At 38.6% G+C, this 54,915-nt stretch overlaps 1 protein-coding gene across 3 annotated transcripts; it reads right to left on the bottom strand.

Moving 5' to 3' along the window:
* Positions 1-2,117: 2,117 nt before the first annotated feature.
* apaf1 (apoptotic peptidase activating factor 1) lies at positions 2,118-54,655 on the bottom strand. Of its 3 annotated transcripts, XM_036576702.1 has the most exons (28): positions 54,508-54,655; positions 53,321-53,478; positions 52,702-52,891; positions 50,924-51,121; positions 49,682-49,871; positions 47,494-47,606; positions 46,076-46,207; positions 44,263-44,501; positions 43,604-43,771; positions 42,551-42,682; positions 41,865-41,978; positions 40,459-40,643; positions 39,492-39,618; positions 39,280-39,405; positions 38,883-39,023; positions 37,011-37,136; positions 36,772-36,924; positions 36,228-36,356; positions 35,431-35,556; positions 34,510-34,629; positions 33,171-33,296; positions 31,168-31,284; positions 28,572-28,697; positions 26,921-27,052; positions 26,651-26,776; positions 23,630-23,755; positions 21,646-21,792; positions 2,118-4,272 (listed from the first exon to the last, which is right to left on the bottom strand). In XM_036576702.1, exons 2-28 carry the CDS (start codon positions 53,456-53,458, stop codon positions 4,114-4,116), a joined length of 3,906 nt encoding a protein of 1,301 aa, XP_036432595.1. In that variant the 5' UTR covers positions 53,459-53,478; positions 54,508-54,655; the 3' UTR covers positions 2,118-4,113. The 3 variants fall into 3 exon arrangements, with proteins under 3 accessions (XP_036432595.1, XP_036432594.1, XP_036432593.1); XM_036576701.1 differs by lacking the exon at positions 31,168-31,284 and having other exon boundaries at positions 53,321-53,473; positions 54,507-54,655; XM_036576700.1 differs by lacking the exon at positions 31,168-31,284.
* Positions 54,656-54,915: the final 260 nt, after the last annotated feature.

The following is a 54,915-nucleotide window of genomic DNA, read 5'->3' as shown; positions in this document are numbered from 1 at the left end:
ATATAGATATAATATATAGATATAAATAACTTGAGATCTTGCGCGAGCAAAACATTTGAGATCTTGTGTGAGCAAAACATGGCAAAACATTTGTTTTGCCATGATCATGACAAATATCACAAGATCTCGAGAAAACAAATGAAAATAACACAATAGCACAAAAAACATGCAAATCCATGGCCCATGGCTTTTGTAATGTCTCTGTTCATCATTCTCATAGTGATGGCAGGATATTGCTTTTCTTTTTTGATACCAACAAGGCAGAATTAATTGAAAAAGTATTGATGCCTGAGTACTGAATACACTGTTGCAAATGTAGTAAATAACATATCGTCACTGTCACAAAAAATGATGAACAGACCAATAGAAATGATCCATAATTGCTTGGAATGAAATTCTGCTTTCTCCTGTAATGTTGCCATTTTGGAGCTACTTGTTTTTTTTTTATTATTTATTTATTTTTTGTTTGTTTTTAATAGCAACAATATTTGATTACACTACATAAAAAGTAACGTTCAGAATACATTTAGAACACTAATACAGCAGATGGGGAAAAAACTCTTCTGTTGTAATTTATATTTTGTTTGCACTGTTCCTCGCTGGTATTGGTTGGCAGTTTTTTTTCATATAATTCTTCTACTAATACGTTTCATAATTAATTCACTTATTAAAATTAAATTTCAACAATCTCATGAACTAAGCACAAAATTCACCCTATCTTAATAATGAAATCAAGCTAATTTTACTATAAAGTGGGCAGCTATGTGAATTTCAGTTATTGACATAAGTAACTTGCCAAGAAACACCTGCACCAGAGTCCAGTACAACATCGATGCTAAGGTCACATGTTCCCTACTGAGGAGTTCTCATCCCTCAAAAGAGTAGAGTAACACTGAGATTAATAACTGATCACATTGATTTATCAGTCTACTCAGGCTTTAGCAGAGCTCAGTAACACTGAGATTAATAACTGATCATGTTGATTTATCAGTCTACTCAGGCTTTAGCAGAGCTCAGTAACACTGAGATTAATAACTGATCATCACCTTGATTTATCAGTCAACTCAGGCAAAGCTGCTTTTTTAGTTCTTCTTTGAGTACCTCTTTATACATGGAGCAATGAAATAAAATAGCTAATGAACAAACATTGATGGTGTTTCTTTTAAAGATGTTTTATAAATACATGGATTTAATGGGTACGTATTCTCCTAAAAATTTAGGAAAAGGTAACGTATTCTGAATATTGCCTTCACAAAATGCAACCTGGACAGAAGACAGATAATTTCAGTACTATGAAAGCTTTAACATGACATTTTAAACAAAGCACTTTACTGAAGATGAACATTTTAAAGTAGGACATCATGCTCAACTGACTCAAAACACCCTACTATCCCACAGGAGGAAACACAGAGCTAACAACATCACATCACACAGGGTGAGTAAGTGCTATTTTAGGATAGATTTATTACAGGATTTACAGGATTGGATCATGTTCATCCTTTCTTACTCACAATATCCACTCCAGTGTTTCCTGTTGATATCGGCCCCAGTGCTGATATGCATCAATACTGATATGCCATCTGTACTTTCTTTCCATTACTATAAGAGTTTGTAGTTGAAATGGGGACAAATTGCCACAGTGTAATTTAGTGGTTTACAAAGATTTTAAATGGACTTTTATTTTACATCTTACTTTAAAATTTTAGTCATATTATCAAAAATACACTGCAGTGATTTCTCAAGGCAGTAACAGTAAGCTCAGTACCTACTTATATTAGTTTAGTCATTAAGCCAAACAAGTTTGAACTTGTTCAAAGGATTCTCTCACAGCTGGTGACAGATCCTCTTAAGGAAGATGTTATTTTAGGCTGACAAGAAATGATCAGCTGTGCATTGCCGTGTTTGTGGATGAGCCTATTAGTGAAGAGAAGATTTTGTACAGTGCATTAGAAACATGCTACTTCAGCTGGTTTTAACAGAATACATTTATGGCTATGTGAAAAGAAAATTAAAAATCCTAAAGAAGACTATATTTATAAGCTAGAAAACTAACAAAATGCTTTAAACAAGCTGCCAAGAAGTTGAAATAAAGAGAAATAACAGAGAAATAAACAGTGTAAAATGTATCCAACAGTTTTATTGAAATGTTAACAATTGTGTTGTTAACTATGTGATTGCCATGCAAAACACAAACAGTGGAAACAGTTTCACCTGAGTAGACCCCATTTCATTCCATGACAAGCAAAAACACAGACCTGTACTGTAAAGGCTTCCAGTGCCATAGGGGAGTATCAAAAACAAAGCCTTAAAAAAGTCATTTTCACAGAGAGAACCATCACAAAAATCAGTCTGAATTCAGAGTCCAGCACCATATTAGGAACATCCTTCAGCAAATAAGATCACGCTTTTATTTATCTGAATTTAAAGACATTTTCTTAAGTACCATTTCAATGTTTTTTAACACGCCTTTGCCAACCTTGTCGCCACTTGGTGTTTGCCACACCTACGTTACACACTGTCCCAAGGAGGGGACAGTAAGGAGCAGAACACATTTGCTCTCGGCTAGGTTAGCCTCAGTGGGCAAATTAGCTTGCCATTACAAGCTTTGCATATAATATATATAAAATTGAACAATTTGTTTTGTCTGGTTGTAAGCCTTGGTTTAGAAGCATTATTGCATTTATTTTTTGTTGCCTTTATTTTGTTGTTGCTAGCTGTGTAGCCTTTAGCTTGCTAACTAGGAAGCTAGTAAAGTAATGAAGTTGTTTGAGCAGTCATGCATAACAGATGAAGTCTGGTGCCCGAAACTTAGTATGAACAGCAAATCAAATGATTCTGAATTATTAGGAATTTTATTGCTATGGCTTATAAACAGCTTTGTCCACCATTTCGGGTTTGCAAAGCGAAATGCAATGATTTCTAGGCAAGTTCTGCTGTTGAAGTCGACACTTGTGTTCACTCCCTCACCCCTCTGAGTGCTCATCTAACACATTTCACTTCAGCTAAAGTAAGACGGCATTGGGAATTCCCTCGAGGGGAAATGAAGATGCGAAATTAACGAGTTCATGTTTGAAACGGGTGGTTAGTTTTTCGCTAACGGGTAACACACAGCATGGAAAAGTTAACAGGATCGTTTGACCAAAATGCACCACCCCTTTAATTTAATAATAATGCCTGACCTGAGCCAGAAAAAAATGTTATTCATCTATTGCTGCTACTGTGCTTCTCCACTTGTGTGTGCTTGCCAGCACTTTGGGTCTCTTTTGAATTCTCAGTGAAGACATGCATGTAGACTTTCGCATGTCCATCATCTTTTGTGTTACAGTCAAGTCCTTTAAAAACTTGCTGACTGAGCTGCTCTGGACTCCTTATTTCTGGGGTGACAGGAGTCACTCTTCTTGATTGCTCATTCTAGAGAACAGAAAGTCTGCACACATAATACTGGTAAACGTAGAACTAGTGCAAATCTACCCAAATAATGCCTGGCTGGATCTTTTGATTATAAAGCTGAAGCAAATATTATTACTTTACAGAACCCCGTTCACATGTAGTCTCTTAGTTTTAGGTTATTCATAAATTACCTATTCTTATATTGTTCCTGGCACATCAAAGAAAACTGACAAGGCTCTTCACAGTAGTATATTTTTGGAGATTGTAAGGCTTCAGATCAAACGCTCAGGCACTGAGGAGCCGAGACAGAGCTTCTTACTGCCTCCAAAAAAAGATAAAAATATGCCAGGGAGGCTTTTGTTAATGTGGGTCATAGCGCACACGTTTCAGATTAGAACACCAAAGACACAGATTGTCCTAGAAAAGCAATGATTCACTTTCTCAAGGCAAAATAACGCAGTTAAGGCAGGTCATTTTCTTAAGTTCATAACCAACATTGAGCTAGAATATGACAATAAACAAAGATGTATAAAACCTTTCGTCCAAATAAGCACCAACACTGAAACTAGAGCACTACAAAGACTGATTACGCTGTTCTCTCAGAATGCAGGGACAGCTGATGTAAAGGCTTTGCAATAAAGCGTAGAAAACAGTGAGTTCGGAATGGTAAGAGTCTGTCGTTTGGTGTGATCTTAATGTCGGCTCTAGAGTTTTGTCGCCATTCTAGAGCTGTCCTCCTTCCACCTGCTTCAGGATGTACAGGATTCCAATGTTGTCAATGGTGACGAATGTTTTGAAGTCAGGTGAGACGTGGATGCGCTTCAGATTGGCTCCTGTGGTGTAGAACGTCTGCAGGGCTTCTCCTCTCTCCACGCTCCACCACTGCAACAGAGAAAGGAAAAAACGTACAGGTTATACAGGGTTTTTACTGGTAAAACACACAGCAGTTTTAATTAATTTTCATGGCTTCCTAAGAATTTTAATTTGTCTTTTTTAAAGATTCTGATTACTTAAATCAATTGTCAAAAGATCAGTTGATTACTTATATAACTAATAGTGACAGCTCTACAAGCCATTAGCTATAAAAAGCGGAGACGAGCGCAGGAGCACACACAGAGGAGCGCTCTTCAGGGGGAAGTCTTAATATGGCAGTTTCACAAGCAATAACACTTGAGCTTTGTTGTCAAGAAAGAATTATTCTCGGACTGGGTGCCAGACTGTTATGTCACTGTTGGCTGCACTACCTACCCCACCTGTCCATGGAGGAAGAAGGGCTGCTTGTATCAAACCATCTGGCACCCAAGCGTAATATTCTAACAAACAGGCAAAGGATTTCAGCTACATTTTCTCAGGCTTATTTGTGAGGCAGAGCTTCTTGTAAAAAAAAAAAGAGAGAGAGAAACAAAAAGAAAAACGTGTTAATAGAACCGTCATTGGCGCATGTAAAGAGAACGCCAGTCCTGTAGGTAGGAAGTGGCCCAATATAATCCACTCCAAGCTCCAAACTAGTTTGTGAAATTCTCATTACTCTGAGGAAAAGGAGGCCACTGCACAGCGAGCAGCCAAAGCATCAGCGACAAGAACTGATGCTTTTAACCACATGTTTGTTTTCTTACAACCACCACATGCACATCCAACAGATTCATTAATCATACAAAGCTTTGAGTGAATAAATGTGTCTCATTTGCATTTTAGCAGATAGTGGCCAGAGCGAGCGCAGAGCTGCAGTGTGAGACCGTTTAAACAGCAGACCCATCTACAGTATCTCCAGTGAGGACTCCGGTGAAGATACAACAGCACACTCACACACCCACACACATCCACCTTAACACTCAGCAGCTGCTGCAGAAAACCTCCACTGTCTATCTGTTACCTGTAAGATCAGTTTAAAATCACTCTGCAACAAGAGCCAGAGATATGGTACGAAACAGAGTTAAATTAATCGAGGGAAAAAATCTATTTAACCATTAACTTCTGTTCAAAATTAAGAAAGTTTTTTCCTAGGTCCTGTAAAGTTACCATTTCGGAATACAAGGTTTTGTTGCGACAGCGACGATATGTTAGTTTTAGTTATACCTGGTCGATAGGGCAATGAATTTCAATGATGGTAGTGACTGACAAGTTAGCCAATGACAATGAAGACGATAACCATGTTGGGCAAGAACACTGACAGAGAACACTGACATTTTTTTCTGCATATTTTAGTGCACAATTTTGTAAAATACAAAATATGTGATATTTTGCACAGGCCATATGTTTTATTTTTTCCAATGTTAAATTCAGCAAATAAACAGTAACAATACATTAAAATGTGTTCTCTGAAGAGGCTGTGTAACTTGATTTAGAAAATCAACATAACATGTCATTTGACCAGGGACAACCAAATGTTTGCATACAGCTTAACACTTACATTAGCTTCTTGTTACCTACTTTAGCTTCTTAGCTCCAGTACAAAAGTAAAGAAGGAAACTTCAGACAGCAAACATGTCCTGGCTGATGGACTACATTTGGTGTAAGGGGGGATAACTGTGTGAAACTATTTCTTCAAGAAGTAAAATGCAGGACAGCGTTGAGAAGCCTTGCTGAACTCTGCTCTGCTGCAGCCTATAAAGGTCACCCAGTCGCGCACACGCAGATGGTGGCAGAAGCAGTGAGTAATGGCTGATGGTCTGCTGTGTAGAGAGCTCATATGAGAAACAGCCAGCTGCTGCCTTCAGCACAAGCACTGTGAGGACACATAGCACATCTGTCTGCACCCGCGTCCACCACAGCAGCTCAGTCGTTATAACTGCAACATACAGCTGCATGCAGCAAAGAGTGCAAAACAACCCCACCCCAGCGTGATTAACACAGTGATTTATATATAGGCGGCACAACAGAACATTACGCGCAGTAAATCTAGCAGAGGCGCTCTTATGCAGTCTAAAAAACATCATGAAACAAGGCCAACTTCAATTATTCAACTTGTGAAAGGCAGATCTCCCCCCAATCCACAACCATCCCCCGACCCCCCCACTGTGCACCCTGCGTCTCTCTGATTCTGTCTGCGGCCACAGAGCAGCTGGTGGTTGCATTGCATACCAGCTTTCAAAAAATAAATACATAAATAAATAAATAAACGAGCCCATCTCATCTCTGTTTTAAAAGTAACTGCACTGGTCTCCTGTATTTGAAGTGCTATGACTGTTTTTTAAAACTTGTGCATCTCATTGAATATCTGTCTGTTTACGATCCAGCACATGATCTAATATCTTGTAAAAACCAGGAAAAGTGGCGATGCCTCTTAAACCATTAAAGCAATTAAACGTGATTGTGTAGCTAATTGCGATTAATAGCTTTGGCCTTATTTGCTTAAACCTGATCCTAAAGAAAGATTTTTTTTCCCATTTAAAAAGCATTGCATGTTCTTACAGCTGTAAGAGTGGACAAAATACACCTAGTCAGAATGTATTTATTACTTTCAATAATTCAAATTGAATTAATCATAGTTCCATTACGTTTCATGAAAATGAAAGATGTGATTTCCATTTAGTGATCACCGTTTCCAATGGTAAGTGGACCTGATAAGATGGTTAATGAGCACATATATAAGCTAGCTGTACCTAATAAAGAGCTCTGTGTAAAAGCAGAGCTGAGCTGGGATGTAAAGCAGTCTGTGGAAGCACAGAGAGACGTGTGTGGCCATGAGTGTGCTCTGTCTCCATTAAGCGCTATGGCACGCTCACAGGAGAGCACATTCCTTTGGGAGAAAGGCACAAAAGAGAAGAGAGAGCGACCTTGCTCCAGTGTACACATCAATCACGCCATCCAATCAGAGTAATGCGGCGCAACGTCTTAACAGCAAGACTCAATGGCGAAATGGTGAGAGCTGAAGGTGAGAGAAAGCCATAAAGACTCAGAGCTTCAGGAACACACGCAAGACAGCAACGACGGAAAGCACAGAAATCACAGTGTTTGTTCTGATAACTGAAAAATGAAGGTTTTGTAGCAGGCGCTGCGAGAGACCGGCTTTATGAAAGGAGCCCCTGGCAGCTTCTCATCGCTCATAAAGAGATGAATTGAGAAAAAGGTAGGAGAAAATGGAGGACAGGTACTAGGTGAGTCTGCAAGATAAAGACAAGAGCTCAAAATGGTCCCCTAATCACTACTGCCTACAGTGGAAATCTGGAGCACTTTATAGAACAGAAGGTTCAGCAAAGGGACAAATAACGTTCATGCTGCTTTACTCTTCGAGTGACAGGAGCCAATCAAATGTCACCACCATGAATAATTACCACAACAATTTTCCGCCAAACACACGGTTAGTAGACTGACTAATCAGAAGACTTTTATTATACATAAGGATGTATATAAAGAGAAGAAATCAAACAAAAACAACTTGTGTTGTATTTTAAAAGACGATTGACGTGCCAATAAAAAACAACTGTTAAGGCTTTCTTTTACAGTCTAGGTAAGCTCTAGGCACTAAACTGGTAAGTGTCAGGAACATACTCTGAAGTCCTGGATAATTATTAGTGGGTAACATGATGACGAGTTCCACAGCAGTCTAACATATACAGTATAAAAGTTTGGACACAAATAAAGCAGTGTTTATATAGTATGGACTTGTTTATTACTTATGAAGATCGACAGAACTGAATCTGGGCTATAGAAGAGAGACGTTACTCTTACTGTGATTATATTGGGTCTTTATCATTTACTTTACTGCTTGAACATGTGGAATTACAGTGAAATTTATTGTGATGATGTTTGTACCAACTTATTGCTCCAAATATGTATGAGGTATTTTAATATGTCCTTTATCAGTTTATTGGTTTATTAGCTAAAACCTGTTACTCATTCCAGTGTGGTTTAGTTAATCTGTATTACAACCCAATGCAACCCAAAATAAGTAATGAGTATTACTTTGGAGTGTGTACCTTACACCTTCCTGCTAAATATCTACAATTTATGGGACTGTAAAAGAAAGCATTATATTAATACTAAATTACTTTAATTAAATGATAAAGTGGGTTTGAAATAATGCCTGAACAGGCCTGTGAGACACATTTTTAAAGCCTTTGTGGTTTATTATGATAATTTGAATGACATTTCTAAGAATCAACATGCCATGAACACTACGGCATTTAACAGTTATCAGTGTATTTAATCCCAGATATTTCATTACAGGCCTAATTGTGTGATTATGTACCAGCGTTAGGCTACCAGTGGTACCTTATAGATGCCACTGTGAATTTTACTGCATTGCCATTTCATTATATGTATAAGAATAAAATAGTTTTTCATAAACCTAAGGGACTGTCTCACTTTTTTAAATGCACTTTTTTACAGAATTTACAGAATTTATGATTAGTAACCAGTCTTGTTCCTATATTTACATGGGTTTGTTCATCACTAAACAGTAGTCGCATTTAATCCTATGAGATGCTGCATTACGAGTACTCAGTTTCCATAAGGGTACACCAGTTGTACACTGTCTATTGCATGGTATTGGGAATTGAAAGCGTGCACTGTACATTCTCCACTACAAAGATACAGACTCCCCTGTTTACTATATAGTGAATAGGACACAGTTTTGACCACAGCCAATCATTCTTTGATACAAGCCTGGAAGAAATCACACCCTGGAGAAGAGATGCAGTCTAGACAGGGTTCACACAACAGATGAGAGAGAGAGCTGAGACTTAAGGGAGTGAGGGAAGGAGGGAGGGGTCAGTATCAAAGGATTAATGACCAAACAGCTAGTGCACGAAAAAATAAAGGTTTGGAGAAAGGTCTGCCTGGTCTGTACTTTAAAACCTCAAAAGAACTGGACTGCAATGAGCCAAACAATACTGGCCTCAGCTGACCTGAAAGACCATTTTTATTTCATTGTTTGACTCTGCTGAGGCATATTCTCCAGCGGGAGTGTGTCCCAGCAATCAGCTTTGAGCTTGTTTCTTTCATTACTGCTAAAGGCTGGCTTCACTCACACAAACACATTTACACATTTCATTGTGTTCAAGAGAAGTTGACAGTTATTAGTGACATTTTGCTGTATATTCAAATCACACACTGATAAGTAATGATATGTAATTACATAATTATATAATTAATTACATGGTTAGTTACATTAATTATGTTTACACAGAACTGACAGGTTCAAGTCCATATTTCTGAGCTCTTCTGTTTGGTTTCATGTCAAAAAAGACAAAGGCATGGCAAAAGTTCCACAAACCAAAACTGAATACACAACAGCATTCCTCCAATTCATATTGTTAAAATCATAACAGAATATCTGCTCATCTACTTACAAACACAAATGTAGTATTAAGATTTTAAAATATGCACTTTCAACAGAACTTGTATGCACGTCTCACTGAACTACGAGCGAGAAATAATAAAAAAATAGGAGGTGTTTTAAGATGTACGTAGTTGTACCAATCACTTGCACAAATTGAAACATTTGAATGCCAGTTACACTTCTGACCAAATAGTTATGGCTCTGTACTTCGGCTTCACCAATCTAATGTTATCATGTGATGCTATGCTGAAGACTACACCGCCTGTGTGTGTGTGTGTTTATCAGTGGAGAGTTAAACTGGTTTTGACATCTTTCTTTTTCTGTCATCTCAACTGCAGTGGCTTTTCCTTTACCCCAGGCCAGGAGGCTCAACAGCCCCAATTACATAAGAGTAATGTCATACCTCTCTCTGTCTCACACACACATAAACACACACACACATAGTTATGAAGGTGTGCATGAGGACTGCTGTATGAGTAAAGCTGTGTACAGCCAATCAATAAATCTGCCTGCAAATGTTGAAAAAATATCATATTTGCATAAAATTATATTTATATTTGTAAACATACACAAATTGGTCATTTGTAATTTTATAAAAATGAAAGTCAAACTATTCACAAAGTATTGTGATGTCTGAAAGATGTTTTGCTTACCCACTGAATAACTAATGTGCTGTTGGGTAACTGATTTTAATGTAGTCACATTTTTTGGGGACCTAAATAAAAAGCCTGTTTACACCTCGCTTTAACTTGTGTTACGTGTCCAGATCATAGCTGGATAAAACAAATTCCATTTACACTTTTCACTAAAAAGCATCCACAGTGTGACCAGATCCGGTACTCTCCCCGCATAAAAAAACATATCAACACATGCCGTTACCATTTTACTTTTGTATTTTTTTCTCTGTTATGATCCTAGTCGACAAGCTTGGCTTGGACACTCATTGGCCCACAGTGCAAGAGATGTCTTGGTTTGGGGCTAAATTCAGCTTTGTGTATACTCCATCTTCCGTTTCATTTCTTATTTCCTCCCATGATAGCCAGCACTGATCAGACGCACTTCCGCTCACATAATTGTGGTCAAGATCTGTCTCTGACTGTGATTTGACTGATTTGATCATCATCCGATCACAATGCATCCTAGGGATGCTGACACTTGGCTTCTCATGCAGTCAAATGAAATCCAAACGTAATCTGTTCACCAAGAACATGTTGATGCAAGGTGTAAACAGGCCCAAAGAGTTAATATGTGCCACCCTATTCAAAGTACCCACTCTTTCTGTCTCTGTCTGTCTCTCTCACCTTGAAGAGACGTGTCTGCCATACTTTGTCTGTGTTCTCTATCTGTATACCTGTAGGTGTGTGTGTGTGTGTGTGTGTGTGTGTGTGTGTGTGTGTGTGTGTGTGTCAGTCTGCTGTAAGGTCACTCCTGTTTGGCACACACTTTGACAGTCTGACAGAATTGTCATTACTCTGCATCACTGAGCCACAGCAGCTTTAAATGTGTGTGTGTGTGTGTGTGTGTGTGTGTGTGTGTGTGTGTGTGTGTGTGTGTGTGTGTGTGTGTGTGCGCTCCATTCACCATTCACTTCTCAATCAAATGGTCCAGTTATTATGCAGAGCAGCACAGACCATGAAAAATCCTGCCCACTCTACTCCCCCCACTATCAGACCTCAGGACAGGACCCCTCATAAAGGCTGTCCAGTTGCCCATGCATAAACCACCATTAAAGTGATGGTTCTGCCAAAAATCACATCCTCTTTACCCTAAATGTAGTTGGTCAAGACATGTTTGGTGCTTTGATTCTTTAGTTTTGCATTGGAGCTATGAGGCTAATATATTCCTTTTTAGGTACATCAATGCTTCAGTGCAAAACTAAAGAACCTTCAGACGCTAAACATGTCACAGCTGATCAACTACAGTTGGGTTCAGTGTAATATTACGTGAATATGATTTTGGCCAAAACATCACTACAAGCCAGTATTTCCAAAATTCCGCTTCTGACCAGCGTATTAAAGACCAACGGTATGTTTTTATAAACACAGTGCAGTCTGAAGCCACATCTTTACAGCCTATTACTCAAAATGTCAGATTTCTGATGTGGCCCATTTCTCTTAAAGTCAAGCTGTTCCCCACATCTCCTCTGGCTCCTCTCAGGAGGGAAGAGCTAAATGGAACATTATTTCATCCACCCTGCTTAAAAGACTGGAAATAAGACAGAAAAGATTCTGAACAGTGGACAGTTTTGATGATCTGAGCCGTGGTATTCTCTCTCTCTCTCTCTCTCTCTCTCTCTCTCTCTCTCTCTCTCAAAGGTCTGCTGTACAGAACCATTAACTCTTCCATGCTGCCATGCCTGCTTAGTTCATTTTTCATTTTGTCTCTCATATCATGCTGAAGATAGAAGTTGAAAGTATGGAAGCAAGTTTTGATTTTTAAAACTTAACTAAAATATTTTACAGTTTAGCCAATTTGGCAACAAGCAATTCCTAGGCTTACAGTGATGTGCTCCTATTCCATTACTATGTATTACATAAGAAAGGGTCACAGTATTAGTCTGTTCCTTTACCAGTTTTAAATTGAAAGGTTTCATTCCAAAACACATTATAGACAACAGTCAAGAATTTTGTTTTTATAATTTGGTGAGAGTGGCCTATTAATGCTATATTGTAATTAACACTATTGTAAGTAGAGAAATAAAACTGTCAGCTGTTATTGTTTTCCAAAACATGTTGTATCCAAAACTATCCAAAACAAATGGATATACATTATTTTGAAAAAAAGTCTGAATAAAACACAGCAGACTGACAATGAATTCAGGAGCACTTAATCGACATTTTACTGTCCGTTAAACATATAAATATGTTTCTTTTTAAGTGTAGTTCCCAGAGATCTGTCCTGTAGTGTATATGAAACTTCTATTTCTTTCACTGAGGAGCATTATAAACAGAGCACAGATTCTGAACAACATCCTCAAGAATGGAATAAAAATACACCAACAAATGCCAGCTTAAGAACCTAAGCTACCAATCTACATAAAACCCTCTTCACTGCTGTCCTCCTACTGAGACTGAATCTTTATACAGGAGCCAAATGAGAACAATAGTCTTGTAATGCAGTGTGTATTTATTGTTGTTGTGTTGCTGTTGTGTTGTACAAGTGTGTTATGATGAAGGTGAAGAATCAGGGGTCCTGAGAGTGAGGCGTGCGAATTACTATGGGCCTCAAATCACTGGAGGAGACGGGTGAGAGAGTGTATGTGTTTAACTGAACTGACGCCTCTCCCCTGGTGGAGCTCTAATATCCTGTCTGACCTACACATCTCACTCTTCTCTCCTCCAGGTAATCTCTATCTTTCACACACTATATTACACTCTGTGTCTCACAGGACACACACACACACACCGACATGAGCAGGAACTATTTGTCATTTATGTGTGAAAGCAAAACAGCACAAAGACAGATATTGCCAAACACCACGGTCATAAATCACTCACCACCCCCCATCCTGACATACAGAGCACGTACACCTGCACACATTCACAATATGGACAGGACACACTGACAGTGGCAGTATTTTATGAGCGCACTGAATGAATGTGATGAAAGGCATTACTGACAGCGGATGGTTTTATACGGCAAACAGCTGACCTAAAACAACAACTTACCACTTCAATCAACAAATCCATTACTATTTTCATTTTTTAACAGCTTTAGCATCAATTGCATCAAACTACAAGATTAAAAGATCAAAAATGCTAGCATGTGTAATCATGTCCTTATAATCACAGTTGAGTTTTCTCCAGCATACAGTACTGTGCAAGAGTCAGAGATTTATAGAATTTCCTGTCAAAATGGCCATTAAGTACAAGTTGGTCTGTTGTCAGGAGACATTTCTGAGAAGAATAAGATAATTCACTTGCATAACAAAGAAAAAGACAAAAGTAAATTAAATAAAAAACAAGAGTTTCCTAAAATTATTACACTGTTAAACAATAGATAATAGAGGGAAAGCTGGACTTCTAGCAACGGTGCAAGACCTGTAGACCACCAAAACTGACACCATCAGATAAACAGTGCTTAAAGCTCCACTCTTGCTTCAGACCTGAAAAAATCCACCGTTCTTTCTGTCCATCTTTCCACTGTGAGAAGACATCTCAACCCTATGAGTCTGAAAGGATGTGCAGCTGTCAAGAAGACATTACTGAGAAAAGGAAACAGACAAAAAAAGAAAAACACTTGCAAATCAAACAAAGAAGCTGCTGGTGTTCTCAGAACAATGAGTAACTTGTACTGAATAGCTGCTTTGACTCAAAAAGAAAAAAATGAAAGGGGGTCTCTGACTCTTTAGAGTACTGTACATCCTAACACAAAGACAAGATAAATAACGGTTCTTGTTGGTATCTACATACAGAGCATTTGCCATTAATTTGTGAATGACAATTAGCTTATTTGTTTTTCACTTTATTCCTCTATCCAAATAATGTAACACATAAAACATAAAAAAGCTTGTACTCATAGTGTGTGGGTGTGTGTGGGGGTGTATGTGTGGGTGTATGTGTGGAGAGTGGCAGTGCTCAGTGGTTGGTTTGGATGAAAGACCAGCATGTGTAGAGACTGCAGCATGAACATGAAAAAGCATGAGAAATGAAAGAAGAACTGAACTAACTCCCAGTAAACACACATCACCAGGAAAAAGAAAAAAAACACTGATCAACTGAGATTTCTCCTTGAAATGACCTTCAACCAGACAGAAGAGAAGAGAAGATTAGAGAAGAGAAGAGAAGAGAAGAGAAGAGAAGAGAAGAGAAATTCCCTTTTCTGCTGTCAATAATCTAGGTCTGACACAGACCTGCTCTACATACTGTTACACCCAATGTGCACATGGGCTTATTCTATTAAAGTCAAATCCTGAAATATGGATCAAAATAGTTTTTTTTCTCCGTTTTGTAATCTAAAACCCCCAGAAGATACTGTACATTGTTCCAATGTGAAATGCACAGAATACACTGCTTCACTGTAATTACTGGAGAAAAATCACAACCAGCTTTGCAAAAGCTTCAGAAATGGCTCCAAATAAACCAATTATCCATAAGTATGTATTTACCTATCCCCACCTTTAATGAATGCATAAGACTGCCAGCAACAGCTCCAAGGCTTCGCTAGCAAGGACAGAACATGCATAAGATAGAACATGAATAAGAACGACCATGTTAAATATGCTTTTGCTGGCTGTCAACCAACAAGCCTTTGCTTTAGTTCCAAAGGATAGCACTAGAAATAACTGTCTGTCCTTTATTTACGACAACATATGAGCGTCCAACGTCAGGCTCTGGCTCTTTGCTTAGTGCATTTTGTGCATTTTCTCTACTCTCAGTTTAACACATAGCATTCAGAGTTCAACATTTCTCTGTAGAGGATGTTACCTTATTTTCACTTAGAAAACAAACGTAATATAAACAGGGATGCCCAAACTTTTGCATATGGCTGTACATCCGTCTATTCAGCCTGCAGCAGTTTAGCTCCACCTATTCAATCTACAGCAGACTCGGCTGTTTTCTGAATAATGCACAATGCAGGGAAGCCAATTGAAACTGAGCTCAAATTCACCAGTAAAACTGCTCGAGACAAAGAGCAGTAATGACAATTCACAAACCAACTGCCACAGAAAAAAAATATAAACACATGGTTTGATCCCAGGGTTGGGAGGGTTACTTTAAGAAAAATAGTCAGGTACAGATTTACCAGTTAAAAATGTCACTTGTAACTCAATTATGTTCTGTTATGTTACTTTTGCATTACTTGTCCTTTTAAAATCAAAATTCATGTCACAGTTTCAGCAGGATGACTTCATAACAAGATAAACAGAAATGCACAGAAACAATACATGTGATGTATAATAGTCTGTGCACTATGAGTGCTTTATGTGCTATGTGTATGTCAAATAATAAATGTTATTAAATGTTTTGGTGGATTTAATCAAGTATTCAGGTGAAGCATTGCAGTTTGGAATATAAAACTGAACAGTAAAATATAAAATTGAAAAAAGCCCCCTCATTGTTATATTCCTATTTTGTCATGCAGCATGACCTACCTTGCAAACTGTACTCAACAGACATGATATGGATTTACTAAATGAACACCTTTCAGTCAATATGAGTTTATCAGATACGTCTGCATGCTGCAGTCCTCAGTTTGGCTCCTTTTCTGGGCCCTTTGTACAGCTCTTCATCCCAACTCAATGTTTAATATATAACTTGCACCATTACAATAGTACAGACCTACATCAGTCCCTGTCCTAACAGCAGTGAAAGAAAAACAAAGCAAAATTAGCTTAACTCAGTTATAAAATAGTTATACTAAACATGCTGTTTGACATGAGATTTTTTGTTTCTTTTGTGCAAGTTGCAATAAGCTGAAAAATCTGCAAACAACATACAAATTTAGCTCATAAAGATGAACACAGGCAAGAAAATAACTATGATAGAAGTGGTTTTAAAGTAATTCTGCTGGTAATCACACTGTCATTATTATGTATATGTAACAAAATACGGTTACCTTTTTTGGTATTCTGATTATGTAACAGCATTACATGTATTCAGTTACTACCTAATCTGGATTCATACTTTGTTCAGTTGCTATGCTGGAGGCCGGGCTTTACTCTCCAAAAAAATCTCTATACAGGGAAATATGGGAAATAGGAAAAAACAGGGAATAGGTCAAGGAATGTGTTAAATTAAACAATTAACTAAAAAAGTTTTTAGTTTTGAGGTGTGGAAGGTGTGCATAGACCCACAACATTTTATGATAGAACTGAATGAACAGCATAACCATCAGAAAAAGTAAGCAAAAGGCTTTCCACCAGAGTGAAGATGTAATTCTCACAAACATTTCAGCCCCTGCTCCTCTACACTAACCATGAGCTGAGGACTTAAGGCCTCTGGCAGGTTTTAGAATTGTCATGGCAACAGCTGAACTGTAAGTGAATGGAGCTGAACAAATATTTTTAAACATCCATAAGACAGCTTGAATTTTACTGTTCTTATCAAACTTTAGACTTATGGAGGACTACAATGAATTATTGTTATTTCTAATAATCACAGAAAGAAAAAGGGAGATTTCAAAAAAGGTATCTTGTTATAGAGCAGAGAAGTAAAATTATTTTTAAGTAATAGCATAAAACCCATCACATGAAACTTGTACTGCTTAGGAGGTTAAATAATTTTATAAAACGAACAGTTCTGGTAGTGAAATCTTGATGTAATCTATTACGAATATGCAGCAGCCTTGTTATGCAAATAAGAAAAGGATCTATGAGAATTGCTCACAGTGGTTTTGATAGGAACCAGACGTCTCAAATGTTTAATGCATCTGAAATTTTCCTCACAGGAAGTTATTGTATGAAATGGTTACAAACCTGATGCCTGATACATTGCTTTATGAGAGTTTTTAGATACTGTGTTGGCCTATTTTTGAAACTGATTCATGGTGGGGAGGTACATGCAGGAAGTTGTAGGGCAAAATTGTACACAAAACATTATTATTATTATTATTATGTTCACCACTATTTTACCATTATCAATTTTACACATAAAAAGACCCATGTAGGTTCACTGCTGGTATTGGATAGTAAATAAAATGGCTATATTTGTGTTGTAGACATGGCAACCCCTGGTTCCCATCACCACCACTGTACTTTACACTGGACTCTTTTCTAAGTTCAAGGGTCGTTTAGACTCTAACCTTTTCGTATCAGTGAGGACACATTCTTTGATTGGACAACAAAGCATTTTGTAAGTCGCTCTGGATAAGAGCGTCTCTGCTAATTGCCGTAAATGTAAATATTAATGAACACATTAAATTATGAAAATCTATTTGAAATGATGGAGATGATGTTCAATGATTTGACGATTCAATTACATAAAATTTCCATCTGACTGCCAGTCCATCTATGCTTTGTAAACAAGTCACCGAGAAGCAACAGTAGGCAGATATCAAAGAGAAGAGCTCAGTGCAGAAACCAAATCCACCACGCACACTCACACTAATCCACCCTCACATGCACATGATAGCAGAACCTGCCTCGTTGAATAAGATCAGGTCTTCAGATGTTTCCAATGTGACTGCATTCTTTCCTGCAGCCGCACATATTACAGAACAAAGCAGGCTAAGCAGAATGCTGCTGATCTACTGAAATATTCAGCACACAAAATGATAACAGTGAAAACAGAAGGCAAACACAATGACTATCATGGATCTGTGTCGATCAATGTTACATGCTTAATTTAGAAAACTACAATTTTCATAATGTGAAGAATTTAAGCCATGGACAAATTTCACGGCTAATGTCCTCTTCAGTCTTTCTACAAATTAGATATTTAAATAAATCCTTAAATAGTATATATATACATATATATATCTATAAATAGAGTCCTAACAGGCGTTGTGGGCCCAGACTGGGTATAAAAAGGGGCCATAGTCCAAGTTTAACATATTGGAAATATATAAACATAAAATGTGCTATAACTTTTGTACAGGCCACATTGTAGGTTTTTTCCCAATATATTAAATCCAGCAATTAAACAGTAAGTGTGCATTAAAATGTGTTCTCTGTAGAGGATATTATCCTATTTTCACTTAGAAAACAAACGGAATGTAAATAGGGATGCCCAAACTTTTGCGTATGACTGTATATCTGCCTACTCAGCCTGCAGCAGCTTAGCTCCACCTATTCAATCTACAGTAGCTTTGGCTGTTTTCTGAATAATGCACAATACAGGGAAGCCAATTGAAACTGAGCTCATTTACATATCAGTTTTAAAGGCACAGGAACAAAAACAGCCTGTTTGTTTGAGGAATAAAAGGGGGTTGGAAATCGGTCAAATTAATTATGGCTGTTTTTGGTACATAAAACTAGATGAGCATCACAAGTGGACCTCCAGGAAAAAAATAAATACAAGAAAAATGCAGGATGCAGGTCCTTTAAATGTATTTGTACAAGCTGCTCAGCACACTGTCTGCTAGCCATCGCTGTTAATTCATTAAATCCAACAAAACAATTAGATGACAATAATTAGTGGTAGCATATCATTTTCTAACTGTCGTGTCACAAGGCAACACTGTTACTTGGAGATATTCAACTTGCCTTACATAAAGTATACAAATCATCTTCAGTCTTGCTAATATTAATATGATGCCGCATTCGCACAAGTCCGGCAGCCTAATGGTGACTGATGGCTAGAAAAATCATGCTAGCTGCTGCGATGATTAATCTATCATCTCCTAGAACACGGAGCAGCGTCCTGACAGAGACGAGTGCATGATCAATCACGACTCATTATCACTCCTCACATTCATCTATCACATCAAACAGTGGACATAATGAAACAGTGCTGGATGAAGCTGCACTGATCTAAGGCCAATTTTGTGGTTGCTCTTGTAATGGCTAAAGTGAGGAACTGGTGAGAAGGAGCTTAGGTCAGTGTCTGAGGCAATGAAACAGCTTGTGTGTTTTGTGGTATGAGAGCAGTAAAACTGAGGCTGATAATGTTAGATAAATATTGTAAGCATAATGTGTAAATGTTCATATACAGTGTCGTACTGGAGAATTCACCTTTTTATTTTTTTTAACTGTCAATCAATATGAAAATTAAGAACTTAAGTAATTAATTTATTAAGTTATTTCTCAGCACCTGAAAAAAAGCAGAAAACATATTTAACAAAAAATAAAACTGACGCCTCAACAACCAAATATAATATCAAAATTTTCAGTATTTAGTGTTTCACTCTTTGCCTTTGGGTATCTCCATTCTTTCAAGAGACTTGGTTTCAGTTCTTCAAAGAAATTTGCAGCGATGTTTTTCCACACCTTCAAAGTTCTGTCTTCGAAGTTGGTTGTATTTTCTGCTTCTCACGATCCAAATAATCCCTTTCCGTGATGTTGAGGTCTGGACTCTGGGGTGGTCTGTCCATTGTTCTGAGAACTTCAACAGCTTCTTTGTTTTGCAAATTTTCATTTTTGTCTGTTTCCTTCTCTCTTCTTCACAGCTACACATCCTTTCAGACTCATAGTGTGGAGCTGTTCTTCTCACAATGAAAAAGCAAGAGTGGAGCTTGATTTTCTCCTTTAAGTACTGTTTATCTGATTGTGGTCCACCAGGTCCTACACAGTTGATAAGAGTCCAGTTATCTCTGTATGGTTTTTTGGCATTTTTCCAAAATTTTAGTTGAGTCCAATTAGACCCACTAGCCAGGTCTACCGCAGTAACACAATACTATCAGCTCTAGGAGGGTACTGTGTAATGTGAAGCACATCTTTTCAAACTACTGCTAACTTAACATCATTGGACAACTCAACACATTAACTGCTGGTTCTTTTGGCTAGCATACAGGAAGAGGGAGGGCAAATTATGTGAGGCCAACTGTGCTCTCTTGGACTCCCAGTCTAGGGTTATTAGCATCACTGGGGATCGAACTTGCGATCTCCTGATGATAGAACCAATGCTTAGATAGCTGCACCTGAAAAATAACTTGTACTAATGGCTGTTTTGACTGGAAATTAAATAAATCAAGGGTGGTCTCTGACTTTTACACAGCACTGTAAATATGTAGAAATATGTACAATTAAATATGAGCTTGTGAAACTAGCTTTTTTCATTGGAGGAAAGTGGCAATTCCAGCTGCGCCAGCTGTGCCACTTACACACTCATTTAATTAAATCGCCGCCCCATCAGTCATGCCCCCCCTGCAAGCACAGCTAATGCCAGCCAATCATAAACATCCTCTTGATTGAGAGTGAAACAGCTAGCAGAGCTAGATTGTGTAGAAAATGAAAGCAGAAATAAACAAATTCACATATTCACAAATTTACAACTCATTATTCCTTGTTTGGAATTATTTTGGCTTCAAAAGGGGTGAAACAACAAGAAGCGCTGTTCAGGGCTTGCTTTGCCATAATTGCAACAAAGAGAGGCAACATGTCAAATACCCTCCATCATTTCAAACAACACAAAGTCTTGCATGAGGAGCATATTAATGTGAAGAAAGAAACTACCGATACAGCTCAGAAGACATCCAACACGCTTTATTCACCTGAGCTTTTATTTCTTTTTTAACAAATACCAGGTATCATTACAAATTTTATCCTAGTTTTATTATTATTATTATTCTTAGATTTATTTAGCTTTTTGTTTAGACTTTTACATTATTTTGTAATGCTCTTCCAAGAGCTCAATGAAGTTTATTTGGAGGAATGCTTTTACCAATTTTTCAACATTTCTGCATAATTTAATCATTAAGATATTTTAAAAACAGTAATTCAGAGTGGTTTGATGTGAAATGCTCCATTGTAGAGAAACTTACTTAGTCAGAATAGTTCACAGTGGTGGTGATGGGAACCAGATGTCTGATAAATTTAGTACCTCTAAAAGCGCCCTCACACAAAGTTAAACATGAACTGGTTATGAATACACTGCCTGATGCCTGAGACATTGTTTTATGACAGTTTTAGATAAAGTTTTGGCCTAAATCTATTTTTTATGTTATGTGTAAGACGTGTAGGTTCACTGATAACCATTTTGGATGGTGAACAAAATGGCTATATTTGTGTGATCCACTGCAACCTCTTTTCACCACCACTGTCAGTCAGTAAGTTTCTCCACAATGAACCATTTCACATCAGACCACTCTGAATGACTGTTTACAACTACTTGATTTAATTATGCAGAAATCTTGAACTGAAACTGGTGGAACCTTCAACCTGCTGATCAATTTGCAATTTTAAATGTCAAGTCTCATGCCTTTAGTCATACAACATGGTCGAATTACAATGTGAATTTCAATATTTGTCATTAATATCACTACATAAAATTTTATCCATGTCATTATGTGTTTGTCTCATGTAGAACTGGAAACATGATGAACTGTTAAGTTATAAGCAGGTTTGACCTCAGAAGTGTGTGCGAGTTGTGTACCTTAATGTATCCTCCAGTCGACACAAGGACTTTGTTATCAGGAGAGAAGTGCAGGTCAGTCACCCAGCCGCCATGACAAGAGTCCATAGAGTCCTTACTCTCACGGGAACAGATCTTCAGCAGCGATCCATTCAGCATGTTCCACAGCTGCATGTAAAACCAAGGAATCACAAGGAATCAACATCATCACCATAATTCTAATATGAAAATAATAAGCCAGGAGAACCTAAGCATAGAAAAAGGCTGAATCTCAAATGGCTCTCTACTCCTTACATAGTGCACTACATAGAAATTAAAATACTGTCTCCTGCACCCAAACTATGCATAATACACCTATAAATAGCCATTTGGGATTTATCCATGTGTGTATAATTCCATACATGAGTGTATTATTTGGGTGAAGAAGCCTGAAATTCATAACTTAACAAAATTTACAAACTATATAGGAAGTAGGCTGCTATTTGGTTTAGTAGATCTGGCTGAATCTGAAGCATGTAAGACGAGAGTATGTACATACTGAGGTTTTAACCACGGCTACGACAACTATCCGTTTCATAATTCTAATTTTAAAATGTAAAATGTTGAAATGCTGCACTACACTGCAGAGCCACTGAATGCAGCTACTAGCTGAGTGAGGATATTTTCTATTATTATTGTTAGAAATGCTGAAGACATGTCAAGTGATGTGCTGCTAAATCTAACTATACATTTGACAGGATTTCACAATAAATTACAGAAATTACAATATGCTCATGTTTCTATGGTAACCAAATGTGAGAGCACTTCCTCTTCCTTGTCCTTGCCAAAGCAGCAAAAGAGTGTATAAATAATGGCGAGTTTGAGCAAAGTGGCACCGGAGGGCTTGAATTACACACATCAGAGTGTGGTGTGTTACTGCTGCGGGCCGCTCTCTCTCTGAGCAGCATGTTTAATGGATAAGGCACAGCTTCTGTAGTTTACACAACTGAACACTATGGCTGTTCGATCTCAGCCAGAGACAGAGAGAGACAGAGAGAGTGAGGCTGACAGCTTGGCAGACGAGACAGGTGTGTTACAGAGGAGCGGAGGGGACACAAGAGGGCGGGAGAGGAGAAGACAAGCAGCAGCTCCAGGAACTGAGGTTGAAATCTCCATTGTGGCTCTCTAGAACCTGTGTTCTGACTTGCTAGTGTGTCGTTTAGCAGCGGGGAGAGTGGACCCCTGCTGCCCTTCTGTCCTAATTAGAAGAGTAGCTGTTGCGTTCTTGACAGCTCACAGGCATGGACGGCACAGAGCACAGCTGGGATTCAAACCCCTAATCTCTCATGTTTAAAGCAACAGTTCAGCGAAAAATCTAATCTACACATAATTTTCCCCTCATCCCAAATGTAGTTTATCAGCCAAGAAATTTTTGGTGTCTGGAGTTTGCTTTATTAGTTTCACACTGGAGCTCTGAGGCTATTGTGGCAAATAACAGAAGCTTAAACAAAGGTTTTAAGATTACTTGTGTGATTATTTAAGCATGCAGTGTGCACAATGCTAATCGGTGGGGTAAAAGCTACCATTACTTGTTAGCTACATTATAAGTTATAGAAGTGTTTTTAGCCTGGACAGCTTTTTGAATGAGGCGCAATACAGGGCACCCAGTCAGAACAGAGTTAATTTGTACATATCAGTCTTAATGGCACAGTAACAAATCAGCCTATTAAATCCCAAGAGAAAAAGAGAGGTTGGAAAATTGTCATGTAAAAATGAATTATGACTTTTTTGGTGCATAAACCCACACAAATGTTGTAAGTGGACCTCAGGCAAAAAAAAGAAATAAAAATGTAGGATATGAGACACTTGCAGATTTTGTAATTTTATATGAATTATTGGCAAAATTCCGGTGCAGATTACAAACTTACAAAAATATGTAATGTGATTTTTTTTTACTACTGCTTTAACATTTCCTCTTCTGTAATGCTGCTCTTATAAACCTGTCTGTTCATCTCCCAGCACTTACCCTGATCTCTCCGTTGTCATCACCAGTAGCGAGCCGCTTGCCGTCCCAGGAGAAACGGCAGCTGCGGACACAGGCTTTGTGGCCTTTCAAGAGGAACACCATCTCCCATGAAGTACAGCTCCACACCTGAGGGAACAGAGGACATTTATAGGATGAACATGTTATCAGCAATCTGAAGACAAGACCAATGGAGCTGTGTTAAACCTCAGCACATTATAGAGGGGAAAAACACTGAGGCAGTAACAACAAACCTGATTAGTAGACAGTATTTCAACTTGTAATCAAATGAGAACTCTCAGGGTTCTGTGTCTGTTTCACTACTGACTGGCAGACAGTGATGAACACAGCATCTCATTAAAAAACTCATAAGCACACAGAAAACTGGAGAACAAAACACTGCTTCAACTCATTAGCCCCTCATTCTCTCACAAATTCAGACTAGCAGCTCTAATATGACCTCAGAGAGAAAAAGAATGTATGTGTATGGGTCCAGGGTAAAGGCCTACTGTGCTAATTAAGCAATGCTGGACTGCAGCTGTACGGTTAATGAGCATACCAGCAGAGATGGCATGAACATATCCGAAACAGTCCCGTACTGCATTCTAAACGCTAGGCCATCTCTTTATCTCAAATATGCACACACAGTACAGACGGGTGACGAATTAAAGGAAAAACCTGAATTACCTGAGTGGAGAAACATACAGACAAGAATACTGCATTATACAATCAGGCACTTATCATCCTACCGTGCTCTGAGACATGCATAAAAATGCAGAACAGGTTCAGCTGACCTCGATTTCGGATCAAAACAACAAGAGGAATAGGTCTAAATGATTCTGAAAGAGGGTACATTGTTAGGCTATGGATGGCAGCAGCTTCAGTCACAAAGATCACTCAACTGTTTCAACAGGAACAGTGACTAAACTGACATCTGCATTTAGATCTATGAGAAAGACATCAGTAAACAGTTGGAAGTTTGAGCTTGAAAACACACATTAAATGACTCTGATGCTCATGCTCAGTGTGAGAGAGGAGCACCTGCTCCTCAGGTGAGAATGTCAAGGCAGGACATGATCAGACTGTGTCAGCAAGAACTGATGAAAAGATGTATGTAGTTTTCTGATTGTGGTTTGAATTGATGTAAAGTGTTATTATACACTAATGAAAACATGGCTTTGTATAGTAATTCCATTTCTGCTAAAAGATCCACCCAAATCTTACCCACTGCTCCTTTAAGTAATGTCAACTAATTTAAGTTTAGAGTGTGAAAGTAAAGCACTGCTGCTGTAGCATGAACAGGTGTGTGCACAGGATGAGTCCCTAGGCCATCTACACTCTGAAGGAAAGCGAGCTGTGTCCCACTGAGAACACACCCCAGCTTTCTCTGCCAAGGCAGCCTCTCTTTCTTTCTGCTGGAAGATGTTGTTCTTGTATACTCAGCTGACATTACTTCTTATTGTTCCCCTTAACTGCTGAGGTTTTGGCTGTTCTAAAAACAGCATCTGGAAGACAGTTGCCAGGACACACAAGAAGTGTATTTACTGAATATAAAGGGGGTTTGTTTCACCATTAAAAGAGTGCAGTTTTGTCTTAGACTAGGGATATTCTGATCTACTGAAACAAGCACTTAAATGTTTATTAGACAAAGAAACTACACACATTCACTTTTTTACATAGATGCATTTCAGAGAAAGGAACCATCAAAACTGTTTAAGTGCTTCATTGAGTTTAATTTGTGCCAGAACAAACTGGACACAGTACCTCCCAAACTGGATCTGTTCACATACTGAATACATTGGAGTGGAGCTAGATAATGTGCAGAAATCAATAATATTATGGTATATCACCTCATGCAATGGCAAGCATGCACTTTTACTTTTAACTCCATTTGAGCGTGCATGGGCACAGGAACTTTAACAAAAACAACACTGATGCTGTTTATCACAAATACACCCACCACTGCTGTGACTGTTCATCCCTCAAAAGTACTCAGTAACCCTGAGCTAAAGCACTGGCTTGTGAGATCTACTACTCTTGCATAAGAAGCTGCTTGTTTAGTTTCGAGAAACCCATATAAGAGAAAATATTCAATGATTAGGAGCCTCACTAAAAAGCTCACACTGATCTGTGAGTCTGATGCAAATTAAGCCCTGACAGCAAGTCATATGTAAACTTTAATTCTGGCACCAGGTTCAGGAGACATGACAGGTTCAGAAACATTCAAATTCTCGTACCACAGATATGTAAATTCCAGCTGAGCAGAAAAGATAAACATAACCTAGTCAGCACCACCAACTTCAACATGAAGGAACATTCTGGTAACAGCATTTAGTCTCATCAATTCTGGTTTTTGCTCAGATTTTTCTGCCTCGATGGATCGCATTTGTGAAGCGACCCATTATCATCAGAGTGAAAGGACTACCTACATGTGATCTAGTTAAGAAAATTTGATCAAGTTAAGAAATTAACAGTGGTGGACAGTAACGAGGTAAATGTAATTTGTTACTGTACTTAAGTAGTTTTTTGTGTATCTTTAGTGAAGTATTTCCTTTTTGGACGACTTTTTACTTTCACTCCACTACATTTCAAAGTCAAATATCTTACTTTTCACTCCACTACATCATGTGAAATCTGTCGTTCTTTTTGGCTTATGTGTGTATAAAAACTTAACATGTCAAAATGAAAGAAGCGTGAAGCAAGAACATAATTAATCTTTTAGTACTTTTACTTTCGATATTTAAGTAGATTTGAAGGCAAATACTTTTGTACTTTTACTCAAGTAGATTTCTAAAGGGAAGACCTTGGGTATCTCTACTTTAACTCAAGTACATGGTTTGTGTACTTCGTCCACCACTGGAAACTGAATATGTTGTTATGCTTTCAAGGCTATGTAATGGATACACATTGAAAAAAATCTGTTTCTATTATTCATATAGCTCTACACAAATCAGATCTGTGCCACATTTTCTGCAAAAAAAATTTTTTGAACCTGTAACATGAACTTAAATCTTTCTCCCTCACCTTAGCCGTCTTGTCTGCTGATGCGGTGGAGAAGACTTGTCCATCCGGAGAAATGTCAGCTGACAGCACAGCACCGTGATGGCACTCTAGATCCTGCAGCTTCTTTCCAGAGCTCAGGTCCCACACCTAACACACACACACACACACAAAGATTTACAGGATGGGAGAGCTAGTATGTCCACAAAGTCTTTACAGAATCTGACCTTTACATAGTCTGACACTAATGTTTTGCTTTCAGCAGATGCCAGCACTTTCAACAACAGTAGTTACCTTGGCAGTGCCATCAAATGACCAGGATAAGAGAGCAGGTGAGGAAGAGGAGAAACCGACAAGATGAAACTTCCTGACTGGCTCCTTATGGCCTTCTAATACCAGGCACTCACCTGTCCTCCACCTCCACACCTGCAGGGAGACACAGAGAGCCTTTAAAAGCCAGATACTTCCCAGTGGAATGATGTGCTCTTGTAGAAGTTGCCCTGTTTAAGCTGACCAGAGACCACCTTTTACCATTGTTATTTAATGCTAAAATAACAATGCAGACAGCAGTACCCGCTTTTAGATTAGCACAAAAAGGCAGCTCCTACCCTGAACGAAATGCTACAAGCCTAAGGGGAGCCTGACCACTTCCTATTTCTCCCATTATATACAAAATGACTGAAAACACTAGGGGGCACCCAAGAGCAAGTCTTCAATGAATACTGAGCCCCTTGAGCCCTGCCCATTAGTCCTCACACTTGGTCAGCGTGTACAACTGTGTTTTATCTGGCCATTCTTCAAGATTCATTTCAGCCAGCCTCAGCTCAGGCTCGCCTCGGGAATATAGCTAGTGAGTTGGCTCAGGTTTCATGAGAATGACTGCTTTTGTGTGCCCCCTCTTGTGTAGTACTAACCACCTATGGAGAGGGGACCTGTCACAGATGCATCACCACATTTTTGGAAACCTCACTAATAAAGCACTCATAATCTCTTTAAGAACATGTCCGTCTATAACGTGGTTATTTTTGCCAACATTCAAATATAATGTTGGCAGTAAGGGCTACTGATAATTTACGTTTAATTTACATCCGTGTTGTATTATTTCTCCCTTAAGCCGCTTTCCCACAAAATGTCTATGCAAAGGCCTGCTCAGAAACCACATAATCAAGCCTTTTTGAGATTACAAAACAACCCCACATGCTTTGAGGTGAGTGTCATGATTTAGGCATGCAGTTTGCATGATGCTAATTAGTGAAGTATAAGCTTCCATCAGTCGTCAGCTACATAGTGTAAATTTGCTGAACTATTCATTTACGCCATTATGGATCACATCTGCAGTAATGTGCAATCGAGGCAATTAAAGCTACTAATGAAGCTTCCCATAGAGGACATCCATTGTTTAATAAGCATGCACACTATGATATACACCATATGTCCAAAAGTTTGTAGACACCTGCTTATGTGATGTTTCAGGGGCATTTATAGGGAGTTTGTCTCTCCTTTGCTGCAGTAACAACATCGACTCTTCTGGGAAGGCTTTACACTAGATCTTGGAACACTGCTGTGAAGATCTGATTGCATTCAGTCACAAGAGCATTAGTGAGGTCAAGTACTGGTGGTCAAATGATTAATTCTCTAACTTATCCCCAAGGTATTGGATGGATACTGGACACTGCTCCACAGCCCAATGCTGGGGGACTTTATATGCAATATGGGCATTGTAACCTTAGACTCATATACAGCAGCTTTAGAGTGTCCCAATCTATTAGCAACGCCTTTCTATAGAGAATAAACAAGCTGTGTGTGTGTGCAAGTGACACCTGTATCAGCAACAGGTAGCTGAATTCACTATAAGAAGGGGTGTCCAGATACTTCTGGACATGCAGTGTATCATGATCATTTCATATCATAATGGAGAAGAGTGGGAATTCAGTATATTAATTACCCTGACTGTAGTATCTTCCGAGGATGTGATCAGAGTTTGTCCGTCCTCAGTGAAGAGACAGTGGTGGATAGTTTTGGTGTGACCAAGCAGTGTAGCTAATGTATTACCAGAAGGAACCTCGAGCACCTGCATGGAGAGGATGGAGATCCAGTGTGAGAAAGAATGACAGAACAATAAACAAGCCCATAATTAAATTGCAACTAAGTGCAACGAGCATGAAGCAAATGATTAAAAGAATTACTACTCATGATAAGGCATAGCTCTCCAAAAAACCCTCAAAACTCAAGATGGAAAAAAGTGTCAGTCACTTAGGAGAGAAAAAGTCAAGGAATGCAGACAACTGGTGGGATGGGTAGGGAGAGAGAGACAGAGAGAGAGTAAAGTTGAATAGAAGGCATGGTGTGAAAGGCTGACAGCGATAAGGAACATCAAACAGAGCCCGACTCCGTGTGAGATTAATCAGGCCTGTCTGACAGATCAGGACTGACAGCTCTGTGAGCGTCTGCCATCCACCCAAAATCTCCCAGAGAACCACAAGTGAGAGAAGAAAAAAAAACAAAAAAACTTACCATTCAAAGAACTGCCATCGAGAAATATTCTTTTATCACAAAATAACAGTTAACTAAGCCAATTCAGACAATCAGTGCAAATGATATTATCAATATTCAGAGGTAGCATTGTCCTGAGTGTAGTTTCAGAATACCTTTACAACATCTGAAGGTCAGAGGTTACATTTGGTTTCATCTCACACAGAATTATGAAAGTCATTTTGTGTATTTATGTATCTTATTTTAAGCTACATGAACATTACCTTTTACCAGCCCATGTCAGCTATCATCTATACATAAAGGTAAACTTCACCAATTAAGCTAAATTCAACTATATATCTACCCTAAATGAAAGTGTTGGGCAACAAGCTCATTACAGGGTTTTGTTTGCAATTTTAGTCTTGTAATGAGAGTGAATTGGGCCTGTGGAAGCAGAATGGGTAATGCAGTGCAATAGCTCAAGATGAGTGTGGCCTTACTGAGCAGTCAACACATGCTGCTGACCGAAGGGACGCAGAGAGCTGCCCTTTTACACTTATATGCTGCTTCCCTGCTAGAAGGGAAGGTACGTGCACATGTACAGGGAGCTTTAGCTACTTCAGCAAAAAATGAATTTTATGACAAGCCATATTTATAGTTGCAGTATTTACAGCTTCATAAGCAGCCTCAGGCCATCTGAGCGTGTACTGCTTCAGGGGAAATGAAATGTAGGTGTTCCTTACACTGTCTTAACCACATTATAGTAGCAGCCAAAAGTTCTGCAAAAGGGAACCTTGATCATCTGCATGGTAAGGATTATAAGCCAGTGTGAGAAAAACAACATATGAGGCCATAACCATAAAAATGTACACTACCATTCAAGAGTTTGGAATCACTGTTTTCAATAATATTAAACCAGTTATACTTAGATTTGTTTTCTAAGACAAGAAGAAGAAAACATAAAATGAGGCCTGTGCAAAAGTTATGGCACTTTTTATATCTCATTTTTTTCTGATGAATTAAAATCCACAAATAAACAGAAATTGTGCATCTAAATTTGCAGAAAAGTGTCATATTTGTGTTCTCTGCACAGGATGTGTTAACTTATTTTCACTTCAAAAATCAACAAAATGTGTAATTTGATCAGGGGTTTTAAAACCTTTGTGTACGACTGTATGTAGGTTGGTCACAATCATTGCATAAACACCTGATCGCAATTATTTGAACTGTTTGCAATTATTTAAGCTGACTGCAATTATTTTACACACATCATGGATCTTAAGAAAACAACAAAAGTTCTAACTTCTAACTTGATGCTATAACACCTCCAGAGGGCAGCATGTAATGAGTAATGTTTGTTTATTTCATGTTCTTAAGAACACCTTTTATTAGGGGCAGTGAATAATATTTGTTTATTCGATGTTTGTTAATAACACACTTAGAGGGCAGCAGTGAATAATGTCTATTTATAGCACCTTTACAGGGCAGCAGTGAGTAACATTTGTTTATTTGATGTTTGTTAATAACACCTTTAGTGGGTAGCTGTTTCTGCCATCATTTGGGAGCTACCAAGTATCGATGGCTAGGAAGCAAGATAGCTAATCAGCCAATATGGCCAGTTTAGAAGTGTACTTCCATAGCTACATATAATGAATAACAAAGACCTTGAAAATGTTAACTGCAATTCTTTATATAGCAATATAAAGATAACATTTCGTAATTCTCCGAGGCCTATATATATGGTAGAAAGCTATTTCTGACACAAACGTCATCCTAAAATGTGAAAAACAGCAAAAATAAAGACAATCTTTCAACAAGTAAATGTGTCCAAATTCTTGACTGCTACTGCCAGTCTTCACTTGTTCCTGCATGCTATTCTCTCAGAACACCTCAGTTGGTAGTGAAGATAAATGAATACACTTTCACTGTATCCATAGAGTGTATTTATCTGAACCAAGTTATTGAAGCTCAGACTATTATTTAACAATCTGTTCAGCTCTTTAGCTTCTCACCTGTGTAATAAACACACATACACACATGCAGACAGACACTAACACATCCTACTGTACCTGCACTGTGCCTAGCTCTAACCCTAGTGCCAGCACTGATGTCTGCTGAAGGTTTAGCAGCTGCAGAGCTTTCCAACCGATCCTCCTCAGGACCTGCCTAGCACTCATTTTTCCTGCCTGCGATGGAGTATAAACACACACGGCTTCACATTTCTTTCAGCACTGTCAAGTAATATCACTACGCTACACATTTCAAATACCAAAAAATGAAGCCATGCAAGGCCACAAATAGGACAAAGGTTTCTAACTCCTGCTGAAAAGCTTTCTAGTTTTACAGTCTGTGTGGATAAGCTTCCCTCTGCTGGCGTCAGAAGGCACTGCATGCACGGACACAAGCCAGCAGAAACAACATGTGGTTCATTTTCTTACTGGGATGACGATACTTATACTGCTATGCTTTGTGCAATGCAAAAATCTGCAAGCAATATTTGCAACAATACACTATTTCATTTTTTCATTCAAGCACTCGATATTAGTAAAAGAAGGACATACGAGCTGAGTTTCAAAAGCTAGGCTGCAGGCCAGGAGGGCTGCATTTCTAGACTGCTTCGTCATCCAAGGCTGCTCCAATCAGAAGTGTCTTTCACATGCAGCTGAGAAAAGTAGCCTACATTCTGACAGTTTTCAAGGACACTACTGGTGTATCCTTAACAGTCTTCCGTTGCCCACAGTCCTGCCTCTGACCCCATGAAAATTCAAGAGAAATGCTGGCAGATGGAACCAGCAACTACACATTGTTAAAAAAAGGCCAATAAGGATACAGTAAAATATACAGTACACTATTGCTTTAGTTCTATGTGTTAAAGAGAGTGAAAAATGAATGCAGGTGCATGAGAATTTGGTGAGTTAAACAGTTTTAAAGCCAGAAATTTTCTGCCTGCCACATTGCATCATTCACATCAACACTTTGCTTACTAGTTTACTATCATTCACATTCACATCATTAACAATAGTTTCTCCATTAAATTTTGTGTGCCAACTAATTTCTGATGATCTGATGAAGCATCCTTGTAAGATGTTTTGAATTATGTATGTACAAACAAGGAGCCTTCACAGGACAGTCCTACTGAGGACTCACCGTTCTCAGCTGCAGCCTAGCTATTGGAATGCAGCTACAGTGTCCACTATTCTTAATCTTTGGTAGCACCAAAAGCTACTCGAGAACTAACAGCACCCCCTTGCGGAGAATATTTACCCTGCTGAATGTGAGTGTGTATGTATCAGTGAGTATTTTTCACCTCTGTCACAGTAAACACATGGTTTGAAAATCATCACAGTCATTACAGCCAACAGCAACTAATCCTGCCATGATGGATGAGTTTAAGGTGCCACAACATTTGTCCCGAACTTCACACCTGTACCTGAAAGTCAACATATGTTCAACTCTGACACAACATCAACTTCTGTCCAACTCTCTCCATCATTGCCTATCTTTCCCTCCACCTGTCTCTGCCTGGAAAGAGGAGAGAGTGTTGTGGCAGGAAAGGGGCTGACGCTGAGGCAGAGATAGAGAGGCGTAATTAAAATGAAGAAATGCTGCTGTTGGCTGAGGCTAAAGGGCCTTTAATAAATGTGAAGAGGAGGAGCAGCTCCAGCAGGGAAAAACCTGGTCCATCTGGCAGCAGGAGCTACTGCTGGGTTTTCCCTCGACTCGTCACACAGGTCACAACCACTACAGCATGGCATAACTCGCCTCAAGCAGAGAGAGAGAGAGAGAAAAACACAGAGAGAGACAGAGAGAATGAGAGAGAGAGAGCAAACTAGAAAGTGTGCACGTCAGTGAGAGACAGAAACAGTGAGATAGAGAGATATGGAATAGGTGCAGAAGGTCAACAGCCCCATCAGATCCCATTACAGAAAGTGGAAAGTGACATCCTCAAGCAAGGTGAGAGGTATTTTTACCAACACATGGGCATATGGAGGCTCTCAGGCAGTCAGAAATAAAGCAGCATCCCTCTGAGGCAGCACAGCGCATATGGCAGTCCAGAGACAAGGTGTGTTACCTGTAGCGCGCCGTCCTCCATCCCCAGAGCCACAGCTTGAGCCTGCCTGCAAATACACGTGCAGCGAATCCTCGATTTCTGCTTCACAGACTCAAACACCAGTGCACCCGTCAGCCCGGAACGCACCTGACACACAAACAGTAAATACATTTAAATACTGGAAGGAGAACGTGGAAAAGACTGTAATCTCACCACAAATTAATTAAAGGTGCAGCTCAATAATCAAGTTCATTGAGAAAAACTACTGCAGGTATGAGTGTGTCCATGGCTGTGTCCCAATACCTAGCAAGCTGTCTTCAAGGCTGTTTCAATTCTTAGATTTCTTTAAAGGGGCATTCCGGCCTAAATCTAACATATAATATGCTTTGTCCTGTTATGTAATGTTTTGTAGCTCAGCATTGCATCCCTCAGCCTCACCAGTTTGACAGAATTCACAGTTTGTGCTTAGTGAAAAAAATCAATCAAACTGTCTGCCCCCAAATATTCACTCCAAAGCACCTGTCATCTTTCAAAATTTACTTCCACCTTCAAGATATTTCATCAACATTTAAACAAGAAAATTTCACCTCAGAGACTTCTGTAAGAGGAGAATTGGCATGTTTCCCAACGATGTAGACATGTAAGGTGTCTCTTTAAACGAGGCATTTTATTCATCTAAGATTAATCTGATCAAAGTTTAAGGTAACATCATATTTAGCTTTAATTAACAAGAAAATTACACAATCCAATTAAATAGCTAAACTTTAGCTGGACATATCATTCTAGACAGTGTATGAAAGTGATGTAACAAGCAGCAAAGTCAACCTCCTTTGTATGGTATCAATTGATTAGTTATGTCAATGGTCATTTTAGAGTTTCTGTTTCATAGATTAGCTTTAGATTATTATCTTAAGCTATTATTTCAAATGACCAGATAGCCAATAGACTGCTAAGACTATTGTGATCTTGCTGTCGAATGTAACTAGATAAATAGCATTAGCTAAATAACTGTCCCAGCTATGTGGGGTATTTCTGCTTATCTGGCTAGAATTGTAAGGAACTACTGGTGCCTATATTTTGCTACTTAACTACTTATTCAATCATCTTCACAAACAGAAAACGCTGAACAAGCCTGTAAACACTTTGATGGCTAAATGTACATATTGGTTGTGGGCAGGGGGCAGGAACAATTAGTGCTCTAATCGCTCTCCAACTTGAGCATCTCAATAAACTGTTTTATGGGGCTCTTTATAAGGCTCAGTTTGGATAAAATCCTACCTACCTGTGCAGGAAGCAGTGAGTACAGGAGCACACTTGATATTGAGACACAACTCACATGTCTCTTGTTTATGGCATATACCTGTAACCTATTCTTGCTGTCGGCTGCCACCACTGTGATGTCATCCTGATTGAAAACAACATCAAAGTCCCTCTTCAGAGCCACAGCTGAAGATGTGTGCACACGCTCCGTCTCCCACAGCTACGAAAAAAACACACACACATGTAAATTAATGGACAGAACATGGTTTTACTTAGTAGGTACAGTCAAACATGGATTAGATTTCAAATATGTATGGATGGTTCATAATGTCTTGCTTACTATTTTAAAACCATTTTAATTAGTTTGAAAATGAATTTCCATGCTAAAAAATGAATAATCTTTACTTTTGGTTAGGTGTTCTAATTAAACTTTAAATATTTGAATGATTTAATGCAAATTACAATGAAGGAAATTGTGTTTTGTTGTTTAATAATGTTTTCATTTCATTTTAATTAATTTTAATTAATTAAGTTCTACCTGAAGGTACACTATCACTGAGCACATCAGTGCGACCCATTCTACTGCCTGTCTATCAAGACTGCAAGGCTATGTGTTTAATTTTATCCAGCTGTTGGCTATGGGTGTGGCTGAAACACCTGTACTACATAATTAGGAAGTGTGTCCCAATACTTTTGTTTATATAGTGTATCTGTACTTGAAAAAGACTTGTTTTATCATAGCTCTTGTAACAAGCATGAGTAATAAGTACCTATGGAAATTTCTAAAGGAAATTCTATTTTAAGATTTATAACTGGTAAAGGTCGCTGGAATCTACTGATGTTACAGTTGAAAAACACATTCTGTAAAAATGACTGACATGGTAGATTCAGATGTGATGAAAATAAATGTAATGAGTAATAAATAATGAATATCCCACCATCAAACTATTCCCATTCAAACAGTACTTAAGAGTAAAATTCAGTATGAGACAGTAGAGTAACAGCTTGCAAGAATGCTTACTCTGATGGTCTGATCATCAGAGGAGGACAGGAGGAGGGAGCCATTAGGAGAAAACTGCACACAGGGAACCCAGCTCAGGTGACCACTGCATTCAGCCATCTTCTTATTAGCCTCAAAGTCCCACAGCTGAAAACCAACACACACACACAGACACACACACACACACACACACACACACACCTCAGTGCTTTAGGTAGATGGGTGTATATTCTGATAATCTCTTTCTATATTCTTATAATCTTCCATGATTGAGTGCTCTGATGTGAAATGATTAATTGTAGAGAAACTTAGCAACTCTGCTTTCTACGCAATGGTAGGTACCAGAGCTGTCTACAATGAAATACAGCTATTTCATTTACTATCCCAAATTACCAATGAGCCTACACATGCCTTTGAGTTCTTATTTGCAATATTGATATTGGTAAAATAGTGATAAATCCCCAAAATTCTTTAAGGACTATCCTGCCTTACGTTTTCTCCCTACATGTAGCTCTCTATCATGAATGTATTTAGGCCAAAAGCTTATTGTAAAACTCTTAACTATTTAATTATAAATAACTAAATAATTATGCAGAATATTCCCTTTAAATCATGGCTACACTGCTGTGTTAGTGATTTAAGCTGCAGTTTTAGTGGCTTTAGTAAGTTTTCATAGCTCTGAGAGTATATATGAAAAGTGCTGACAATGAGTTTTCAACTGAAACTCCCACACAGACTTATCAAACCATTATTTGATTTTAACTGCAACTGATCCTAGCTGTGGAGAGGGAGTATATGGACGCTGCAGGTCAGCTTACCTCCACAGTGTAGTGGGACAGCGCTAGGGCTAACAGCTGGCTGTTAGGGCAGGCCTGGCAGTACTGCACCGTGCTCAGACGACTCGTTCGGATCTCCAGCAGCATGTCCTGTGTTTCTACATCAAACATCTAGGCCAATCCCCAGGTAGTTATAAACACACGAAGACCAAATAAAACTGCAGTTAAACATGTATTTTTCAGTTGCCAACCTTCATTCACAGCATTTTCTGCAAGTGTTCTAGTACAATTTTAGCTTCAACCAAAATTTGCAAACATTTAAAATAGAGGTTTATGGTTTATATAGCTAAGAACAGGAATAGAATTTGAAACAAGCACATGGGTCATTCTCACAAAACAGCCTCAAACCATGCCCATAAATATCTGAATGTTGTAACCATCTTGCAGATAAAAAGATATTCCTATAATTTGTGAGAATAACCTATATGCACTGCCACACACCCTTGTATTTCACCAAATACACACATAACTTCCTTTGAAAAGATGTATGTAATATATATCTACCTACATATGAATGGCCACTTACAAAAACAGTATTCTTCGCAGCACAGAAGATGTGAGTGCCGTCTGCTGACCATGTGCTGCACTTCACCATAACACTTGTTTCATCATCATTCTCTGGAAAGAAACTGTTGATGTCGATAGACTTCCACTCGTTTGCAGACTGCACTTCAAAAAGCTGAGAGACACACATAAAGCCAGCATAAGAACCCAAACCAGGATGGATGAACACCAACAGGAAGATGTATGTTCATTAAGCCACACCTTCAGAGTGCCATCATTGGATGAAGTGGCAAGGTAAGTGTCATCTGGCGAGAAGCAACAGTGATTCACTGGTTCCATGTGTCCGAACATGGTGTTCTGAGAGGTTGGCTTGTTAAGGTTCCACAGCTTCAGGTGAAGAGATGGAGACAGAGAGGAGACAAAGGTAAAGGTGGATGTAGTTGAGAAGGAGGCAGGTATTATGGAGGGAGAAATATGTCTCAAACATTTTGAGAACATTGGCTACATTTGAGGAAGATAGTTCTAATCAACTGCTTTGGTATTGGCAATATCCAGCCACAACTTGTGGAGCTATAAACAGGTTCTCTCTTAGCACTCTTGAGGCTGGCCTTACTGACTGTAGTTTGTCTGCTGAACTCACAGAGAGTTGGGGTGCAACAATACACAAAATTCAAAGTTCAAAATGACTGAAGCTTACATTCTAGACACAGTTTTCACTGCTGAGGTTAAGATTCAATTAAATTTTCTATTTTTGTTGGATTAAAACTGCCTACACAGATTTGGCTCAGGTATATTAAATACATCTGATAAATAAAAGTTCTCAAACAGAACTTTATCACCCGCTAACAAAATCAGCCCCTAGAATTTATAATTGATTTACAAAACGCCCACCATACTCTGATAGGATACGTCCAGATGTCTAGTTTTGACAGTGTTTTACTGGCCTTAACCTCCAAGTGAGAAGTTACCCTTTCTTACAAGCAGAGCTAAAATGAATAATTAGTTTAATAATCAACTTATTTAATGAATATTTGATTAACTGCCCTTCTGTTGCTTCCTCTCACTCACTGCTATCCTTCAGTACTACAGTGTATCATTCATACTGTAGTACATCGCAATTTGTCAGAATATCCACATATATTATGTGAACATCAAAGACCATTAGAAACCTCTTTTGTTTCTGAGTGAACGGTGCATCGACTTTTGGCCAAGACTATTCGTCTTTGTTGACTAACTGTTGCAGCTACTTATGGGCCTCATCCCAAGAAGTGCACTAAACCCAGCACTGTATAAAGGCCTAACACACACGCTAATGCTGTGTTTACATGTTGGCGTTGTCGCATGTCTAATAGCGGTATGCTACTAACAGCAGCATGCAGCCATGCAAACACTGCCATAGTGACAGCATCACAAATGAAAACAGATGACTATCAAAGTAAAGCTTTAGCACTGTTGACTGCTTATTTAAAGGGCCCATATCATGGAAAACTGTATTTCTCTTGCTTTTTTTGAAAGAAAAAGTTTGAAGTAACATATAAGCATTATTAAAGTTTCAAAATGTACCATTTTACATGTACAACCTGTTTGAGTCAAAGAAATAAAGTGCATAAAACCCCACACATGTTCTAAGCTGACATAATAATAAGTCAGAATATTAATAGGATACGTGCCCTTTAGGGTGGAAAAAAGCAGGAGAATGCTCTGTACTCTTTTGGTTCTATAATACTGGATGTGTTTGGAATGGATGTGTGAAAAAAATCAACATTCAGTTTATTCCATTGCTGTGGTCAACCACAAAAGCCACACAAAAAGGAATTCTGACATCTTGACAAAATGACAAAGCCTCTGACCGCTGCGGTATACAGCCATTGTCGCTGACAGTGGCAGAATTTTCTGTTGCTGATCCATTGAATACAATGTAATATTGATTTGCAGTCAACAGTCTACTGCTAACATGTAAACACAACATAAGAAATCTTCGTCTGCTGCCTGGGTGGATGATTTACCATTAACTGTGGTACCAATATGATCCTCAACACTCAACACTGTCAGGCTGTAATTCTTTCAAGATTAATGAACCTGCTGTAGGGTCTTTGGACAAAACACAGTAAAAGGATCATCAGTCTTTCTCACCTTGGTGTTGATGATTTTGTCATTGGAGCAGGTCGCCAGCAAGACGCGGCGGTTTGTGTTAGTGAACTGGCAATGGTTGATCTGCTCTTCATGCTCATCCTCAAACACACGCAACAGAGTGCCTTTTTCTACATTCCATACCTACACAACACACATAAACCACACGGGAGACACGTGCATATTTCTTCATTAATTGATAACATATCACTTTCAACTACTACATATTGCAATATATAATCTAAAGACACAGATGGAAAGAACGGAAACAGATTTTTTCTCTTTTCACAGAGAGAAAAAGACAGATGGGTACACAGACAGATGGAGCAAGAAAAAAGGGACATTATTAGACACAGAAGCATATAAAAAGACAGACGAAGAGCCTTGGGGGCAGACTGACCTTAACCTTTCTGTCACTGGAGCAGGTTGCTATGTGACGGTCATCAGGGGAAAAGGCACAACACAGAACCTCATCATCATGAGCCAGGATCTCCTGGAGCTTCTCTCCAGAGGTACTCTTAAACACCTACAGCAGTAAGACAGTCATAAATAAATAAGTCAGTTATTGCAATGTTAAACAAATAAATACAAAACAAAAAGTCAAATCATCACCCGTAGTGTTTTGCTAGCCCCACAGGAGGCAATCTTGCTCCCGTCTCTAGAAAAGCACGCGTAGTATACAGAGTTCTGGTGAGGGTGGAGCACCAGTCGTGACAGACTCTCCAGATTACTCTTGTTCCTGCAGCCAACAAACCCAACACAATAATAAATGACATTAATAAAGAACATGCAAATGAATAAACACAAAGTTTATAATCCAATTCACCTTCCAAATCTAACAAGCTTATTGTCACTGTAGGAATTTCCAAAATGTTAGAACTTTACAGGAGAAGGCAAAATACTTTCAATATAAGACAATGAGGGATTACTTCAAGTAATTTTGGAGCATTTCTATCAATCCATTCATCATGAAATATTCAACGTAAAAGGCAACTACTGTGTTCAAATGCTGTAGAAAAACACAAAAATCGAAAAAAAAAAGGGAGATTTTTTTTTTTGTTTTGTTGTTTTTTTTTGGTACAGTGTCCATAAAATATACACAGTATATTAAACCTGCTCGTTACAATTATGTAAGTGTCAGGAGTGTAAATCTCTGGGCTTAAAGTGATTCTGCTTGATTACAATTCTTTAAAAATACATGGAATATACAAATGTGACTAGACGAAGTATTTAAACAGCAGAGTATAGACAAAAAAAACAAGCTTTTTGGAGTTTATGTTTGAAAATTGAAAATTTGAAATTGAAAATGATCATTTTATTTTGGCCAAAGCATAAATGCACTATTTTTAAATATATAAGAATTGTTTATAATAGATTCTAAACTACCAAAGGGTGATGCAGTTGAATCAGCACCTTCGGTTTAACACATCACGATACACTAAAGGTTTTTAAACCCCTAATAGGTATGAATGCCTCCAACTGCTGTTCTTGCTCTACTAGTACATATGTCATGTTTAATGAGACTTAGTGCTAACTCATCTGGGAGAGAATATGACAGAATGAGCATTAAACAACATACACCCATTCCAGGTAGAGCTGCCCCCTGTTAGCCCTTTCCTTCGCCTGCAGTAAGGCCTGCCTATACACTTCCGAGCCGTGGGGCTGAGAGAGGGCCAGCTGCACCACATCAGGGAAGGGCCTCTGCTCCAGCTGATGACCGTTCAGTGACAGAAACTCCTGAAACTGTAGCCTCACTTCACTGTTCTAGAGAGTGGAGCACAGAAAGAACTGTCTTAATCTTAAAATGCACACCTCAGGCTGCCAGCAAACTCAGGCTCCCCTCCTTTGTCCATTTTTTTCAGAAAAGCCTTGCATGCAAAGGAAACATTTTTCCATACATTCTTCAAAAAGTTATAAATTTCCATATACTGTATGTTTGGCATACAAGTGAATATTAAAAATGAATGCTATTTTATATATTTCACCTACATATGTTTATAATATATGTTAATATGATGACATATGTGTATATATTGGCATACATTTAAATAGTACAATTCAGCACATATATTTTAAAACTTATAATATTGCACATATGTTGCGTATATATTTTTAATATGAGCAAATATGTGTACATATATCTTTCCTCCATGCAGGCTGAAAAACAAATTATCATTCTTTGAGGCTCAACTCTTTCATAGAACACAGTGAAAAACATTTAAAATATTTGTATGATACTAAAATTGAGTGTTGTATTAAAATCTAGCAAACTGTGAACTGAAAACGAAAAAACAGCTTAAAAATCTCTTATCAGACCTGTCTGAGAACTGTGTGGGTGTGGTCCTAATATCCTGATGAACACACATGATTAACACTCTCAGCCTGCTACACTACTGAAGTAGAAGTAAACACAACAGCGAGCGAGGAGAAATGAACGAAATGAGCTTTACAAGTGCAGGTCGTGCTACAACCTACTACCACTGTGTCCATGACTCATTAACACGATAGTCGGCTTTTACATGGCAACATTTTAGCGATGGTAAAGTTCTTATTCATTTTACTGCTAGACATGACAGACAGACAGTTGATAGACAGACAAAGGAGCTAGTTTGCCAGCTGTTCTGTCTGCTAGGTTAGCTTTCTGTTGGTGAGATTCTCTGACTCAAACAGAGAGAAAAAGACTGTAGGAGACCACAGTTTTGTTAAAGCTGCCCAAGATTAGAACCACCAAATTTACACTGAAACAGGGGAATTTTAGCAACAACAATCAGCCATTTAGTGGTCATTGAAAAAGGACACACTTTGGACAATAATATCTTATGTGCCCACAAGACCAAGGTTAATCAACACATTTGATTAACAGATTTAGGTTCCCTGGGGCTTTAAAATGAAGTCATACTAATTTTTTTTTGTTGAGGGTGCACCATTTCATTACATCAAAAATCAGTGCTACATAAGAACAGCACACATTTAGAAGCTGTATACCTCTTGGTCGAGAATTGCACCATACTCCACGTAGTCATTGATTAAGTGGGCAGATCCCATTATCTGAGCCTTATTTTTCACCCAGTCCAGTGAAAACATCAGAGAATATAGCTCCTGAGAGGAGAGGAGGGAGAGATTCAAAGGGAGAAGTAGAGAAAAAGCTTCACAGAGATAATTACCTACTAACTTGTTGACATAATGACTTGCCATGCATTTGCTTAACTGTGCAACATAAAAACATTGGTCAAAAGCTTGAAGACACTCAGCTTTCCAAAAAGGTTTTAATCACTAGTGCGCATGTTTGTGACTGTGTCATTTCTCCACTAAAACTGCAGCAACAATTAACCAAAGGGATATTTCATGAATAATGCCAACCCCACACATTTTATCCTTTTGTGATATCAGTACTCAAACCTTTCAACTAGATTTTCAATATGTGCTTTTAACAATAGTTTGGGGATGGAAAATGTCAAATCATTATTTAGGCAAATGCTACTTCAGACCAAAGACAAACATGAAACTGAGTGAAGCAGAAAACATCTGTTGCTTGAAAAACCATAACAGATACTGTAATTTCCTTCCTTAACTGAAAAGTAACAGTGAAAATCTAACAATATTCCAAAACATTCAAGAGCAACATATGCCCACAGCTTTGATGGGCATTTAGAAGGCATTCTAAAAGTTACCTTGGACAGACCGGCTCGGGCCATGTGATGTGGAAGAAATCTGTACCAGTATAAGGACGCCACATCCGCCGAAGTGGGTAGACTTTTGCTGTACGCCTGCTGATACTGCCGGATCACTTTACTGTGCAGCTCCTGTGGGAAATTTAAGTAACAAAGAGAACTTAGGCTACCATTAAGCAGATGGATTGTCAGGAAACATTTCTCCCTGTTCAAAATCCTGTGCAATGAAGCGAGTGCTTTTCAAATACACATTAAGTCGCAAGGTGATCTCTAAAGCAAAATGACACAGCAGTTCAACACAGCTGCTTGTCATTCCACGCAATGAGAACAAAATGCCTGCAGCACATCTCGCTTTCACACCGCACTCTGATATGCTCCTCTACTGACGAGTTTAACGCTAATTTATACTAACTGGATGCAAATAATTAAAGCATACAAATCTGAATAGAGGAATAGCCTCAATAACGACAGAAAAACAACAGTATGATATTGGAAAAGGTATCAAAATGACTCAGCATATGAGACTCTCAAATTGGAATTATTTATTATAACTTAAGTAAATATGTATAATTTAACTTATTTAATTCCTACAACATAACGAATTATGAATCATGCAGTAGTGCATTATGCATTATTGTAGATGACTGAGAACACCAAAATATTTTGAGATTGTTTGTTTGATTTTTTTAAAGTGTTTTTAAGTTATTAAATAAACAAAACAATTGGAATTATTTGTTTACAATGAAGTTTTGTCATTTGACCCTGAATTCGACCACTGCATTTGAAATGACTACAACCTTCATTCCTGATGCTATACAGCTTTCTCAGTCATTTGATATTCATCTGCAGCTCTGTACATTTTTACAGCCTCATAACTCTCTGCTACTTTGTTTGAAATCTGTAAAATTGTACAAGAGTTACACATTAGAATTATTATTTTATACAATAATTCGCAAACATACTGTTTTTAACTATTATCATCAAAAACTTTAATTCCAAACCAATAAGCATTATTCTAAAGGCCCAAAGAGTATGATAGTGCACGACACTCACTGCTAGCTGACTGCGGTTTTGCTCGGTGAGGAAGTCGAGCTGTAAGTCGTGGAGGTAGTAGAGATACGGCCGCTGGTTACAGTCCCGAAACAGCAGAGACTTATTCACAAACTCCTGCAGGACATCCTCCACGTCCTCCAGCTCTTTGCCCCACAGCACAGACAGCACCTGCAGACACAGGAGACACAGCCAACCATGAGCACATACATTCACAGAGCTGCTTTTCCCCCCCGATTTTCACAAACAGATGCTCCTGAACTTTATCAGCTGTGTCAAACTAGGAATTTGTAAATAATTAAAAACAGGTGAATGTAAAGAACTGTTATCAACAAAGAATGTGAAAGCTTTTCCTGTACATTAGAATTAGGGCAATGCAAACCAACTTTAGAAAAAACATGTTTGGTTCTAAATTAGATGGCAATAAACATATTGTGCTGTGTTGGTTAACTGCAAACTCATTTAACTAAAATCCTTTTGATTCCTTTAATCACTGCATTTTACTCAGAGACTGGGCTGATGTTTATAGCGCAATGTCTTTCACTCTTCGCTGCTCCTCAAAGAAGAGGGTCATTTTGTTCTTTTGGCTAAAAAAAGATCTCCTCTAACGAGAACAAAGGAGCAAAGAACTGAGCAGAATGGATTCTGCCCCGCTGGCTGACCTTGGCAGGCACTTTGACGTCTTTCTCTAGTACACTCAGGTCTTTGTAGAGTTCGCGGTGTTCTTCTTTCAGGACCTGCAGACTGGCATCCATGGCCTGATCCAGAGCTTCGTAGTCATATGAGGAAGACTTGCGTATCCGCTGGAACTGCTTCTTCTGCAGCTGCCGCAGGTAGTAGCCCCAGCGCTCAGGAAACTCTCTTAACAGTGCACCAATCAAAGATACCACCAGAGGAGAGCCTGTGACAAGAAAACAAACAAATGTATCTTTCACTAGATTTTGAATAGTTTTGGCTTTCAATTCTTGTTAGCTATATTAATATTAGCCAGCTTGATGTGTCTGGTGCAAAAATGCCCTAAAAGCCTGTCTTTGATTATCAACAATATTTGGGCTAAACAATACATTGGATATAAACCGATCAGGCATAACATTTTGACCACCTCCTTGTTTCTATGCTCATTGTCCATTTTATCAGCTCCACTTGTTTTATAGGTGCACTTTGTAGTTCTACAGTTACAGACTGTAGTCCATCTGTTTCTCTGCATACTCTGTTAGCCCCCTTTTACCCTGTTCTTCAATGGTCAGGACCCCCATGGACCCTCACAGAGCAGGCACCTTTTGGGTGGTGGATCATTCTCAGCACTGCAGTAACACTGACGTGGTGGTGATGTGTTAGTGTGTGTTGCGCTGGTCTGAGTGGATCAGATACAGCAGTGCTGCTGGAGTTTTTAAACACCTCAGTGTCACTGCTGGACTGAGAATAGTCCACCAACCAAAAATATCGAGCCAACAGCGTCCTGTGGGCAGTGTCCTGCGACCACTGATGAAGGACTAGAGGATGACCAACACAAACTGTGCAGCAGCAGATGAGCTGTTGTCTCTGACTTTACATCTACAAGGTGGACTGACAAGGTAGGAGAGTCTAGTAGAGTGGACAGTGAGTGGACACAGTGTTCAAAAACTCCTCCAGCACTGCTGTGTCTAATCCACTCAGACCAGCGCAACACACACTAACACACCACCCCCACGTCAGTGTTACTGCAGTGCTGAGAATGATCCACTATCCAAATAGTGCTCTGTAAGGGTCCATGGGGGTCCTGACCACTGAAGAACAGGGTAAAAGGGGGCTAACAAAGTATGCAGAGAAACAGATATATAGTCTGTAATTGTAGAACCTCTATAGTAAGTGGAGCTGATAAAATGGACAATTGTCATTTCGTGTCAGTCAGTGTAGGCACTAATCTGGCGCAGAGTACAGCAGCTGTAGGGATAATAAACTTCTCTCATCCCCTTTAAAAATCAAGCATGCTTACAACAATATCCAAATGATCCCCTTTCATTCTCAGTATCCAATCAAACAAACCCTTCTCATTCTCAATATCCAATCAAATGATCCCCTCTCATTCTCAATATCCAATCAAACGAACCCCTCTTATTCTCAATATCCAATCAAATTATCCCCTCTCATCCTCAACATCCAACCAAATTTGTCCCTCTTATCTGCTTTAAAAGCACAGTGTGCATGGGTCCAAGGTATTGCAAACATTGCAGAGATGCACTCCATCTCTGGACTTCTTGGCTAAAGTCAGGAATATACTGCTTTTGCCTTGGAAAGGAAAAGCTGTGATGCAAGCATCTAACTGTATGTTTAACAATGAATATACAATATGTTGAGATGAAACAGATAACACTGCTGTAGTTGAAATAGGGCTCCTTTTTTGAATACTGCACTGAAAAAGCATTCTGAAAAATCATGGAGTCATTACTGTATCACTATGTATGAGGGCTTTATACATTTATTTTGATGTGGTACCTTTGCATTCTTTTACAATGCTGCGGGCCTGTTCTGGAAGATTGTGAAGCTTCTGGTTTACATATAGTGCAAGAATTTCCAAAGCTTTCTCTTCATCCAGACCACTCTCAACAGGCACACTGAACCTCTGACCTGCAAACACACACACATGCACACACAATTAAAGCTACATCCTCAAATTAAAAAGAAGAATATCTGCTCTGTAACCTGTAGTGCTACTCTATAAAACTAGGAGAACAGGATATATTTTAACCCTATACTCACATCAATATCTTTTCGTCTTAACCTAAGATCTGACAGGTCAACATAAGATTTTTTGCAAATGTGTATTACAGAAGGAAATCTTAACTTAATTTAGGAATCTTATCTTACAGCATCCTATCTCAAGTTAGGAAGTCTTAAACTACTTCATTGAAGTCGACAATTAACTGTCTGTTACCGAGCAACCGATGATACGCCCACAGCTGAAATGTAAACAAGATATCAAAATAATCAAGACAGCTAATGTTAGCTACCATTACTGATGTATAAAAGGTCAAACAAAACTAAAGCGCAATAAACTAAGAGTTAAGAATATTGTGACAGCGCTTTGTACTGTTTATCAGTGTCGCCGCTCCACAGTTTCCGTTTCAGTTTCCCAAACGCTTTAGCCAACCGCGCTAACCTTGTTCAACCTAATAAACAGACACACTTTCAGCTCTGTCTCCTCATTATTCACCACCATCACTGTAATATTTTACCTGATGAGTTTTCATCAACATTAACACATAAAGATTATATGAGGGGCTGGTGGAGATCGTGTCTACAGTGCCTGAGGCTTTTAAAAATTATGCTAGTTACAGTGAAATAGCATATAGTGAATGGCACCTGTCACAGCATAAAACAATAGAAACAGACAGTTAAAACAGTTTAGACTGCTCTGGGGTTGTCTTGAAGTTAGGACAGAATTTAGGAAACTTACTCTAGTTAGGATGTTTCTGTAATAACGTTATCTGGAGTTAGGATAAGATTATGAACTCATGAACAGTTGTTTTGTAATAGCTTCTGTCCCAAGTGAAGTTGTCATGGCTAAGATTCGAGAGTTAAGAAGCTTCTATAATATGGCCCCTGATCACTAAGGGCTTTCTAAAGGGCTTGTTATTGATTTGTCAGAGTAACAATAAAGGATGACTGAAGTGTCCATTTTTTTTCCTGTTCATATGTTTGCTTGTTCAAAATGCTAGTTTGTGACAAAAAATAAAAATAAAAATATTCTGCCTTTGTAAAATCACAATCTTTACATATTAAAAAACATGTTACGTCATCAATGAAAAATCACAACATTAAATGGAAAGAGTGGACAATAGGTTTTACCTAGGCCTCTAAACTAGCTTCACTGATTCAGTCAGCCCACAGGCAATAGCTAGACAGATACCTACCACTCACACAGTCAGTCAGACTCCGGTTACGAGTGGTCAAGAGGACTCGACACTGGATATCAAAAGCCCTGAGAGTGTAGCTGTCCCACACATCATCCAGAATCAGGAGAGCCCTGGGACACAAGAAGAAACATGGTTAGCAAAAAGGAATGAGGCTAAACGAACTTTAGCCCCGTAGGTAGGGCTGGGCGATAAAACGATAACGATAATCATCGTGATATAACTTTTCCTCGATAGAGCGATACGACATGTTCGATAAATGTTCGATATAATACACCATTCTCACACTTCCACGTTCAGCGAAAGCCTTGGTGGCATTTTCTACTGCAAGGAAAGCGACATTACTGTGCGGTCGCCAGGAGAGGGCGCACTTCCGAGTTTTTCTACATGATTAGAGAGGGAGGGGGACACGAGTAAGATGAGTCTTTAGCAACGGCTGAAACACAGAGTTTTACATTCCCTGTTTGAGCGGAGCGACCGACAATCTGTTCTCCTGTGACCGAGTGTGAGTGACGAGGTCAGTGGTGTAACTGTACTGACCTACAGCGAACTCACCTCTTTCTGTACATCCTAACAAGCTTTAGCAGCGTTAAATCACAATCACAATCCTCACAACTACAGCGCTGTTGCAGCGCTCGGACAGTCATAATTTAGTATTAGTGCATTCCCAAGCAATGAAAGTGAAAGAGAGAAGTGGGTTCATGTAAATTACAGCCCTGATTTAAACGAAAGTAAACTGAGGAAGCTGTGAGGCATTGGAGAGCGGGAGAGCGCTAGCTTTCCAGGCTAGCTGGCTAACTTGAAGCAGCGCTCCGGCGCTCCGGCACAACACAGAGAACTGATGATACTGTAGATCAAACACGACACAAAAGCACTGCTTTCAGTTTAAACGTACCTAAAAGGAGGACTCCGTTTGTCTGGTGTTGATATTTTGCGGTTCACCACTTAAACTACTACAATTGAATATCCAGTCGTCGCTTCTGCTGTCTGAATACTGTGATGTCGTTTGTAGCGGGGTAGCCGAGCGCTCGGCACCAGCTAAAATAATCTGTTTTCTTTCTTAAATTATGACTATTACAAAATAGCCATGCTTTTCCAGCTGGTAAAAACAGCTCACCACACACTTTCTCCCACTCTCCCATGACAGATCTGTGAAATGTTCCACTGTTTGAGTGTTTGTTGTGTTCCGACCATAAAGGATAGTTTAAAACAGCAGTTAACCACCCAGGAGCAGAAATCAGCCTTCAAACTTGAAAGAAATAATGATTTGACATTTATCGCGGTATGTATCGATATCGAACGATATGAATTTTGTTTATCGTGACAACATTTTTGGCCATATCGCCCAGCTCTACCCATAGGGCAGAGCTGATAAACTGTTGTTTTTTGCCATGAGAGTTCAGAGCTCTGAAATAAAGGGGCTCTTCTATTGTTACAAGCTTGACATTGTAACAATAGGAGAACACTCTTTGGTGGTCCGTTTTTAAAAAGGTTCTATATCAAACCATATACAACACATTCTCCATCAATCTGAAGAATCTTTTCACAATGCAAAGTACACTAGTAAAGCATGTAAATATTCTTTGAGTGTTCATGGTTCTTTATAGTACTATTGTCTTTACTGAAGAACCTTGAGGAACCATGGTTTTTAAGAGTGTAATGTAGGTTCCACCTCAGCATTTAAAATTTCTGCAGCCTGTGCCACATACTAGTTTCTTCAACTTAAGTTCTTTCAATAATGGATACATCGTCACTGCCGGATTATGCACATCAGTAGGCTGAGTGTTTAATTTATTTAACTTCTTCTATGACTTGCCTTTAGAGGAACTGGGTAATCATGGTATGACTTGGAAAATTCTTAATTAAATCAAAACAAAATAAAAAATAGCAGAGGGAGTTGTCTATCAGTGCTTCTTTCTTATCGGTTAAATTGTTTTCTGTTTTCACCATCTCAGTGTATTTTTTATTGTTCTTTCTTTTTCAACCTTCAACTTAACTTTTATGTTTGTTTGTTTGTTCAATCCTAATCACACTTCACTTTATCACATACTCATGACTTTGTTATTACACCTTAATTTACTTTTCTTTTCTTTCCATTAGAAACTCTAGTAAGGTTCTCTTACTCTAAGATGCTCAGAGTTTCTGATCTTTCGTTCATAATGTTCGATGTGAGTGGTGTCTGGATTACCTGGGAAACCCGCGGAGCATGAGGAAGCGCAGGCGCTCTTTGGCCTCCTCGACAGAACTGGGGGGCCTCAGGGGCGAATCTGAAATTTGCCTCTGCTCCAACCTAAAACACAGAGACTGCATTCTCACCAGCAGATCTGCTCTCTCACACTGCCCCACAGACAGCCAATGAACGCCATCAGGAAAGCACTCTTCAGACATGAAAGAGAGACACGGGAGAGAGAGAGATCCATTACTACCAAGCCTATAAATATACATATCCTTCAATGAATTAATTAGTTAACATCTCTTCACTGATATTATATGAATTACAGTAGGGACTAAACAAAACTAAACAACAACCTGCGTCAGGTATGTTAAATTCGGTAAATGAACAGTAAGTGTGCATTAAAATGTGCAGAAGTGGGTCCTCTGTAGAGGATGTGTAACTTATTTCTACTTAGAAAATCAACAAAACATGTAACTTGACCATAGGTGTTCAAACTTTTGCATTTGACTGTATCTTCCATTTCCTTCCACATTATGCAAAGTGAGGCTTTAACCTGAATTTTTTTCTGAAGGATCATAAATCATGTGATGATAATTATCAACATAAAGCTGCAACAAACTAAATAAAAAAAGTTACTTGAATGTCTTACAAGTTTCAAAAGTGTTTACTGTAAAACTGCTATTAGTGGAAGAGGAAACTTGTGTTTGGTGGTATAGTGTGATTGGGGGAGTACTAAGTAGTGGGTAACACGAGGCACTGCAAATACTTTAGGAGCATCAGTGGAAAGAACCATTAACATAGTGGTGGTTTTTGGTTAAACAAAGGCTACATATAAAGTTTAAAAAACTGGTATATAATGATACTAGTAGTGCATGTTCATAATTAAAAACTTTATAAATTAATTGGAAATCTCATGATGGTTTGTATATTTTTTGTACAGTTTGTTTATGTTTTGGTGCAGTATCATGATAAAAGGCTGTAACATTGTGATACTTTATCAATTCTATATCTGATTTACAGTGACAAAAGTAAAGTGAGCACTCCATTAAAACATGTTTTAATTTGTCTGTCTGCATTAAGTAACAATACCTTTTTTTTAAAATATAATTTCCTCATTTGGGTTTTCCAGTCCAGGAGGCAGTTTATTAGATGTGATAACATTTGATGTAATATTTCAGTGGCTAAAGAAACATCACATATTTATATAGTTATATAGTACATATGCTATTTATTGTCTTAAATTCTACACCATACCTTTGATTAAAGCGTGGTCTCTCACTGCCTCCGCAGCCAGCACAGACTTCCCTGAACCAGCCATGCCAAACACAGTGACCCAGCCCACCACGTTCTGAAGCTTGTACAGCTTCTCCTGGACCTTGTTAAGCAGAGTAGGGCGGTTCACGAAAACCACAGGCCTCTGGGGCACACCGCCTTCACTCAGAATAGCATGCACTGAAATTATTAGAGCACAGAGACATCAGATATAACCTCAGCAAATAATAATACCCTAGCAAACATTTTTTTTTCATTTTAAAGCTACTGTATGGGATGCTAATTCACTAAAGGAAAGGGTTAAATGTTTGTTGCCCTCCTTAGTTAGAAAGAGCATCTTCATAAATGTTGGCACATCAGCATATTCCTTAGTAACTAAAGCATACTCAAACTTTGTAGAGTCATTTATTGAGTTAAAATTCATTCTAAGTGAAATGAAAAATGAAATGAAATGAAAGTTCATTTAAAGGAGAATTTTGCCATTTTTTTCAAAATGTAAACAAAGTTATTCAGAGTAGTGTGATGTGAATTGCTTTGTTGTAGAGAAAAACAGAATCTGAATTTTTGTGGTGGCGATAGGAACGAGGTGTCTGAAGTGTTTAATGCCTCTAAAAGGTCCCTTATAAAACGTTATCAACATGAGATGGTTATGAATATGCTACTTGATGCGTGAGAGCACTGGAGTACTTGGTTTTTAAAACACCTAAGCACTCAAAAGTACATTTTTTGTCAATGCATTGTTATATTGTTGCCACAATGCATTTACAGAACCTAATGACTCTGAAACAATCTACTGAATACATTGCTTGTAGAACCTGTACAATAAAATGCTAAAAAAAAAAGCCTAAAAATTAGTATGCATAAACAGTGGATTCACACAGGACCCAGTGTTATGTCCCAACTGGTTTCCAAGCTAACTGGTTCCTATAAACGTTCACATGCTGTGTTAACAGCAACGGTTGTGGTCTGCCTCTGATGATATGATATGATTGTATAAGCGAGTAGTGAGCAACAGTACACTGGGCCCATTATAACAACTTGGTGGGCAAATCCATAAAAATCCATAAAAAGTCACTTGAACAACCATAGCATAAAAACTGCAACTACTACAAGCACTACAGACAACTTTGTTTGAAATGATTACTATTTAAATGCCTAGAGCAAACATAATTAAAAAACGATATGAATCTTTCTTTATTTCAAACATGAAATGGGTGCTCTGGTAAAGAAATCTTATCTTTATCGTTATCAAAGTTATCTGCTGTAGTAGTAGCCATCATTACAACCGGCAAGTTCAACTGGTCAAAATTATACACTTCGAACTTGATTGACAGCTTAGTAGTAGTTTATAGTGATTGTTTTTTATCCTGTGACAAACACAATATGGCCTAACGCATTTTAGATAAGAAAATTTGTCTGCTGACTTCAAAGCAATGCTTCATAGCAATGTGTAACAAGAACCTTCATAGAAATGCAGTGGAGAACAATCTCAAAAAGTCCAAGTTTCCAAAAAAAATGACTCAAGTAAAGTAGACACTCAAAGAAATGTACCTAAGTACAGTACTTGAGTAAGTGTACTTTATACTGTCCACCCCTGACTAACACAAACTACCTGACAATATACAAGCTACAGTGTCTAATTGTACATCAGCAAGGTGGAGTGACAAGCTAAACAGTGAATATATACTACTGAAGCATTCAATAGTCAAATTAATACTGCTGTTTTAATATGAAAGAAGCAGCAGACATCTGGAGTTTACCAGTGGGAGAGATTCCATTGGAGTAGCTCTTTTCACCCTCAGGGCTAAGCTGTGGCAGGTCATTGTGAAGCAGACTGGCCAGGTCTCCATAGCTCTCTCTGATAAGGGCATTGTAGAAGGAGATGTAGGCTCTGTTGTCTTTCCTCAGGAGGACCTCTAGTAGTGCCGCTGCCTGTTCCCTTCTGGTGGGCTGGAGAGAGAGGAAGAAAAGCAGAAACGTGTACAGGGCCATAAACAGCCTTACATGTTTGTACAACTAAGCTTCCTCAGAGCTTCCTCTACCTGTTTACTATAAAAGCCTGTGATTAGCCATTCTGATAAGACAAAATGGCATATTCTAAAATATATATATATATATATATATATATTTACTGTTATACACTACCAGTCTATTATACACTACCAGTCAAAAGTTTAATACACTTAATTGAAGGGTTTATTTTCTGAATATTTCTGAAGTATTTTCAGAAAATCTAACATGCAAAATACATTATTAGAAGAAACATGAAATTGTGCCTAAATCTTTGGAAATCATTGACAGTTTCAAGAACCAGTACTGTAACCTTTGACTGGCAGTTGGTGTTTATGTTTAACCCGTATCTGTGTCCAGCTGGCAGACCTTGCTGAGTACCCTCTCCTCCTCGTCCCCTGTCAGGACCCCGTCACTGATCATGTGGTCCATGAGGTAGGAGGCCTTTATATCCTGCTCCAGAGTAGCTCTGGAGCGCAGCAAACAGCTGCGAGCCCGCGCCTCCATCTCCACACACACAACGTCCCCTACGATCACAACAAAGATGGACAAGCAGAGCCATTTCAGGTTATTTAGGTGTCACAATCAAAGATGGTCTGTGAATAATAACCTAGGATTATCTCTACCTGTCACTAAAGGTACTTTAAAGGGCATGTTAAACTTGGGGACAGGTCTTGTTGAAAGATGAAACAGAGAACAAACGAAAGTTGATTACAATTGCTGCATTACTGGGAAAGAATGTGAACCTGAAACAAGCCACAGACACATACCACAGCTTCCTGAAGTCTTTGAGTAACATATGTGTTTGATCTTATCTTGAACAATATAAAATGTACAGCATATGCCAACATTTTCTAACTGTACACTCACATAGCTAGGCTGACTAACTGTGGCCAGTGCATTCTAACTGTGTTATAGTACATTAACGTTAGATATTAAGGGTCACCGTAGCACACGTTCTCAGTACAACTGTGGTCCCAGAACGTGTATATATACTCATTCCACTGTGTACCATGCTACCACCATGTCAGTGTCACCTGTTGAGAACGATCCACAATCGTTCCCAAGTAATATCTGGGCAACAATAGTCCTGTGGTCAGAAACTGTCCACTGATGAATGAGGCAGAGACTCACAACTAGTCGTCGTGTTATAGCAGCCTCTTGGGAATACTTATAAGGTGTTAAGCAATAAGGTTTGAAGGTGTATGTTAAATTATGGACTATGTATTGTATTAATGTACTCTATTGCTCTGTATATTACATCATGATCTTTGAGTAGGCTCCTTTATATAATTGTTACAATAAAGAACCAAAAATAAGTCATTCAAGAAGCATTTTTTCAGTTTTTTCAGTTACAGAACTGCAGTACCGTGGACTCGTTCAACACGTTCAACTCCCCGTATTTCAGTGTTAAAGTCGCAAGTGAAACTGAATTTGATAGCGATAACTGTGACTCATATCTCTGAGAAGTAGCTACACTAACGTTACACTAACAGGCACCAACAACACTGACCATTTAACTACACGACAGGGAAAAACAAAAGCGATGTTCTCACCAATTTCAGTTTTCCTGCAACATGGAAGTTGTATTGAAGACCGCGTTTGCTTGTTTAGATTTAATTTAAAGTTATTTTAATCACATTTGCCGCTAGTTCGCTAGCCCACACCTACTTTCTGACACTGAGGTTTCCTCGTTCTTAACAAAAACAACTTCCCCGGTGCCGCAACGGCCAATAGAAACGCGCCCCGTGATCACGTGACTGGATGAAGTCACACATTCAGTAACTAGGCAGAGACAAACTGGAGACGGGCGTTTCATTGGCGTAATTTACAGTGATTTTTAAGGCAAACACGTGTTTATATATTCATATTCTATTGATGTACTCTGTTACTCTGTCTATTAAATTATGATGATGGAATAGACTCCTGTATATATTTGTATATTTCCATATATAACGTACAGA

The sequence above is a fragment of the Colossoma macropomum genome, unplaced genomic scaffold, assembly GCF_904425465.1.
Source record: "Colossoma macropomum unplaced genomic scaffold, Colossoma_macropomum, whole genome shotgun sequence".
In the NCBI taxonomy this organism is placed as follows: Eukaryota; Metazoa; Chordata; class Actinopteri; order Characiformes; family Serrasalmidae; genus Colossoma; species Colossoma macropomum.
This window is presented reverse-complemented; position numbering and strand designations above follow the sequence as displayed.

Excerpts from the sequence above, each read along its gene's own strand:
- apaf1 (XM_036576702.1), bottom strand. The coding sequence starts at position 53,458 with ATGGAGGCGCGGGCTCGCAGCTGTTTGCTGCGCTCCAGAGCTACTCTG. Across the intron at positions 37,137-38,882 it reads ACAAAATCATCAACACCAAG|CTGTGGAACCTTAACAAGCC; the intron begins GTGAGAAAGACT and ends CTTCACCTGAAG. Across the intron at positions 31,285-33,170 it reads TGGAGGACGGCGCGCTACAG|GCAGGAAAAATGAGTGCTAG; the intron begins GTAACACACCTT and ends ACTCCATCGCAG.